This window comes from Nicotiana tabacum, chromosome 1, assembly GCF_000715075.1.
Source record: "Nicotiana tabacum cultivar K326 chromosome 1, ASM71507v2, whole genome shotgun sequence".
Lineage (NCBI taxonomy): Eukaryota > Viridiplantae > Streptophyta > Magnoliopsida > Solanales > Solanaceae > Nicotiana > Nicotiana tabacum.
Window position 1 is genome coordinate 211,172,102 of NC_134080.1, and position 72,089 is coordinate 211,244,190.

Genomic DNA, 72,089 nt, shown 5'->3' on the forward strand with positions numbered 1-72,089 from the left:
AGGTCGCCCACCAGTATAATGCGGGAATACATTTAAGTTCTAGGTCGCCCACCAGTATAATGCGGGAATACTTTTAAGTTCTAGGTCGCCCACCAGTATAATGCGGGAATACATTTAAGTTCTAGGTCGCCCACCAGTATAATGCGGGAATACATTTAAGTTCTAGGTCGCCCACCAGTATAATGCGGGAATACTTTTAAGTTCTAGGTCGCCCACCAGTATAATGCGGGAATACTTTTAAGTTCTAGGTCGCCCACCAGTATAATGCGGGAATACATTTAAGTTCTAGGTCGCCCACCAGTATAATGCGGGAATACATTTAAGTTCTAGGTCGCCCACCAGTATAATGCGGGAATACATTTAAGTTCTAGGTCGCCCACCAGTATAATGCGGGAATACTTTTAAGTTCTAGGTCGCCCACCAGTATAATGCGGGAATACTTTTAGGTTCTAGGTCGCCCACCAGTATAATGCGGGAATACATTTAAGTTCTAGGTCGCCCACCAGTATAATGCGGGAATACTTTTAAGTTCTAGGTCGCCCACCAGTATAATGCGGGAATACTTTTAGGTTCTAGGTCGCCCACCAGTATAATGCGGGAATACATTTAAGTTCTAGGTCGCCCACCAGTATAATGCGGGAATACTTTTAAGTTCTAGGTCGCCCACCAGTATAATGCGGGAATACTTTTAGGTTCTAGGTCGCCCACCAGTATAATGCGGGAATACTTTTAAGTTCTAGGTCGCCCACCAGTATAATGCGGGAATACTTTAAGTTCTAGGTCGCCCACCAGTATAATGCGGGAATACTTTTAAGTTCTAGGTCGCCCACCAGTATAATGCGGGAATACATTTAAGTTCTAGGTCGCCCACCAGTATAATGCGGGAATACTTTTAAGTTCTAGGTCGCCCACCAGTATAATGCGGGAATACTTTTAAGTTCTAGGTCGCCCACCAGTATAATGCGGGAATACTTTTAAGTTCTAGGTCGCCCACCAGTATAATGCGGGAACACTTTTAGCTCTAGAGTTTGGAATCAGTAGCCCCACCTGAAGACGGAAGGTTACAACAGAGAGCCCCAAGCAGGAAAAACAATAAAATCCCCAGCGCCAAGAAGCAGAAGTCTGCCAAAGCAAGCGCACATTCAAAAGGAAGGAAGAACGCGTCTCAGAAGAAGCAGTTCGGAAACATTATGGCATGCCCAACATAACAATTCTGATGAAAAACCATACCGCTGAAGAAACCATTGAAAGATTTAAGGAAGAAAGCCATGTTCCCAGCAAATCAAGCAAAGTGATGAGAACTGACATTCAGAAAAGGTGAAGGACCAGCATCATCTCCAAGTTCACAAAATAAAGGCGTCAGAGGAAAGCGTCAGCCGACAAGAAAGCAAGACAACAAGAACAAGTTGAAGATATATGAGATCTCACACTCTAGCTTAGCTTCTTGTTTTTCCTTTTAGAGCAATGTAACAGGGAGATCGGTTGAGCAGTAGCATCCTACAGCAGCATACAACAGCGCGCAACAACAGCAAACACTACAGTCACACGGTAGTCCCAGCTACCAAAAATTTCCCGAACTACATTGACATGATTCCTGTTCAGCCCAGGATATGTAGGAAACCTCTGAAGCGAAGGTTCGGTCAAATCCTTTTCAAAAATGCTTCACACGGAGTATTCGGACAGGCAAAAAATCGCTCGCTTTATCTTTGCGCGAAAACCCTTAGTGTCTTCGTGCAAAGAGGGGCAGCTGTAAGCACGTGATTTTTGCTTCACGAGCAATCACTCCAAAAGGAAAACAAAAAATAAAAATAGTGACGGATGATTTCGCTGTACAATTTTTCGATTTTTTTTTCCGTGACATGTGTTATTAGTCATTTGTGGGTCTGTCCATTTTGCATCTAGTCATTATCAAACAAAAATACAAAAATATGTGTCAGTAAAATCAAACAAAAATACAAAAATATGTGTCAGTAAAAGAAAATTCAAAAAAATATATATATATGTGTGCATCGTTCGTGCTAGGCTTTTAGTTAACTTACTTGAATATTTGGTGATAATTGTGTTAAAATGTTCCATTGTTGTTTAGTTTTAATTTCATTATTTTATTGTCTATTATTTTATTTTTTGTTTTAAAAGAAAAATGAAACTAGAAAAACAAAAAGGGAAGAAAATCGGTTGGGCCCAAAATAAATGAAACAAAAACAGGCCCAAACCAGCACTCAACCCAGTCCAGACCAGGCCTGCCCAGGCACCTCCTGAAACGACGTCGTTTCAGGCAAATCAATCTGAGCCATCCGTCCGAGCCTATCTAACGGTTCAGGACCTCTTTCAGCGACCCACGTTCAAACCCGACCCAAATAACCAGCCTGACCCAACCCCTCACTTAACCCAAACGACCCCGTTTAACTACCAAATGACCCCGTCTCATGTCTCATCCTCAGATCCAAGCCGTTGAGATCATCTGATCTAACGGCTCAGATCCAATCAGACTCCCCATATATAAACTCGACCCTTCACCCCACGCCCCTATCCGAACCCCCCCGTCATCGTCCCCAAGCTCAAACACTGGAACCCCAAAACCCTAGCAAGCCGCCCTAGTCTCCCTCGCCATTAAAGCCGGCGGCACGAACGCCGGTGACCACCCCCTTCACACCCCTAAAGCATCCAACCACCCTGAACACGAATCCACTAACCACGAACCTCGAATCACCTTCTATCGTCTCGAATCTGGATTTGAAGATTCGAGACAAAACTCGATCTATGCCAAACCACCCCATCTTCATACCAGACACTCCCCTGACCTTCCTCGTGACCAAACCAAGCTTGGTTTGGTCCGAATCTACCCACAACTCCTAAAAATCCAGATCTGAAAATCCAGAACTTGAAACACATGCACCTGGGGAATCCGGCCGGTCTTGACAAGGGTTTGAGGTCTAATAGACCTTAATCAAGGTGTTCTCACGTGAGAACACCCTGATTAAAGTTTGTTCGGCCTCAAGAGTTCGAAGTTGAGTCAGATTTGGGTCATTTTGATTTCAAACTCTTTTGGTAAGTTTTCCTTTCTTTTGTTTTAGTTCTAATTAAGTTGTCAGCATATTTCGTTGTGTTTGTTTGTCATTTTGTTATTTTTCATTCGGATTTCTTCCATCTCTGTTGAAGGCCTTTTTATTTGGTCAATTGTCTTCTGTTTGTGTTCTGAATATACCCTGTGATATACGTGTTCATCAATTAGATTAATCGTCAAACGAGTTTAATTCATATAAGTTCCCAGTGTTTGAACAAATTTGTCTGAGGTCATTCGGGACTCTATACGTGTTGTTTATATGAACGATTGATTGTTATGTGTTACGATTAATATAGTTGAGTCGATATATGTCGTCAATTAGTTTCAATCGTTAATGGTAACAACTTGATTCGTATTGCTTATTTCTGCTGTGATCGTATTTGAGTCCCATTAGGAACTGAATTGTATTGCCTATTGATTTTGTTCAAATCGAATTAAAAAAACATCTAGGGGAAAGGTTATAATGGCAGATTCAGACTTTGATTTTAAAACACGATGCCATTTGGTTTAGACCGTGGGCAGCATGTGTATGGTTAGCTTTAAGGAATTAAAATAATTGGACAGCATGTGCTGTCAGATTATATTCCTACTGCCCATACTTTGGTTAAATAAACAAGTGATCAGTACATTTTAACAACAAAAGAGAGAGGGCTGTCAGGGATTTGATGGGAGTTTTGTTTATTTAAAAGAAGTGAGTGGAAAAACAACGGAGGGGGGGGCAATTTTGAGTTGTAAAACAGACTGTAAAGTGTTAAGGTTAGGCTATAAAAGAGGCAGACCTTCCATTAGAAAGGGGTTCCTTTTTTTGAGTCTTGAGAGATTCTGTGAGTAAGAAAACTGAAAAGGAAAAACAGGAATAAATTTCAGAACATTGTGAATGAGTATTGTCTAGAAGAAACTGTGTAAGAGTCCAGTTTGATCAGGTTGTCTTCGTGGTTTTTGCTTTTCTGTCGTTTGCCAAGCTTTCTTGTGGTCATTGGATTTCTGTTGATGTTACATTCAACATTCTGGGCTGTTATTTCCTACTCTGTTTTTCTGGGATTGTTTATTTGTTGCTCGACTCCTTGCTGAGCTTCATCATTGTTGGCTGGTCGTTGTTGCTGTGTTGTTGCTGTGAATCTGCTGTGCTATTGTTTGTTGTGTACTATTCAGCTGATCCTTTTCCTTCTTCTTTTGTTCCTCTATACCAGGTACACAACTAATACTGTCCATGTAATTTGAAAGTCGAGCATGAATACAAAAGGGAAGATTTGAAGACATCTATGTCCACATGTAGTTGTTATATAGATGATTATGTAGTGTGTAATGGTTTACAATCTTGTTTGGGTATTGGAGTTGGTCCTTTCATATAGTGAATACAAAAAATGTAGTATGGTTTAATATCATATGTTGGTTAGGTTAACAGACAAAAGGATTGGCAGTATACTAGGCTATGTCTTGGAAATTAGTTGTGTTTTGTAATTAGCATTCTCTTTTAATGCATGTCAAAGAATAAAACTATCCGCCTTAGTTAATTTTCATTCTCTTTTGATAAACTGCCTCGTTATAATTATCAAGCCACACCCTTATAACAATTAGCACAAGTCCGCGCCCCTCAACCTTATGAAGGTCGAGCCCAGGTCAAAACAGACCAAACAGACCCGCCTCGGATAAACAGTGGCCCAGGTCTGGCCCATCCCGCATGAGCTGGATTTGGGCCCATAATGTTCGATCAGCTGTCCGTATGCATGGTCATGTTTCCTTATTCTGTAAAAGCATTTCGGATCCTGCTGTAAATAATCTGCAAGCATGTAAATAATTAAGAGATTTTCTTTTATTTTAGAGACGAACTTAATAGGAAATATAGTCATTATAGGTTTATCCTTTAAAATAAAAATGAGACGAGCCTCGACAAACAAAAATGTAGAAGCTGCGGGGCCCTCTAAATGTATATATTAAATACTTAGATTCCGGGACGGGCCGTTTAGCAAATTTCACGGCCCTTCCTAAAATAATAACACGATAGTCTCTTTAGGTGCGTGTTTAATAATCTACTTTCTTAAAACTTGGGGTGTGCATTTCATGCGACCCAGATCCAAATCCCAAAACATCAAATAAAATATGTTCCAGATTGTGGGTGTATTTCATGTGATGCAGTCCAAGGACATGTTTTAAGCGATGTTCACATCCTTTTGAAATAATAACAATAAAGCGGTAAAAAGTTAAAATTGGCACATTGGTTCATAATGGTATTTAAAATCAGATAAATAAGCCGAATATGACAGTTGAGCGACCGTGCTAGAACCACGGAACTCGGGAATGCCTAACACCTTCTCCCGGGTTAACAGAATTCCTTATCCGGATTTCTGGTGCGCAGACTGTAATATGGAGTCATTATTTTCCTCGATTCGGGATTAAAATTGGTGACTTGGGACACCCTAAATCTCCCAAATGGCGACTCTGAAATTAATAAACCAATCCCATTTCGATTGTCCTTTAATTGGAAAAACTCCCTTGCACCCTCTCTGGTGCGGAAAAAGGAGGTGTGACAACTATGACATGGAGACAACCAATCCATACCCAATATCACATCAAAATCAACCATACAGAGCAGCAAAAGGTCTACTCATACCTCTAAACTCCCAATAGTCACCACAAAAGACCAGTATACGCGGTCCACAACAATAGTATCGCCCACCAAAGTAGATACATGAACAGTTGAAACAAGAGACTCGCAGGGCGTATCCAAATAATGAGCAAAATATGATGACATATGAAAAAGTGGAACCGGGATCAAATAATACAGAGGCATCCTTGTGGTAAACTGAGACAATACCTGTGATCACAACATCTGAAGCAATAACATCTGGTCTGACTAGGAGTGCATAGAAACGGGCCTGACCACCACGTGATCGACCTCCCCCTCTAGGGCAACCTCTAACTGTTCCACCCCGAGCTGGGTGGGCGGGTGGGGAAGTAACCGGTGTCACACCTCCTTTTTCTATACCTACACCCCGCAAAGAGGCGTAAAGGAGTTTTTCCATTTAAAGGACAATCGGAGCGGGATTTAATTATTAATTATTCATAGTCGCCACTTGGGAGATTAATGGTGTCCCAAGTCACCGGTTGAATCCCGAACCGAGGAAATTTATGACTCTGTTAACAGTCCGCGAACCAGAAATCCGAGTAAGGAATTCTGTTAACTCGGGAGAAGGTGTTAGGCATTCCCGAGTTCCGTGGTTCTAGCACGGTCGCTTAACTGTTGTAGTTGAATTTATCTGACTTTAATACATGTTAACTTATGTGCTTTTTATTTGTAAACCGCTTTTATTGTTATTTATTTTAGCAGAATTGCGACGTTGTGAAAACGCATTTTGAACCACGTCGCAATCAATGCACCCGTAGTTATCAACACATTTCGACTTCGTCGAGATTTGGATTTGAGTCACATCAATGCACACCCGAATTTTAAGAAGGTTATTTAATTAAATCGTACCTAAAGATACTAATGTAGTGTTACTTTGGGGAAAAGCTATGAAGTTCGCTAAACGGCCATCCCAAATTCTAATTATTTCGATAATTACTTACTAAGGGCCCCACGTTTATTTATTTTGTGTGGTAAGGCCCGTCTCAATTTGTAAACCTCTTTTCTATCATTATTTATTTATAAGGATTACGATGTCGCGAAAACGAGTTTCGAACCACGTCGCAATCAATGCACCCGTGATTGTCTACACATTTTGACTTCATCGAGATTTGAATTTGGGTCGCATCAATGCGCACCCGAGTTTAGGAAGATAATATTGTTAAACGAACGCGCCTAAAGCAACTACGCGTTTTTAAATTTGCGAGGGCCATGGAAATTCAACTAAATAGCATGCCTCGAATTCTAAAGGAAAAGCAATTAGTTAAACTACAAATATTCATTTTTACAACTAATTAATTTAAGTATCACAACCACGCCACGGGAACCATACTTATAGTTGCAATGATTTAATTACGCGCAAAAAAGTCTGCCTACCCACACGTGGTCAACCCTTAACATACTACTAGCAAGCAATAAAATAAGCAACTTAAAATAGAACTAAATAAAATAAAGCTCAATTCATCTCCACATATTAACAACCCAAAATCAATGATCAACCAACCCAAAATTTAGTGAAACTTCTATAGTACTCCTTTTTCTCGCAATCACACTTGTGCCATGGAAACATGAATACTCCTTGACCTTGATCGGTCACAATTTGAACCAGAACATAAATTAACACAATTTGTCCAAAAACAATCTATATTGTTTCGATTCAGCATTTTAATCTCTCACAGTGTATTTCAACTCATCGTCATGGTCTAACTTCTTTTCATTAGAACTCTGATTGTATTTTAGCAACAATGACAAAAAGGGAAAATTAATTCAAACTACATATGCAAAGAACTAACCAAAACATAAATTTAAAATTCATGTTAAATTTATATCACAAATGAGGCAATGAATCACGTAGGAGTAACAAAATGAACATAGGAGGAAGATAACCTTGAACAAATTGTTGACCTTTCCAGTATGTGAATCCAAGAGCAAACGAGACGACAATTCAGGACCTCGACGAAGCGAAATCTCGTCGGACGACACTCGAACCTTGACGGAACCAACAAACGGAGTGTGATTTCAACGACGAGGAACAAAACGTGACTTCATCGACATTAATGGAGGCCGCTGGTCAGACCCAGACAGATGTCGAACTATTTTTACGCATGAACACAAATGGCGACGTTATTCTACAGATTCGATGTTGCTAGTGGTGTTGTTACTCACCAGTTATCAATTTCGGCGAAGCAACAACTCGAGTGAGGAACTAGTGAACGCCGGCTGTGGTGATTGGCGTGAGAGAAGGGAGCTTTATTTGGGTTAAGCAACCATGGGAGACGCTTCGGAAAGGACATTGAAGCTTTTCGGAAAGATGTCGCGAGGAAGAAGAAGCCAAGGCTGGGGGGGTTTACGAAGAAAAGCTACGCAGCTTTGCTGCTTTCTAGCTTCTTTTAACGAGCGCGGATTCTGCCTTTTCTCCCAAGCTTTTCCTCCGTCTGTTATTTCGTTCGACAACAAGCCATGGATGGCTGCTTCAAGCAAAGGATGAATGATGGGGTAGGGTTTTGTTTGGGGTGAGTCGGGGAAGACGATGATCAGGGGGGGTTGTTCTTGTTGCGCAGCCCTGCTGCTTTGCAGCTTCTTCCTCGTTCGTTTTTTTTTGCGCAGCCTTGCTGCCTGTTTTCCCAGCTCGTTCCTCCTTCGTTTATTAGAGATAGGGTCGTTTTTGGTCACACAGCTTTTTGCTGCTTTTTCAGCTTCTTTTTCTTTGTCCCTTTGTTTAGTCTTTAGGCTTGTTTTTATAGTGTAGAGTCTAGGGTTTTTGGGTTAAGGGGTGTGGGCCTAGGAGTTATGGGCTTGGAAATTGTGGGCTAGGTCCAAAATTAGGCCTAAAGCTGGGTTGCTCGAGCCCAAGCTCTATTCTTTTACCGCGAATGAGATTAAAAATACCCGCCCATTTATTAATTAGTCCTACTATTAATATAATTATTAAAACAAAACTGACCATTAAAACAAATCTATTTTTTTTGTATTTCCAAACATTATATTAAAAATAAAAATACGATACTATTTTTATATATTTTTTAGATTAAGAATGACTACAAATATTAATGAACTTATTATTATTATTATTTGTTGTAATTTTTTTTTTCTTGTACTAAAATGAAGTGAAAGAGTCAAAATTACTTAAAATATCTATATTATGCCTGAATTAAATATTTTACGCTAATATATAAAAGATCTTGCGGAGGGTCAAAAATCACATGTCTACAGTTGCCCCTCTTTGACTGGAAACGTACAGAGTTTTCAGACAAAGACTGACTACACAGGTTTTTGACCCGACCCTTATTTGGAGAGACTAAGACTAAGAGAGAAGGGAGTGTGACCGAGCCCTGGTATCTGAGCTACCTACATATCCTTGGCTATAAAGGAATCAGGCCACGTGTAGTTCAGAAATGAGTGAGATGACGGAGTATGCCGAGGTGGAGATCCGGTCGAGGTGCCGTTCCGTCGATGTTCCGGTCTGCGGTCCCTGTTATTACATCAAAAATCAAAAGATGAAAAAGACTAGCTAAGCCTATCGACTACGAGCTACAAGATTCCTATCTATAAGTCTTCTGAAGCTTGATCTTGAGTCTTGAATGGTTCTTTATACAAACTTTAGATTTGAACCTTGACACTTGTTAACTGCAGGTGCTAGCTCGTTCTTCTATAGATTTTGGGTCAAGACCGGACATGTAGTGCTTGTGACCTCGGCCATGTCTTGAGCATCTCACATCCTTCATCAACTTCTAAATTGCTTTCTGAATTGAATTCCCTTTTTTCCAGGTGGGCGCCTGATTGCTGAAACTTGAAATGTATGTCTCTGTTCTCCAGGCGGACTCCTGACTTCCGAAACTTGCGATTGAATGTATCACCTCTGTTATTCAGGCGGGCTCCTCTGTTCTTCAGGCGGGCTCCTGACTTCCGAAACTTGAATTGTATGCCTTTGTTCTTCAGGCGGGTTCCTGACTTCAAAAAGACAAAGAAATCGATTGAGAACTAAAAATTTGAATTGTATCACCTATGTTCTTCAGGCGGGCTCCTGACTTCTGAAACTTGAATTGTATGCCTCTGTTCTTCAGGCGGGCTCCTGACTTCAAAAAGACAAAGAAATCGATTGAGAACTAAAAATTTGAATTGTATCACCTATGTTCTTCAGGCGGGCTCCTGATTGCTGAATTTGAAATGTATGCCTCTGTTCTTCAGGCGGGCTCCTGACTTCACAAAAATAGACAAAACAAAGAAAACTTTCTATCCTAGTTTGGAAACTGGGTGTTTGTTACCACATACTAATCAGAACTAAAACTTGAATTGTGATAAGACTGAAATGCAACTTTTTTTTAAAACAATTTGAAGACTGCAAGGTATCTTAAAATTTAAACTTTATCTTAGGTGGAAAATTCATCAGACCAAGATTTTCATCTTAAGAGAAAGATTCAACAGACTAAGATTTTTGTCTTTATCTTAGGTAAAAAATTCATCAGACTAAGATTTTCATCTTAGGAGAAAGATTCAACAGACTAAGATTTCTTTATCTTTATCTTAGGTGAAAAATTCATCAGACTAAGATTTTCATCTTAGGAGGAAGATTCAACAGACTAAGATTTTTGTCCTTTATCTTAGGTGAAAAATTCATCAGACTAAGATTTCCATCTTAGGAGAAAGATTCAACAGACTAAGATTTTTATCCTTATCTTAGGTGAAAATTTCATCAGACTAAGATTTTCATCTTAGGAGAAAGATTCAACAGACTAAGATTGTGACTCTAGGAGATAATTAATCAGACTAGGTCCATTTTGTGTGATCTCGACTTTCTTAATTTTCCAAATTCCAACTTCCTTTCTTTTCAAATTCTGCCTTCTTTTCTTGTTCCCAAATTAGGTCTTCCTTTCTTCTTTTTTTCGACTTCTGTCTTCCCCTTCTTTAAATTATGCTTTCCTTTCTTTTTCCTCAAATTCTGCCTTCATCTTTTCCAAATTATGCTTTCCTTTTGTTTTTCCAACTTCTGCCTTTATCTTAGGTGAAAGATTCATCGGACTAAGATTTTTATCTTAGGTGAAAAATTCAACAGACTAAGATTTCTTTATCTTAGGTAAAAGATTCAACAGACTAAGATTTCTTTATCTTAGGTGAAAAATTCATCAGACTAAGATTTCTTTTAACCATTTTCCTTCAAAATTTGCTTTATCTACCCACTAACTTGAATTATCTTCTTTCAGAACTGCTTTCCTAAAAACTAGTGTTATCCTCCTTCATGTTCTTCAGATGGGTACCCGAAAAAGCTTTCAACACGACAGAAAATTTTCTGCCCCAATTTGGTAATTTTCCTGTAGCATATCTTTTTGCTATCAATATCATTTCCATGCCCCTGTTTCAAATCAAAGAAAATTATGTCAGTTTAAAAGTGCGGTGGTTGGTTGTGGTACTCCCGCTGGAATGACTTTCCTTTTCTCCTTTTCATGCTTTGCGTCGTCCGACCATCTTTGAAACTTGGCTGATAACTTCCGCCCTTCTTGACGACTATCTCTAAATTATTACTTCTAGTCTTCTTATCTGACCCCATATGTTTTCTATGACAACTGATTCTTCTTGAAGGCCTTGCCTGTTTACTGATTAACCACTTTCCCCGTCATCTGTGTCACTAAAATACCCTTTTTCCCCGTTCAATCCCAATACCCTCTATCTGTTGCATTATTCCTGCACCGACATCTACCAGACTTTGTGTTTCATAAGGATCCCAAAGTATGTTGATTATTACCAGCTTAGTGCTCTTGTTATTTTTCCTGACTTGTGACCCCGTTTTGTGCAATTGGAAAGCTGGTGGAAAATTTTGAAGTCATTCCTCACTTGTTACGACCAAAGGACTCAGAAAGGGGAAATAAACAAAACGAAAGGAACAGAGTAAAGGACAATAGAAAGAGATGATTCCTAACAAGAAAACTACACCGTAGAAACCTATCGGATGTGGATACCGACTCTAATGACCTTGACATGCACCTGCGACCTATTCTGTTAAGCAAATCTGATGTTCATCTCTTGTTCCTTTTTGCCTTGAAACTGGGTTTCATTGCTCCACTTATCCAATTTGATTCGCATTCCTTATTCGGCTTGTAGTGCCCCAAAGGGTTTTCACCATCAAACCTCTCTCATTTCGTTCTTTCTCTCAACTTACTGTCGCCTCAAGGTGCCCGTGAAGGTTTTCACCAATAAGACTCTCTCATTTTTTATTTCTCTCAGCTTTCATCATTTTGTGATACCAATGATGATTTTTATCAATAAGATTCTCTCATTTTCATTTTCCTTGTTTGGACCGGAGTGTTGCCCCTGACATGAATTACCTTACCTGCTTGACTTGGCATTTCTCAAAGACTGATAAGGAGGTCTTTCTTTGGACCGTAATGTAGGCTTTTGGATGGGTTAGAAAGAAAGGGTATAAAAGGCTCAAAACAATTTCAAAATGGGTTAAAATTACAACTTTCGGAATCCAACTTCTCACAACAACCACAATTTCTGCCCCAGTGTCTTGCTTGGGGACTTTTGGATTTTTGTTTTGGTATGACTGAACCTCAGAGAGGCTGCCTACGTACCCTTTCGGGATCAAGTCAAACGTAGTTCACATCATAGAAACTACGTTGTTGCGATTTTCTTTCTCTCTCTTTCTTTTTTTTCTTTTTTTGCTTTTTTTCTTTTTCCTTTCTTTTCTTCATTTTTTCTTTATCTTTCTTTTCTTTTACTTTATTTTCTTCCCCTTTTCTTTTTTCTTTTCCTTTCTTTCTTTCTTTCTTTCTTTCTCCTTTTCCTTTCTTCCTTTTCTTTTTTTTTTTCCTTCTTTTCCATTTGCGTATCTCCGGCACTTGCATTTCTTTAATTGTGCAGTTGATTCCGAAATAGGGGTATGAAAGAAAACAAATAAGGCTCAAAGAGGTTGACAAAAGGGGAAAGTGTTTAGATAGCAAAACAAAACGCCTTCGTCATTTCAGACTTCAAAATATGCCAAATACAAACAAGTACAATCAGAATAAAGAACCCACACACATCATCTCTTGACAACATCGGAATTGACGGCCATTTCCACATCTTTTTCTTCTACATCTTTCAGATATAATGTGTCATTCGACAACACTCTTACTCTTATTACCACGACCAGCCCCCTGTCAACTTAGCCAACTTGCTTTTACGGGGATTTTTATGTTTTACTTGCCCCAGTTTCACATGGTTCGGGTGTCAAACAATCTCAAAATATCCCAATTTGTTCTCATTTCATCAAGTGTCCTTATCGTTTTCAAAATGGTCTCATTGCTTCGCAACTTTTGAAGATCAGACTGCGAATTATGCGTGCATGTCATGTCACTAGAACCGGCAAAAGTCAAAACAAAATAATAGAAAAGAACTAAACGAAGAACAATGATTGGAAATAACAAACGACCGGAATTTGCATTAGACAACGATGAAACAATTTGAATAACAAAACAAAAACAAAACAAACTGGATTGTAACCCTAGAATGAACTGAAACAAACCTACACAACCCTAGACAAACCACTACGATTAAACAAGCTAGACAAAAATGAAAGGATAGACGGGTTTGAACACAAGACAATATCCGGATTACAACCCTGCAAATAATCCGAACAACAGAAATGGCAGCCAAATGGACCACCAAAGCTCCTCCCCAGCTGACTTAGGAATGGAGCGTCTTTCCAATTACAAGCATGGCATCTTAGCCACTAAGCTTCGCATCCATATTGCCATGACCACTATCTGCTTCCGTATCTTCAACTTCAGTCAACAAGTTCCCAAGAGTATTCTCATACCCCATGTCACCGGGCATCATCCTTACCAAGTGTGCCTCCTCATGTAAGGGATGCAACGTGATATTCTGGGTGCCACTGTCTTGAATCAAATTTTCCTGGATCATCCTTTCTATTTCTCTTTTCAAATCCCGACAATTTTCCATATTGTGCCCCAGAGCATTGGAGTGGTATTCACACCTTTTAGATGAGTCAAAGCTTCTCGCACGTCGGTCCACCTGATTTGGAGGAATGGGTGCAATCATGTCATGTTGTTTTAACTTCTCAAATAAGCTTGCATAGGACTCTCCTATTGGTGTAAAACTATCTTTCAACTTTTGTTCCCTTCTATACCCCTGGCTTGGATGTGGGTTACAAAGTAATTGAAAATTTTGCGGAGGCTGGTAGAGATTTTGTGATCCTCGTGCTCGCTTTCTTGGGTGATTTGGTGGCTGGGCAACATACTGGGATGGATCAACAGAGTATGGGGGGTTCGGAGGTGGATAGTAATGCTTGGGGGTCATGGAAAACCTGATGAGGCTGCACATACCTTCGAGATGTTCTCCTAGGACCTCTTCTCGACCCTGATATCACCATGATTTCTTCATCCCTCTCATTCGTGTTACCAAATTCAATTTGGACAGCTTGAGCTGCAGCTTTGAGAGCTGTTTGCCTTATAATTCTGCCTGTCTTAAGACCGTTCTCCACCATTTCTCCCATTTTGATTGCTTCCGGGAAGGATTTACCCACTGCGGATGTCATGTATTGAAAATAATCTGGCTCTTGAGCCTGTAGAAAGACAGTGATTAACTCGTGTTCATCCATGGGTGGCTTAGCTCTAGCTGCCTGCTCTCTCCATTTGATGGCATATTCCCTGAAACTTTCAGTTGGTTTCTTTTTTAGGTTAGAAAGGGAAATGTTGTCTGGGGCGATGTCGATGTTGTATTGAAACTGTTTGACAAAGGCCCGTGCCATGTCATCCCAGACGTACCAGCAAGATGTGTCTTGCTCCAAAAACCATTCAGATGCTACTCCCGTGAGGCTTTCCCCAAAATAAGCTATAAGCAATTCCTCATTTCTTCCCACACCTCTCAATTGGTTGCAATACCTTTTCAGGTGGGCTATGGGGTCTCCATGTCCATTGTACTTTTCAAATTTAGGGATCTTGAAGCCAGGCGGCAAGTGGACATCGGGGAACATGCATAGATCTCTGAAGGCAACACTCTTTTGACCTGCCATTGCTTGCGTGTTTTTCAACCGTTGTTCTAATCTTTTCACTCTTTGAGTTATTTCTTCCTGTACTTTCTTTCGGGCAGGCTTCTTGATGTTTACAGGAAGCTCAAACGAATACGAGTGGTACTCGGGATAGTGGTATTGTTCTTGCTGTGTAGCAAATTGTGACTCGTGACAAGGCTGTCCTTGGCCATTGGCCTAGGCTTGGCGCATTTTGGTCATTTGTTGTTTCAGTGTTCTATTTTCCTCAACCACAGTAGACCCTTGTTGAACCCTCTGACCCTGAGTCTCTTGAGCACTCGTAACAGCTTCGATGTCAGTTATCATTTTTCCTCAGATCTTGTGTTTCCAGCTTACCACAAACCAACCACCTCAACTTTCTTCACAATTCAAAACAAAACATGTTAGAATGGATTGAGTCGGTCCCCATTATTAACAACATCTTATCCATTTTTTCAAATCCTCTTTTCTATTTTTCACTTTTCATTTTTTTTTGGTTGCGGTCGAATCTTATGGAGATTGCCTACGTATCATGACCCCTCATGAATCAGACCGTGCGTAGTTCTTGCAAATAAAAGGTAAACGACAATAATTTTTTTTTTTTTGGAATTTTCCATTTTCATAATAACAACAAAACTGACCAACTTAATGATGAAATACAGACTCGAAAATCAAACGACCCATATACTCTAATCAAAAGAAATACAAACCCCAAAAATGACAGATTCCTTCCCCTATATGCCAATTTTGACCCAAAATCTGAACGGTATTCACTTGACCACTGACTCTTTTTCTTATTTTTCCAAATTAAATTAAACAACCCGGTATTGCAAACACGGCCTTCCAGCGCCTCGGGGACGAAGATTTTAAGGTTGTGAGGGTCAGAATCAAAATATGACCAAAGGTGACTGTTTGCGCAAAGTCAGCCTTCCGGCGCTCTGTTTGGGAACATTTGGCTATTTTTGACAAAAACGGCATCACCTGGTTTATTTATGACAAAAATTAAAATTTTGATATTTTTTGGGCTATTTTTGTAAAAGGGGAGGTTGGACCCGATGAAGGTTGCCTACGTATCTCACGCCCTGTGAGAATCAAACCATGCATAGTTCAGGCAAATTAACCGAACTATTTTAAAACATGACTCTTTTCCATTTTTATTTTTGGCATTTCATAAGCGAATAAAACTATTTTTAGAAACAAGACTCTTTTTTTTTCTTTTCAACAAATAATAAAACAACATATTTTCCAAACTAAAAATAAAAGACTCTGTTTTTTTTCTTTGCTTTTTTTTAGTAAAACAAAATAAAACATTTTTCCTTTTTTTTTCTCAAAATTTCGGCAGAGTTTCGCCAGTAATTGGTCATTGATATTTTATTTCTAAAATAATCAATTAACTCCCTAACTGATATTATTTTTTTTTTCCTCTTTTCTCTTTTTTTTTCAATTTTCCAACATTCTCGAGATTCAGAAACCGGTCAACATGCAGGTTCGAAACAAATATATGTACAGAGCAAGTAGGATGCATCAGGACGGTCTTTTCATTTCAGGTTGCTAGTCCTAGACGGACTCAACCCCTGTGTTGAGTCCCCTAAGTCAAATGCAACGTGATGCAAATAAGTGTTCCTACTAGGGATCCGGCATGAAGTCATGTTATTCTATGTTCCAAACCTGGGTCGGTGTTCTAGACTGTGTACCCGAGCGGACAACTCAAGTCGAGGAGGGGGCAACTTACCGGGAACCAAAAGGCCATCCGGCTTCGTAACTTGTCCGGCCTCTTTCTTATTTCAAGGTATGACACTAACAGAACAGGGAGTCTCAACCAGTAAGCACATCCCCGGAGGTGAAGAGAGAAGGGTGTCGGCACAATTTATATACAGTTCAGATAATATCAAAGCGGTAACATTTAGCACACTCAGCATAAAACATGTAGGAAAATCAGATACAATCAAATACAACAATTTATCTAAGCTCTAATTCTGAACCCTGAACAACACGTTCTGGGTTAACTTCCCCAGCAGAGTCGCCAGAGCTGTCACACCTCCTTTTTCTATACCTACCCCCCCGCAAAGAGGCGTAAAGGAGTTTTTCCATTTAAAGGACAATCGGAGCGGGATTTAATTATTAATTATTCAGAGTCGCCACTTGGGAGATTAATGGTGTCCCAAGTCACCGGTTGAATCCCGAACCGAGGAAATTTATGACTCTGTTAACAGTCCGCGAACCAAAAATCCGAGTAAGGAATTCTGTTAACTCGGGAGAAGGTGTTAGGCATTCCCGAGTTCCGTGGTTCTAGCACGGTCGCTTAACTGTTGTAGTTGAATTTATCTGACTTTAATACATGTTAACTTATGTGCTTTTTATTTGTAAACCGCTTTTATTGTTATTTATTTTAGCAGAATTGCGACGTTGTGAAAACGCGTTTCGAACCACGTCGCAATCAATGCACCCGTAGTTATCAACACATTTCGACTTCGTCGAGCTTTGGATTTGAGTCACATCAATGCACACCCGAATTTTAAGAAGGTTATTTAATTAAATCGTACCTAAAGATACTAACGTAGTGTTACTTTGGGGAAAAGCCATGAAGTTCGCTAAACGGCCATCCCAAATTCTAATTATTTCGATAATTACTTACTAAGGGCCCCACATTTATTTATTTTGTGTGGTAAGGCCCGTCTCAATTTGTAAACCTCTTTTCTATCATTATTTATTTATAAGGATTACGATGTCGCGAAAACGAGTTTCGAACCACGTCGCAATCAATGCACCCGTGATTGTCTACACATTTTGACTTCATCGAGATTTGGATTTGGGTCGCATCAATGCGCACCCGAGTTTAGGAAGATAATATTGTTAAACGAACGCGCCTAAAGCAACTACACATTTTTAAATTTGCGAGGGCCATGGAAATTCAACTAAATAGCACGCCTCGAATTCTAAAGGAAAAGCAATTAGTTAAACTAGAAATATTCATTTTTACAACTAATTAATTTAAGTATCACAACCACGCCACGGGAACCATACCTATAGTTGCAATGATTTAATTACGCGCAAAAAAGTCTGCCTACCCACACGTGGTCAACCCTTAACATACTACTAGCAAGCAATAAAATAAGCAACTTAAAATAGAACTAAATAAAATAAAGCTCAATTCATCTCCACATATTAACAACCCAAAATCAATGATCAACCAACCCAAAATTTAGTGAAACTTCTATAGTACTCCTTTTTCTCGCAATCACACTTGTGCCATGGAAACATGAATACTCCTTGACCTTGATCGGTCACGATTTGAACCAGAACATAAATTAACACAATTTGTCCAAAAACAATCTATATTGTTTCGATTCAGCATTTTAATCTCTCACAGTGTATTTCAACTCATCGTCATGGTCTAACTTCTTTTCATTAGAACTCTGATTGTATTTTAGCAACAATGACAAAAAGGGAAAATTAATTCAAACTACATATGCAAAGAACTAACCAAAACATAAATTCAAAATTCATGTTAAATTTATATCACAAATGAGGCAATGAATCACGTAGGAGTAACAAAATGAACATAGGAGGAAGATAACCTTGAACAAATTGTTGACCTTTCCAGTATGTGAATCCAAGAGCAAACGAGACGACAATTCAGGACCTCGACGAAGCGAAATCTCGTCGGACGACACTCGAACCTCGACGGAACCAACAAACGGAGTGTGATTTCAACGACGAGGAACAAAACGTGACTTCATCGACATTAATGGAGGCCGTTGGTCAGACCCAGACAGATGTCGAACTATTTTTACGCATGAACACAAATGGCGACGTTATTTTACAGATTCGCTGCTGCTAGTGGTGTTGTTACTCACCAGTTATCAATTCCGGCGAAGCAACAACTCGAGTTGGGAACTAGTGAACGCCGGCTGTGGTGATTGGCGTGAGAGAAGAGAGCTTTATTTGGGTTAAGCAGCCATGGGAGACGCTTCGGAAAGGACGTTGAAGCTTTTCGGAAAGATGTCGCGAGGAAGAAGAAGCCAAGGCTGGGGGGGTCTCCGAAGAAAAGCTACGCAACTTTGTTGCTTTCTAGCTTCTTTTAACGAGCGCGGCTTCTGCCTTTTCCCCCAAGCTTTTCCTCCGTCTGTTATTTCGTTCGACAACAAGCCATGGATGGCTGCTCAAGCAAAGGATGAATGATGGGGTAGGGTTTTGTTTGGGGTGAGTCGGGGAAGACGATGATCAGGGGGGGTTGTTCTTGTTGTGCAGCCCTGCTGCTTTGCAGCTTCTTCCTCGTTCGTTTTTTTTGCGCAGCCTTGTTGCCTGTTTTCCCAGCTCGTTCCTCCTTCGTTTTTTAGAGATAGGGTCGTTTTTGGTCGCGCAACTTTTTGCTGCTTTTTCAGCTTCTTTTTCTTCGTCCCTTTGTTTAGTCTTTAGGCTTGTTTTTATAGTGTAGAGTCTAGGGTTTTTGGGTAGGGTTTTTGGGTTAAGGGGTGTGGGCCTAGGAGTTATGGGCTTGGCAATTGTGGGCTAGGTCCAAAATTAGGCCTAAAGCTGGGTTGCTCCAGCCCAAGCTCTATTCTTTTGCCGCAAATGAGATTAAAAATACGCGCCCATTTATTAATTAGTCCTACTATTTATATAATTATTAAAACAAAACTGACCATTAAAACAAATCTATTTTTTTGTATTTCCAAACATTATATTAAAAATAAAAATACGATACTATTTTTATATATTTTTTAGATTAAGAATGACTACAAATATTAATGAACTTATTATTATATTATTATTATTTTTTGTTGTAATTTTTGTTTTCTTGTACTAAAATAAAGTGAAAGAGTCAAAATTACTTAAAATATTTATATTATGCCTAAATTAAATATTTTACGCTAATATATAAAATATCTTGGGGAGGGTCAAAAATCACATGTCTACAACTGGTGCTGAGGTCAAAGGCTGACTCCTCTACTGAGGCGGACCCCCATGACGACGATGACACTACCTCCACATATGCCCAAACTCCCTACACTCAAAACAACCCCCTGGTGCTGGTGACGGGGACTGAAGGGAACCCCTAGCACCAGGATAACTGGTAGAAGAACCTGGCATGGAGGAGCCCTGAACTGAACGAGCACGGGACAAACTCTGGGTTGGGAGGGCACTAAGTGATGAATGACCTTGATGAGAATTGTGAGAACCATGGCCCGATGATGCACCACAGTGAACTGGGCGAGCTGACTGAGCATGTCTGAATGGACGACCTTTGCTGTGCTGGAACTAACCCCCATGAGGAGCACCACCAAAACTACCGAATCCACGAGGGCTCTTGGCCTCCCTCTCCACTCGTTCCTGGAGGCGAATCGACTCTATGTCCCGATCAATATCAACAACCTCCTCAAAAGAAGCACCATACACCCTCTCTCTAGTCATAAGAATCTGCAGTTATATGTGAGGCCATCAACGAACCTCCTGATCCTCTCCCTGTCTATGGGAACCAACCAGATAGCATTACGGGATAACTCAGAAAATCTTATCTCGTACTACGTCATAGTTATATCATCCTGACGCAACTGCTCGAACTGCCTGCGCAACTTCTCTCTACGGGACTGCAACACATACTTCTCAAGAAAGAGAACGGAGAACTGCTGCCAAATAAGGGGTACTACACCAACAGGCCTACGCCTCTCATAAGCCTCCCACCAAGTAAAAACATCTCCCAATAACAGAAAGGTAGTGAACGAGACCCCATTGGTCTCCAGAATACCCGCTGTACGGAGAATCCTCTTACACTTATCCAAGAAACCCTAGGTATCCTCGCCCTTTGCACCACTGAAAGTCTGAGGCTGAAGTCTACCAAACCTCTCCAATCTACGCTGCTCGTCATCAGGCATGACTGGTACAACATAATTTGGAGCAGGTGCAATCGGCTGGGCTGGTGGTGCCTCCGGTGTCTGATGTCCCTAAACAACCTGCTCGGGTGTATGGGCGGCGGGAGCCTGAGTGCCTCTCCCGGCCTAGGAAGTAGTTGTTGTAGTAGTAACAGAGACCGCCTCAGCAAAACTGGCGCATATGGTCAGAATCTAAGCTAAGGTCTCCTGAAGACCTGGGATAATAATAGGCACAACCAGTGCCTGAGTTGGTCCCGCTAGGGCATCTACAACTGGTACTTGATCACGAATTGGGGTGACTGGTGGATTTGTAGGTGTTGCTCTAGCTATTGTGCGTGCTACACCCTTGCCCCTACCACGGCCTCGACCGCAACCTCTGCCTCTCGCGGCCGCAACTGGTGGTACTGGTGGCCGTCCGTCCTAATCGGTAGCACGTGTTCTCACCATATGTGAGAGAATAGAATAATAGAAGTTTAGTTACCAGAATCAACAGATTCGCACGATAAGAATTCAAGAATGTGAAGTTTTCCTAAAGGTTATGCAGCCTCTCGAAGATAAGTACAGACGTCTCCGTACCGATTCGCAGGACTCTACTAAACCTACTCATGACTCGTGAGATCTATGTAACCTAGGCTCTTATACCAACTTGTCACGACCCAAAAACTAACCATGTCATGATGGCGCGTATCGTGATACTAGGTAAGCTGACACATTACCAAAACAAAATGATATTTTCATTTTCAAGAAAATCCCAAAGCTATTTAACATAAAACTGTCATAAGGAGTTCAAATCAAAATAAAAGTGCGAAAAAGAAAGCCCGACATCGAGGTGTCACTAGTCATGAGCATCTACTACAATCTGTCTGACAATATCGAGACTAACACAGTTTGCAAAATAACTAAATACAACTAAAGGAAGATAAGAGGGAAAAGAGCAGGACTGCGATCGCCAAGCATCTACTTTGCTATCTCCGAGAAAATCTGTAACTAGAATAGTCAACAGCCGCTACCGTGTCCAAATACGCCTGGATTTCCACACAAGGTGCCTGGATCAATTTGAAAACATCTTTCAACAGTTTTAGAACAAGGTTCAATGCTCAAGTGAGAAAAACGGTGAAATCATAAACAGCCTCTCGGGCAAACATCTCTCATATACAACTCCTCGGGCAAACCTTACCATCACTCATATACAGACCCTCGGGCAAACCTTACCATCACTTATATACAATCCCTCGGGCAAACCTCACTGTCACTCATGCCTCCCAGTCACTTAGCACTCGGCACTCGCACTCAGCAGATACCTGTGCTCATTGGGGGTGTGCAGACTCCGGAGGGGATCCTTCAGCTCAAGCGCTATAACAAGCCAATTATGGCATAAATCAATCAGGCCCTCGGCCTCACTCAGTCACGAATTAGTAAAACATGTTGCGGCGTGCAGCCCGATCCCATAAACATCTTCACAAATCAAGCCCTCGGCCTCACTCAGTCATAAATCTCTACAGCCTCTCGGGCTCTCAGAATAACAAATTTTTAGCCCAAACAACATTTATATGATGCATCAAAAGTAGAGTAACAGAGACTGACTTATGAAATAAATAAGTATAAACATGACTGAATTTAGATTTCCAATCGAAAACAATGAGAGGATAGCAAGAAAAGACCTCTAAGGGTCCAAACAACACTGGCATAAGGCCTAAACATGGCATCCGGTCTGATTTACGAAAATTCTTTCTAAAACAAGTGAGAAGCATGTAGTTTCAACAAAATATTCAACTTTACAGTAGACACGGGATGGACAAAGTCACAATTCCCAACAGTGCACGCCTACACACCCGTCACCTAGCATGTGTGTCACCTCAAAATATTCACATGACACAAAATCCGGAGTTTTATACCCTCAGGACTAGATTTACAATCATTATTTACCTCAAACAGATCAAATCTCTAATCTGTGATGCTCTTGTCCCTTGACTCGGTCTCCAAATGCTCCGAATCTATTCACAATCAGTACAATACCATCAATATATGCTAAAGGAATATTTTTCACAAGAAAAACTACCAAATTAGAATAAGAATCCGAAATTGGTTCAAACCCGGCCCTAGGGTCCACGTCTCGAAATCCGACAAAATTTACAAAACTTGAAAGTCAATTCTCTCACGAGTCCATACATACGAAATCTATCAAAATCCGATTCCATTTGGTCCCTCAAATCCTCAAATCAATCTCTCCAAAATCCCAAACTCTAACCCCTCATTTTCACCCTTAATTCCACTAATTAATTGATAAAACAACGGGAAAACACCATAGATAGGAGTACTAGAGCTCAAGGTGGAATTGAACCAAAATTCGCGAAGGTTTATATTTATACCTTCTGCCAAGGTTTTTCGCACCTGCGGTGCCGCTTCTGCGCCAAAACATCCACATCTGCGGAAATCACTTAAGTCCTCAAAATCGCACTTGTGCCCCAGGTCTCACACCTGTGGGCCACAGATGCGACCAATCCTCTGCATCTGCGACTCCAGTCCTGGCCTTTCATTTCCGCATCTGTGGCTACCCAACCACACATGTGACTCCCCATCTGCAGGTGCGGTAACACCAGCAACTTCATAAATCAGCAGCAACAACTATCTCCAAACACCAAAAATCAATCTGTTAACCACCCGAAACACACCCGAGGCCCTCGGAACCTCAACCAAACATATCAACAAGTCATATATCAACATACGAACTTAGTCGAACCTTCAGAACACTCAAAACAACATTGAAACACCAAATTACCCTTGGATTCAAGCCTAAGAACTTTTAAACTTTCAAATTCCGCAACAGACGCCGACACCTATCAAATCACCTCCGAATGACCTGAAATTTTACACACACCTCACAAATGATACTACGAACCTACTCCAACTTCCGGAATTCCATTCCGACCCCGATATCAAATTTTTCACTGCCGACCAAAATCGCCAAATTTTCAACTTTTGCCAAGTCAAGCCTAATTCTACCACGGACCTCGAAATCACATTCCGGACGCGCTCCTAAGTCCAAAATCACCTAACGGAGCTAACCGAACCATAAAAATCCAAATTCGAGATCGTTTACTCATAAGTCAACATCCGGTTGCCTTTTTCACTTAAGCTTCTGAATAGGAGACTAAGTGTCTCATTCCACTCCGAAACCACTTCGGACCCGAACCAACCAACACGATACGATTAAAATATAGCTGAAGAATACAAAATAAAGTAGAAATGGAAAAACGGGGCTATAACTCACGAAACGGCCAGCCGGTTCATTACATGCTCGCGCGATCAAATTGCCAAAATAATACCTAGAACTACGAATTTAGCACCAAATCAAATGAAATTCTCAAGAACACTTTAAAAATTCTATTTTCTCAACCGGGCGTCCGAATCACGTCAAACCAACTCCGCTTCTCACCAAATTTCACAGACAAGTCTTAAATATCATAATAAACCTGTACCGAGCTCCGAAACCAAAATACGGACCCGATACCAACAAGATCAAACATTAACCATATTCTTAAAACCATTAGATTTTCAGTCTTTCAGTTTTTAACAAAAAATCATATCTCGAGCTAGGGACTTCGGTATTCGATTCCGGGCATACACTCAGGTCCCATATTTCATTACGGACCCACTAGGACCGAATACGGGTCCGGATTCGTTTACTCAAAACGTTGACCGAAGTCAACTAAAATCAACTTTTAAGGCAAAATTTATTATTTTCATCAACTTTCAACATAAAAGCTTTTCGGAAACACGACCAGACAGCGCACGCAAGTCGAAAAGAGTAAAAATGAGTTTCTTAAGGCTTAAGATCGTAGAATCAAGTTTTAAAACATAAGATGAACATTGGGTCATCACAATTTTGAAGGATTAACGGGACACTAGTATAGCCAAAGTCAATGACATCACTGTATATGTACTTGAGTAGTCACATATGCAAGAGCTTATGTACCATTTAACATCAGTTTGGTTAAAATACTATGTGACACTAAAGGATTAACGACATTAGGTACTGCAATAGGCCAGAACATCAAATGTTGGACGATGTAGACTGCTCTTCTATATACATGCCAAAGATTTCTATTTCATAGTTACATATTCATCCTTCTAAATTAAAATTTTCTTCATCTTCTTAAGCCAGCTTGAACATTAAACATTTAAACTTGATTTGGTGGGGTACGCCAGGCCCAAGCAATAGTGCAAGACCAGGGCAACGCATAAAGGCCCAAATAGCAAGCTACTTTGATGAACTTTTCCCCTTAAAAAATTGAATTAATATCGTGTGAGCCAATAACCCACATATCAGATATTAAACTGATAAGAACAGATACTACACTTGATCTTAGCCAAAAGGCCGAGAAAGGTATGTTTTACTTTGTGCATGGGCCTCTTCTTTTATAGTGCCTCTCAACCCTCTGTTTGTTTTTTTCTAGCAATGTGGGATTGATGAACCTTAATATAATAGTATTACTCTTCCCAGTAGTTCCCAGAAAGAAAACCTTAATATACCAATTAACATCAGTTTGGTTAATGTATCAATTAGCATCAGTTTGATTAATGAACCATTAACATCAGTTTGGTTAAAATACTACATGACGCTAAAAAGAATAACACGACATTAGGTACAGCCAAAGGCCAGGACATTATGGGTGTGTTTGGTACGAAGGAAAATATTTTTTACGAAAAATGTTTTTCAATTTTTTCATGTTTTGTTAGCTTAAATATTTTGGATCCTATCAAGAGAAAAGAAAAAAATTTCCAAAACTCTTTTCCAATCTTCCTCTCATTCCCCATCCCAACCAAAACCCACCAACCCACCCCCACCTAAATAGAAATATTATTAATAGTATTTTCTTTTCATGTTATAAATAAATTATTTTTTTCATTTCAACAAATGAGTATTTTCTTTCATTTTAACAAAATGATGTAGTAAAAAGTATTTTCTTTTATTTCAACAAAAAAGTATTTTTTTTAAATGTAGAAAAAGTATTTTCTTTCATTTCAACAAAATGAGTATTTTCTTTTCATGATGTAAATAAATTATTTTCTTTTTCAACAAAATGATTACTTTATTTTCATGTTGTAGAAATAGTACTTTCTTTTTCAACTAAAAAAAAAGAGTATTTTATTTTAGTTATGGAGCACAAATTTTAATGTTATTTTTGCGTAAAATATAAAGCAACACATTAGTTTCTTTTAGGTTTGTGTGAATTTTTATAAGAATAATTAAATTCTTGAAGAAAATAGAGTCATGAAAATGTTGGGTATTTGGAGGGCGGGGGGAGGGGAAAGCACGGGAAAGGGGGTGAGGAGAGTAGCATAAAAAATTATTTTATACTCTCTAACCAAACACTAAAAAATATTTTCCGGAAAAAGATTTTCGCTCACCAACTAAACAAAAAAAAAGTGATAAAACCACTTATTTTCTATGAAAATATTTTCTATTCATACCAAACACACCCTACATTTGGACGATATGGACTGCCCTTCTATTATGTGCATTACACAACAGCAGGAGGGGAGGGAGCTAATCTAAGTAAAATTTTCTCGATCTTGTTAAGCACAACACAGCTTGAAGCCTTGAACACTTGATTTGGTGGGGTGCGCCAGGCCCAAGCTATAGTGCAAGTCCAGGGCGACGCATATAGCAAGCTATCTTAACAAATCTTCCCCTTTAAAAGTTGAGTTAATATCTTGTGAGCGGATAACCCACATATCAAATATTAAACTGATAAAAATAGATACTACACTTGATCTTAGCCAAAAGGCCGAGAAAGGTATGCTTAACTCAGTGCATGGGCCTCTTCTTTTGTAGCCAAAAGGCCGAGAAAGGTGTATGCTTACTGTCAATGAGTAGGTAGCTTCTCTAACTTTTTTAGCACACAACACAAGCTTGAACAGAGAACATCTAAGTTTGATTTGGTGGGGTGCGACAAGCCCAAGCAATAGTGCAAGATTAGGGCGACGCGCAAAGGCCCAGGTAGCAAGCTACCTTGATGAGCCTTTTCCTTAAAAAAAATTGAGTTAATATCGTATGAGTGACCCACATATCAAATATTAAACTGATAAAAACAGATACTATACTTGATCTTAGCCAAAAGGCCGAGAAAGGTATGCTTTCCTTAATGTATGGGCCTCTTCTTTTATTCTACATCTCAAGTCCTTGTTTTTCAGGTTTGATCGATGTGGTGTCAACAGACCTTACTATATTACTCTTGTTATTTCCCAGAAAGGAACTCATTTGCATTCTTAAATAACTTATCTCCGAAAAAGCAAGGGGCTTGAAACCACCAATTTAAAGTTAGTGAAAAATATTTTGCAAATTTAATTACTCATGCTTATTCCTAAGCATTATTATAAGCACTAAAGCACACTATAGTATACACTATACAGTGCTACCCAAAAACAGTTTATTATACAAAATTACTTCAACATCAATAGTGAAGCCAGAAATATTTCTAAGGGTGTTCAGCGTTGAAAGAACTAAAAAGAATTTCCGACAAAGGGTGTCCAATATATATTTATACATCTAAAATCAATATTTTACTTATATACACAATGTAATTTTTTGTAATTTTTCGGTGAAGGGTGGTCAACTGACCACCCTTTGTAAAAGATGGCTTCGCCCCTGTTCAACATACTATCAACACCTAGGAATCGTTTGGTACGATGCATAAGCAAAAATAATCCCGAGATAAAAATTTAGTACCACTTTATCCATTGTTTGGTTACAAATCCTGAGATAAGTTATCCTTAGACTAAGAGTAGTATCGGGATAACTTATATCTGCCAGAGGGTGGAGCAATAATCGCAGGATAAAACAGTAAAATTGATAATCTCATGATTAATACAACATATCAAATGTCAATAAGAAATAATATTAGGATAACTAATCCTAGTATAATCAATCAAAGTATAATTAATCACAATATAACTAATCCCAACATAGCTTGTCTTCGAACCAAACTACCCCTAAAAGTCTAGTGGTACAGGTGAGTTTCACACAAAATAGGTGCGTTCAACTCTCACTGTCTTATTCTTGATGGTTTACTAGAACAAGTCTAAAGTAATATCAAGAATGTACAGTTTACCATTAATCAACTAATTCAAGTATTTTATAAAGCTGGTGCCAAAAATTGGAAATATATAAGATCTGACTGTTATCCACTCTTGGTATGACTTGAAACAATATAATGTCAAATCGTGTAGATATGTGATTTTTGATCCTCCCTAAGATTTTACATATTTTAGTATTTAAATATTTAGTTTAGGACTAATATAGTTATTTCAACTAATTTTGATTCTTTTATATTATTTTTTATCACATAAATGAAAATTACAAAAAATAGTTTCATTAAGGTTTTGAAATCATTTTTAATCTTGAAAAAAATACCAAAAAATAGGATTGTTTTAAACGATTAGTATCATTTTAATAGTTATTTTCTTAAGTAAGATTAAGTAGTATTTTTAATAGTTATCGTGTTTGCTATATTATTTTTATATATAAAAAAGAGGAGAGAATAGAATTAGTTTTTGGACCAATTTAATCTTGCTTGTAGCCCAATTAAACCAATCCCTTAACACATTAACTCAAAAGTCCAAACCTAGACATAATATACAAGAAAAAATCAAAAAAAAAAACCTAGACCTCTAAAGGGAGGGGCTTCTTCTAGAACCTGGGAACAGAGGCACCCCTTCTTCATCTTCGTCAACAACGAAAACAACCCTTCTCTTAAGCTTTCCATAGCACATCACACCCTAATATCAAGGACCTTACTTCATCTTCATTTTCATCTGGAGCAAACCCAAAGACCAGAAACCACCATAGCCGCCGAACCTTGACCACCCCTAACAACCACGTTTGTCACCGCCACCAGCCCCTGAAACCCGCCGGAAAAACCGCCACCCAATTCTATCTTCGAAGACTCAGCGACTCACTCTGACCTTCTTAGCTTCACCCTCCACCACGACTCCTCCATTCTCTAGCTTCGCCAAACGACATTGGAGAAGTCGAAACCCGCAAACCTTTTAGATGCTGTAAAAACCAATTTGAAAAATATCATGAAGCAGAGCCACAAATGGCCGTGGTTCTTTTCTTATTGGCTATTGATTTGCAAGAATCCTAGATGTGTTGAGAAATCTAACATATCATAAACTACGAACCCAGTGTAAATGATTCGTTTACTCAAAACGTTGACCGAAGTCAACTAAAATCAACTTTTAAGGCAAAATTTATTATTTTCATCAACTTTCAACATAAAAGCTTTTCGGAAACACGACCAGACAGCGCACGCAAGTCGAAAAGAGTAAAAATGAGTTTCTTAAGGCTTAAGATCGTAGAATCAAGTTTTAAAACATAAGATGAACATTGGGTCATCACAATTTTGAAGGATTAACGGGACACTAGTATAGCCAAAGTCAATGACATCACTGTATATGTACTTGAGTAGTCACATATGCAAGAGCTTATGTACCATTTAACATCAGTTTGGTTAAAATACTATGTGACACTAAAGGATTAACGACATTAGGTACTGCAATAGGCCAGAACATCAAATGTTGGACGATGTAGACTGCTCTTCTATATACATGCCAAAGATTTCTATTTCATAGTTACATATTCATCCTTCTAAATTAAAATTTTCTTCATCTTCTTAAGCCAGCTTGAACATTAAACATTTAAACTTGATTTGGTGGGGTACGCCAGGCCCAAGCAATAGTGCAAGACCAGGGCAACGCATAAAGGCCCAAATAGCAAGCTACTTTGATGAACTTTTCCCCTTAAAAAATTGAATTAATATCGTGTGAGCCAATAACCCACATATCAGATATTAAACTGATAAGAACAGATACTACACTTGATCTTAGCCAAAAGGCCGAGAAAGGTATGTTTTACTTTGTGCATGGGCCTCTTCTTTTATAGTGCCTCTCAACCCTCTGTTTGTTTTTTTCTAGCAATGTGGGATTGATGAACCTTAATATAATAGTATTACTCTTCCCAGTAGTTCCCAGAAAGAAAACCTTAATATACCAATTAACATCAGTTTGGTTAATGTATCAATTAGCATCAGTTTGATTAATGAACCATTAACATCAGTTTGGTTAAAATACTACATGACGCTAAAAAGAATAACACGACATTAGGTACAGCCAAAGGCCAGGACATTATGGGTGTGTTTGGTACGAAGGAAAATATTTTTTACGAAAAATGTTTTTCAATTTTTTCATGTTTTGTTAGCTTAAATATTTTGGATCCTATCAAGAGAAAAGAAAAAAATTTCCAAAACTCTTTTCCAATCTTCCTCTCATTCCCCATCCCAACCAAAACCCACCAACCCACCCCCACCTAAATAGAAATATTATTAATAGTATTTTCTTTTCATGTTATAAATAAATTATTTTTTTCATTTCAACAAATGAGTATTTTCTTTCATTTTAACAAAATGATGTAGTAAAAAGTATTTTCTTTTATTTCAACAAAAAAGTATTTTTTTTAAATGTAGAAAAAGTATTTTCTTTCATTTCAACAAAATGAGTATTTTCTTTTCATGATGTAAATAAATTATTTTCTTTTTCAACAAAATGATTACTTTATTTTCATGTTGTAGAAATAGTACTTTCTTTTTCAACTAAAAAAAAAGAGTATTTTATTTTAGTTATGGAGCACAAATTTTAATGTTATTTTTGCGTAAAATATAAAGCAACACATTAGTTTCTTTTAGGTTTGTGTGAATTTTTATAAGAATAATTAAATTCTTGAAGAAAATAGAGTCATGAAAATGTTGGGTATTTGGAGGGCGGGGGGAGGGGAAAGCACGGGAAAGGGGGTGAGGAGAGTAGCATAAAAAATTATTTTATACTCTCTAACCAAACACTAAAAAATATTTTCCGGAAAAAGATTTTCGCTCACCAACTAAACAAAAAAAAAGTGATAAAACCACTTATTTTCTATGAAAATATTTTCTATTCATACCAAACACACCCTACATTTGGACGATATGGACTGCCCTTCTATTATGTGCATTACACAACAGCAGGAGGGGAGGGAGCTAATCTAAGTAAAATTTTCTCGATCTTGTTAAGCACAACACAGCTTGAAGCCTTGAACACTTGATTTGGTGGGGTGCGCCAGGCCCAAGCTATAGTGCAAGTCCAGGGCGACGCATATAGCAAGCTATCTTAACAAATCTTCCCCTTTAAAAGTTGAGTTAATATCTTGTGAGCGGATAACCCACATATCAAATATTAAACTGATAAAAATAGATACTACACTTGATCTTAGCCAAAAGGCCGAGAAAGGTATGCTTAACTCAGTGCATGGGCCTCTTCTTTTGTAGCCAAAAGGCCGAGAAAGGTGTATGCTTACTGTCAATGAGTAGGTAGCTTCTCTAACTTTTTTAGCACACAACACAAGCTTGAACAGAGAACATCTAAGTTTGATTTGGTGGGGTGCGACAAGCCCAAGCAATAGTGCAAGATTAGGGCGACGCGCAAAGGCCCAGGTAGCAAGCTACCTTGATGAGCCTTTTCCTTAAAAAAAATTGAGTTAATATCGTATGAGTGACCCACATATCAAATATTAAACTGATAAAAACAGATACTATACTTGATCTTAGCCAAAAGGCCGAGAAAGGTATGCTTTCCTTAATGTATGGGCCTCTTCTTTTATTCTACATCTCAAGTCCTTGTTTTTCAGGTTTGATCGATGTGGTGTCAACAGACCTTACTATATTACTCTTGTTATTTCCCAGAAAGGAACTCATTTGCATTCTTAAATAACTTATCTCCGAAAAAGCAAGGGGCTTGAAACCACCAATTTAAAGTTAGTGAAAAATATTTTGCAAATTTAATTACTCATGCTTATTCCTAAGCATTATTATAAGCACTAAAGCACACTATAGTATACACTATACAGTGCTACCCAAAAACAGTTTATTATACAAAATTACTTCAACATCAATAGTGAAGCCAGAAATATTTCTAAGGGTGTTCAGCGTTGAAAGAACTAAAAAGAATTTCCGACAAAGGGTGTCCAATATATATTTATACATCTAAAATCAATATTTTACTTATATACACAATGTAATTTTTTGTAATTTTTCGGTGAAGGGTGGTCAACTGACCACCCTTTGTAAAAGATGGCTTCGCCCCTGTTCAACATACTATCAACACCTAGGAATCGTTTGGTACGATGCATAAGCAAAAATAATCCCGAGATAAAAATTTAGTACCACTTTATCCATTGTTTGGTTACAAATCCTGAGATAAGTTATCCTTAGACTAAGAGTAGTATCGGGATAACTTATATCTGCCAGAGGGTGGAGCAATAATCGCAGGATAAAACAGTAAAATTGATAATCTCATGATTAATACAACATATCAAATGTCAATAAGAAATAATATTAGGATAACTAATCCTAGTATAATCAATCAAAGTATAATTAATCACAATATAACTAATCCCAACATAGCTTGTCTTCGAACCAAACTACCCCTAAAAGTCTAGTGGTACAGGTGAGTTTCACACAAAATAGGTGCGTTCAACTCTCACTGTCTTATTCTTGATGGTTTACTAGAACAAGTCTAAAGTAATATCAAGAATGTACAGTTTACCATTAATCAACTAATTCAAGTATTTTATAAAGCTGGTGCCAAAAATTGGAAATATATAAGATCTGACTGTTATCCACTCTTGGTATGACTTGAAACAATATAATGTCAAATCGTGTAGATATGTGATTTTTGATCCTCCCTAAGATTTTACATATTTTAGTATTTAAATATTTAGTTTAGGACTAATATAGTTATTTCAACTAATTTTGATTCTTTTATATTATTTTTTATCACATAAATGAAAATTACAAAAAATAGTTTCATTAAGGTTTTGAAATCATTTTTAATCTTGAAAAAAATACCAAAAAATAGGATTGTTTTAAACGATTAGTATCATTTTAATAGTTATTTTCTTAAGTAAGATTAAGTAGTATTTTTAATAGTTATCGTGTTTGCTATATTATTTTTATATATAAAAAAGAGGAGAGAATAGAATTAGTTTTTGGACCAATTTAATCTTGCTTGTAGCCCAATTAAACCAATCCCTTAACACATTAACTCAAAAGTCCAAACCTAGACATAATATACAAGAAAAAATCAAAAAAAAAAACCTAGACCTCTAAAGGGAGGGGCTTCTTCTAGAACCTGGGAACAGAGGCACCCCTTCTTCATCTTCGTCAACAACGAAAACAACCCTTCTCTTAAGCTTTCCATAGCACATCACACCCTAATATCAAGGACCTTACTTCATCTTCATTTTCATCTGGAGCAAACCCAAAGACCAGAAACCACCATAGCCGCCGAACCTTGACCACCCCTAACAACCACGTTTGTCACCGCCACCAGCCCCTGAAACCCGCCGGAAAAACCGCCACCCAATTCTATCTTCGAAGACTCAGCGACTCACTCTGACCTTCTTAGCTTCACCCTCCACCACGACTCCTCCATTCTCTAGCTTCGCCAAACGACATTGGAGAAGTCGAAACCCGCAAACCTTTTAGATGCTGTAAAAACCAATTTGAAAAATATCATGAAGCAGAGCCACAAATGGCCGTGGTTCTTTTCTTAGCTTTCCGATGACTCTGTTGTTCGCAGCCTCATTTTTGAGTTTAGTTCGTCTTCTTCCATTCGAGTTTTGGTTCAAGGCTGTCATTTGCTGGGTTTCCAGATTTCATGGGAACTTCGTCAACTGATATGGTTAACCGGTAAGGTTCAGTCCGTCGATTCAAATTGAGGTTCCGGTCGCAGGTTCATCTGCTTGTTTAAAGATTTGTTGGGTGTTCTCTCCTTAATCAATATTTCAAAGAGTGTGCTGCAGTAGAGGTGCATTTCCCGAACCTTTATGTTATTTCATTTCGTTATTCATAATTTGGTGAAGGATTTTTGGTATTCTGTTACATTGGCTTGTTTGCATATGCTGTCTTATTTCATTATTTGGTTAAGTGCCTTGATTCGTGATAGTGAATAGGATGAATTGATATTTCAGCGCAACCTTGACTTGTATAACTAAAAGTTTCGTAGCTTATCCGGTAGATGAAATGGTGAAGGAAACGACTTGAGTTGAAACTGATTTAGGCATTCGGTGCGCCGCAGGGATATAGTATGCTGTTGTTTTTTTAGTTAGCCTTCACGTCTAGTTGATACTTATGTCATTATTTTCTTAAACTTGCTTGATAAAATTATGGTTCAACCTAAGCTATTGTGTTGGTTAATTAGGAAAAGAATTTGGGTTTAAGTTGGTTTTAAATGTAAATGGTTTGTTGTGACAGTCTTGCTTAAAATTAGAAGCACACAGTGAGTTAGGCTTGGGTTAATAAAATTTGAAAGGTTCTGGTCGAGGGAATTAATTCGAAGTTAAAAAGAAATTGAGTTATTTTTCTTATGGTTTTGTCTAATTGCGTTGTTAGAATGTATGTCTAGGCCGACCACACTTGGGTAGGCAAGCCTTAGGATTTTTGTTAGTTTCGAGGCGAGAGGTCGTAGTTAAATTTATCCGGGAAATGCCTCGAAGGATTTGTATTTATTTTATTTCGGGGTATGCCCCAAAGTACTTGTATTCGGAGGTCGATAGTAAAACTCGTAGTATTTTTATTTTATTTTCATTTTTCTTTTATTAAGTGGGGACGACCTCAACCCTCGCGTGTGTTTATTTTGCTTTTATGTGTTTATTTTTACCTCAATTTGAATATTCTAAAACCGACTAGATCAAGTATGCAATCGTACTAGTTATTGGACTTGGGGAGTGCCTAACACCTTCTCCCCGAGTCAAATGAACCCCCTTACCCGAATCTCTGGTGAAGACTTAGTTTTAGAGTCCCAAGTGTTATAAAAGAAAAAAATTATTTTTAGAAAAACGGTGATCTGACACACCGAAATCAAATGTCAGGTGGCGACTCTGAGTTAATCCTTTTGAACACACAATTTTGTCACTTTTCAAATTGAAAACCTTTTTCAAGCTTTTACTAAATCTTTCTTATTAATTTTAAGAGGGTTTAGTGAAGTTTGTTAAAAAAAAGGGAGGGCGACAAAACGCAGGAAATCCAATACCTTTTATCTCTGTCCATTTAATAATTTTGTGTCATACAAGAAAATTTCTACTCTTTATGTCAATCCATCTTGTTGATTGACACCAAATTGTACCTGTGCTTCGATCACAATGAAAAGGGTAGTTCGGTGCACGAAGCATCCCGCATTCATGCAAGCATCAGTGACTGATTCTACCGCAACTTTAATTTTGCCGTTGCTCCAAGGCTCGTTTTCGCTCGGATCACAATGAGTATGCGTAATACACAAACATTCTAGAAACTAAAAATCAAACATTTTGATGATTCTCTATATTCGTACAACTCTGTTCTTGTAGTACGAAGAAAACTCCCATAAATGGGAAATATACGACTAAACGTTATTTTTGCGAAAATACTTCGTGATATTAAAGGTTAACGATACACTAGTATAGCCAAAGGCAAGGGACATCACTATATATGTACGTGAGTAGTCACATCCGCAAAAGCTTATCTAGCTAAGGCATGAGAAGAAAGAATGAAAGAATACAACAGGCCAAAGTCCAAAACTACGCGTACGCCTTCACTCCCCAAATGTTAGTTTATATTGCCGCGTTAATTGTTGATCTTGCAGCCTGTTTCTTCATTTCCGCGGCTTTGCCACTTCCTCGGAAATAACTGAACACTTGCTGCATATTGCAGATAATGAAAGACGTTAGGGTAAGAGCAGAGACGAATGAGCCTATATGCTATGCGTTCAACCAAATCCAATATTTTCTACGTCGAACATAAACATATGTTAATCACCATTCTCGTTTTAACAAATACAGTCAAACTTTTCTATAACAGTCTTATTTGTTCTGGATTTTTTTGGCTGTTATACCGAAAGTGCAGTTATAGAGAATATATATTATTACATAACATAAAATTGGTTACATAAAAAAACTTGACTTTTATAGTGAATGACTGGTATGTAATAACGTTGTTATAGAGAGATCTGACTGTATTAAATTTTGGGAGCATAATTTCAAAGCTACAATGTGATCAGTGCTAAGAACTTTATATGTCTAACGTATAAAGTTTAAATCATAGATCTGCCTCTAGGTAGAGCAATAAAAGAAGCTAACGACAAAGGGGCAGATAACTAAACCTGAATAACCCATATGCTGATCAACGATTCAACAGAGAAGAATGCTGCACCAACGAAGAAGAATATCTGCAAGTAAAAGCAACGTTCATTCTCTTTTTGGAGCAAAAAACAAGATTTCTGCTTTTGTGACAAGAATTACTCATCAAATTATGTTAACATGGTTTGAGTTTATTGATTTCCGCAATTGACATTAATCTGAACGAACGAAGTTCAAAAGACAAAAATATGAATATAGAGTACCTGTAGTATAGATTAGTCCTAATCTATGTTGCTCGGACTCTCCAGAAATGACTCTAGATGCATGTCAGATCCTCCAAAAATAGAGTATTTTTGGAGGATCCGATACGGGTGCGGCAACATTTTGGAGAGTCTGCACAACATAGGTCTAAACAACAACAACAACAACAACAACCCAGTATAATCCCACTTAGTGGGGTCTGGGGAGGGTAGTGTGTACGCAGACCTTACCCATACCCTGGGGTAGAGAGGCTGTTTCCAAATAGACCCTCGGCATCCTTCCCTCCAAGAACTTCTCACCTTGCTCTTGGGGAGACTCGAACTCACAACCTCTTGGTTGGAAGTCTAAGATAAATCTAAGATAGGTCTAAATGCAAGAAAAATCTAAGATAACCTTACCCCGATTATGGAATTCCAGCCTATAAGATCAATTGCATTCAAGAAACCACTGTTAAACAAAGGAATGTAAAAAAGAGTAAGTCACATTATATCGACGAATATACGAAGGAATACTTGAAACATATACATTTAACTCAAGACATTACTTCAAATAAGAAATTAATTAGGGAAAAAATGCTCAAAAGGTATGACTGCAATAACTTTCGTATCCTGGAAACTCATTGTATCATCACATATTGCTTTTTCTAAAACTGGAAAAAAAAAACTTACGTTAATGAATGCCCCCTGAAGACGAATGGAGGTGCCACAGCAGCTAAGACGCAGAATACAATGTGAATCTACAATATATGAATAAAAACTCAGAACAGTCCTTAACAAGCAACTCTAAAGTAGAAAAAGGGAAATGTTGTGTTCACCGCATAACATAAGAAAAACCAGCCAAACTTCAGCGCGCTATCAGTCCTGCAAACAGAGGGGGATATCGTAAAATAGTCTTAAAAAACAGCAACATAGGACTGTGATAAAGATTTGTTCTTTAATGAGGTAGTGCAAAAACAGTACCTCATCGCACGATAAAGAGGACGATACCACAAAAAGTATGCTGATGGAATACCGAATAAGTAGATAAGAGCAAAAAACCAAGCACCAGGGTCTATAATGACAAAAAGTTAAGTTAGATAGTTAATTTTTATTGAAGGATTAAAAAGATTGAGCAATTAGTTTAGCAGCAACCTCCTCCTTTGATCCAAACACAGGTTGTTGCTAAAAAATTCCATAGAAGACAACCCGCCAAACCTGCGATTAACCGAGTCCAAGGTTAATAGACCCCTATTGGCACGGGAAAAGGCAAAAACCAGGTCGATCATGCACCAATATGACCAATTGTTTTAATGCAATAATCTTCCGATGGTGGCTGGACTACTATATTGTTGGGCTAAACTAGCCCAAAGACACTTTTAACATGGTGTGATATTGTCCGCTTTGGGCCAAACCCGCACGGTTTTCCCCAAAAGGCCTCACACCATTAAGAAATCCCTACACCTTATATGTAGACTCCCAATCTTTTCAGCTACCAATGTGAGACTTTGTTCGCACACCCAACATATATAAATACATAATGAATTTATTAATATGCACATCGGTCTCAATCCGGGTAAAATCAAACATTAGTAGTGAATCGAACATACCCAACAACGTAGTGAATGCAACATACTGCATCCTCTGTAAATGGATTGGAATTTCATTTGCAATATCATGATGAATGATAGGGCAGAATGGTGGCCAATTCCTTTCCTCTACAAGAACACCAGCTGCCAAAGAAAAGGGGAGAATAGAAACAATATCAATTTTCACGAAAGAAAACTTTTGATTTAGTTCAAGAACACAACGACGTAATATATACACAGTGGAGAAATACCTCCTGCTAAGGCCTCTTCTCTCCTTTTCACTTCCTATAAAAAACCAAGAAAACTGGAAATTAATAGCGTATAAAATGCCTAAATTACAAAATACAGTCTTATAACAAGTTGGTGTCAGCTATATCAGTCCTCACTGACGATGTTACTCCATACAAACACATCTCAGGCCAATATTATCCAAAACAAAAATAATACTTAGTAATTTAAAAAAGTACTAGGAGTCTATTGTATTTTCTACTGACGTATAAATCTCTAGAAGGATAAACAACTTCAAGATGAAGAAAGCTATTTGACAAAACTCTGGATTATTTATTTAACGGAAGATAAGCAAAGGCATAACGAGAAGCCACCGTAGAGTGCAAAGCAAACATACTTGTTCTCTTCTTCTCAGATCAGCCTCTCGAGCTTGTAGTTCCTTCTCCTTCTTCTTCAGATCCTGAATAGTTATATAAGTAGAAAATCATTGAACTCTAGTCTCCAAATGAACACGGAATTACTGTGGTCACAGGCAAAGTGATAAGCGATATATACACAGTTGAGTTGTCAAATTTGTCTCACCTTTGCACTATCAAGAGGAATATCAACTGTTGAACCACGGGCGGCACCTCCAGTATTCTGAACATTTTAGTAAGTAAATTAATGCATAAATAAGCAAGGCGGACAGCTCAAAATTGAAGCTTATGTAGAAGAGAAGGGAAAATACTCCCTCTTTTTCCTAACCAAATGTGTCTTGTCTTCTTTCAAATTGACAATTAAATCAAGTCAATTCTACAATGTGCAATCATAAGAAGCTAGTTTAATGTAACTAAAGGAGCTCACAATCCTAAAGAACAACAAAAATCCTAGCTCGTTCTGAATGTTTGACTACATTCTCCAATTGAATGATACTAAACAAGAAAACATTCAAGAGGTAATAACATACCAGAATGCAATTAACAGATCTGTTAAGGACAAAACGAAAAAAATAATTCAAACCTAATATTGTATATGGGCAATTATATTGCTTCTAACATGCCAAAAAGAAAAAAACGCAACAGTCCCATTGACCTATGGCGGAGGCAAGATTTTCACCAAAGGGTTCGACACCTACTATATGTACATGGGAAAAAAAAATTTGACCTCATACATACAGTGTGATTTCCCTACGAAAGGGGTTCAAATCCCCTTCCATTCCTCTAGCTCCGCCCCTAGAAATTGATCAGTGGTGGAGCCACATGCAAGGAAGAGGATTCAATGGTCGGAAAGTTATCTATATAAATAGGGTAAAAACAACATTTTAATACATATACAAAATTTTGAATCCTCCTAGCATAAGAGTAATACATGTTCGAATCTCAGGTATGACATTTTGGGCTCGAGCCGTGGAAGCAGCCCCTAATGCAGGCATTAGGGTGGGCTATCTATATCACACCCCTTTGTGATGCGACCCTTCCCCGGACCTTATATGATACCTTGTGCACCCGGTTGCCCTCTTATTAGAATTTCTAGCTCCGCCACCAACATAAATCACATTTTTCTAATAACAACATAAAATTTCTAATAAGATTTAAGTGTACGTACCGCAAACGGATTCACGTTAGCTTCTTCTGCAAAAGGATTTTCATTAAAACGAGCCATGATCAATAACCACGACAGGAATCAGAAATCCCTATGCAACTTTTGCTAAAATCCACAGGCACCCAAATGCAAACCCAAAAATGCATGCGACAGATCTATAAGAAAAATGTAAATCTGTAGCACGTATGGTTTTAATTGGGAGAGTGGAAATTAATGTGCATTGATCACCAATGCACTATTGAATTAAAGCGTCATTCGTTAAATTTTTTTCTTGTAATTTCTGTTATATATTTTTCGTTAATTATCATTCATTTGCATTTTCCTATTTTCTCGCAGAAGAAATTGGGGAAATTTCTGAATCAGAAACAATGTAAGAAGCTATTCGCGGGTGTTCACAGGACGAAATCTGATGATTTATTTAGGTTGGGGCTTTTGGACCTAACTGACAGGTAAAAACCGTTGAGGGGATGAGCTGACATTGAGGTGAAAGGATTATTTGATTTTTAGTACTTAGATATGCATAATTTTTACATAAAGTTTAATTAATTATTTAAAATAATAATTAAATTCACAAATATTAGAGAAAGTATTTATTTACACGATGTAATGAAATTTATTTGATGAAGCAATCTTAAAGTTATAGGCGACAGCCACTAGCGATTGTGATTGTGTTGTGGCAAATAGTGGTGATCGTGGTTAGTGGAGGAGGCCGCTAGTGGTGTTGTCAATAGTGGCTAGTGGTGGATAAAGGTGGTGATTGTGATAGGAGCAAACCTATTGTTGTATGTGAAAGTAGACAAAAGAAAGGAAAATCAAAAAGAGATGAAAATATAATGTAAGCGCTTACATCGACATTCTTGTGATGTAAGCACTTACCTCGGCATTCTTATGATGTAAGCGCTTACATCGGCATTCTTATGATATAAGCGCTTACTTCGGCAGGGCATTCAAATGCCTATAAATATGGGTCTACATTTTCATTTGTAGAACATTCCAAAACTTCTTCTTTCTCTCTTCAATAAATAAAGAGTTATTCTTTGTGTGGCCGTGGAGTAGGCAAAAATTACCAAACCACGTAAATCTTGTCTTGTGCAATTTATTGTTTCTCTCCTAAATATCATTTTCCTTCTATTATCTTGACACACTTCCCCAACAACTGGTATCAGAGCACAGACAATGTAATTCTGGTAGAAAAGTACAGTATTGGTGCAGGTACTATTCACAAGAATAGTGCGACACTATTGATCATCGTTACTATTCACAAGCACTATTCACATAAATTGTTTTTGTGAAAAATGGCATCGGAAGAAGGGAAGGTTAAGATTGACAAATTCAATGGCAAAGATTTCGGATTTTGGAAAATGCAAATAGAGCACTATTTGTACCAAAAAAAAATTACACTTACATCTGACCGAGGTGAAATCGGAAACTATGTCCAAAGCGGTTTGGGATCTATTAGATCGCCAAGCTTTTGGTGTGATTTGTTTGACGCTAACACGAAATGTGGCGTTTAACATCATTAACGAGAAGACCACCGCAGGCCTGATGAAGGCGTTATCAAATATGTATGAGAAGCCATCTGCTTCAAATAAAGTCTATTTGATGCGTCGATTGTTCAACTTAAAAATGATAGAAGGTAGATCAGTCACAGAACATATCAATGAGTTTAATACAATATTAACTCAATTGAGTTCTGTTAATATAACAATTGATGACGAAATCGGGGCGTTGATTCTACTATCATCTCTACCGGAGAGTTGGTCTGCAACAGTAACTGCAGTTAGCAGTTCATCAGGAAGTACCAAACTCAAATTGAATGATATTAGAGACTTGGTTCTAAGCGAAGATATTCGCCGAAGAGAATCAAGTGATTCCCCAGGATCTGCTTTTAGTATCGAAAGCAGGGGGAGAATCAACCAAAGAGGACAGAGTTATGGTCGTGGCAGATCAAAGTCAAGGAGAAGAGGACAATCCAAAAATCGCAAGGACATTACTTGTTGGAATTGCGATAAAAAGGGTCACTACAGTAGCCAGTGTAGAGAACCAAAGAAGAAGAAGGAAGAAAATTCAGCAAATGTAATTGCTGAACAAGTCGGTGATGCACTAATTTGTTGTGCAGACAGTCCAGTCGAACCTTGGATTCTGGACTCAGGTACATCCTTTCACTCTACATCATGCAAAGAATTATTGCATAATTATATTGCTTGAAAATTTGGGAAAGTTTATCTAGCAGACGGCGAACCTCTCGACATTGCCGGAAAAGGTGAAGTTCATATAAAGACTTCACAAGGCACGCTATGGAAATTGCAAAATGTACGACATGTTCCTGGCCTCAAGAAAAATCTGATATCTATGGGTCAGATTGACGATGAAGGATATACAACAACATTCGGCAACGGATCGTGGAAGATAACCAAAGGGAATTTGGTTGTGGCACGAGGCTTCAAAAGGGGAACACTGTATGCAACTACAATAGAAAGAGATACTATAGCAACAGTTGATCATGGTCGTGATATAACATTGTGGCACCAGAGGCTCGGCATATGAGTGAGAAGGGAATGAAGCTTTTGGCATCCAAAAAGAAGTTGTTAAACCTAAAAAATGTTGAATTAGGTTTGTGCGAAAATTGCATTTACGGGAAACAAAAGAGAGTTAGTTTCTCAAAGGTGGGAAGGACGCCAAAGAAAGAGAAGCTGGAACTAGTGCATACAGATGTGTGGGGACCAGCTCCTGTAACTTCTCTAGGAGGCTCACGCTATTATGTCACCTTCATTGATGATTCCACAAGAAAATTATGGGTTTATTTTCTGAAAAATAAATCTGATGTGTTTGTTATCTTTAAAAGATGGAAAGCTGAAGTTGAAAATCAGACAAGTCTAAAGTTAAAACGTCTGAAGTCTGACAATAGAGGAGAGTATGATAGCCAAGAGTTCAAAGCATTTTGCTCGGAGAATGGGATCAGAATGATCAAGACAGTTCCTGGAACACCGAAACAAAATGGTGTTGCTGAGAGGATGAACAGAACCCTGAATGAACGAGCCAGAAGTATGAGAATACATTCTGGATTGCCGAAGTATTTTTGGGCTGATGCTGTTAACATGGTAGCTTACCTCATAAATAGGGGACCCTCTGTACCGCTGAATTTTGAAATTCCTGAGGAGGTATGGACAGGAAAGGAGGTAACTCTCTCACATCTGAAATTTTTTGGTTGTATTGCTTATGTGCATGTAAACTCTAATGATAGAGATAAGCTTGATCCTAAAGCAAAGAAATGTTTCTTTATTGGCTATGGTGATGATAATTTTGGTTATCCGTTTTGGGATGATCAGAATAGAAAGATCCTAAGACACAAGAATGTCACACTTAATGAAAATATGATGTACAAGGATAAGCTTGAAGTAGAACCAACCAACACCAGCAAACAGACAATGTCTGAAACAGTTGAGTTAGAAGAAATCTCAGAAAATGAAGTGGCTAGAGGGATTACAACTGATTCTGAAATTGAAGATGAAGAACCAGAAGCCGAATTTGAAGAAGAACTAGAAGCCGAACCTGAATCAGAACCAGAACCGGAACCAGAGATAGAATCAAATGCAGAACTAAATCTGGAATCAGGACCTGAATCAAATTCAGATTCTGTTACTCATGAACCTACATTGAGGAGATCTAAAAGAGTCACGAATGCTCTAGATAAGTTAACTTTCTCTCTTCACTATTTACTTCTTACTGATGCTGGAGAACCAGAGCATTTTGTTGAAGCAATGCAGGTGATAGACTCTGATAAGTGGAAGCTAGCCATGAAAGAAGAGATGAATTCTCTTCAAAAAAATAAAACATGGATATTTACGGAGTTACCAAAAGGAAAGAAGGCATTGCCGAACAAGTGGGTGTACAGAGTTAAGGAAGAGCATGATGGTAAGAAGAGATACAAAACACAATTAGTAGTAAAAAGCTTTTATTAGAAGGAAGGAATTAACTACACCGAGATCTTCTCTCCTGTAGTCAAATTAACTACTATCAGGTTGGTGCTAAGTATCGTAGCTGCAGAAAATTTGCATTTGGAGCAGCTAGATGTTAAAACTGCTTTTTTGCATGATGACCTTGAAGAAGACATCTACATGAAGCAACCTGAAGGTTTTCAAGTTTCTGGTAAATAAAACCTTATGTGTAAGTTGAAGAAGAGTTTGTATGGTTTGAAACAAGCTCCCCGACAATGGTACAAGAAATTTGATGGATTCATGCATAAAAATGATTTCACATGATGTGAGATAGACCATTGCAGTTATATCAAAAATCTTGATGAATCCTATATTATTTTACTGTTGTACGTTGGTGATATGCTAATTGCAGGATCTAGCATAAATGAGATCAATTTGGTTAAGCAACAACTGGCGGAGGAGTTTGAAATGAAAGACTTAGGACCAGCTAAGCAAATGCTTGGGATGAGGATTAGCAAAAACAGGTCGGAAGGAACCTTAAAGTTGTCTCAAGAAAAGTACATACAAAAGGTACTAAGCAGGTTCAGTCTTCATGATGCAAAGTCCAGAAGCACTCCACTCGGAAGCCATCTAAATCTGTCAAAGGACCAATCACCTAAGACAGATGAAGAAAGGAAGTACATGTCCAAAGTTCCGTATGCTTCAGCAGTAGGAAGTTTGATGTATGATATGGTTTGCACTAGACCTGATATAGCCCATGCAGTTGGAGTTGTCAGTAGATACATGTCAGATCCAGGAAAGGAGCATTGGGAAGGTGTAAAATGGATATTGCGATATCTCAAAGGCACCTCAGGTATGGCACTTTGTTTTAAAAAGAGCAATATTATCTTACAAGGTTTTGCTGATGCAAATTTAGGCGGCGATCTGGATAGTCGAAAAAGTACCACGGGCTACGTGTTCACCTTGGGTGGTACTGCTGTTAGTTGGATGTCCAGACTTCAGAAAAGTGTTGCTCTATTTACCACTGAAGCAGAGTACAATCTCAGAAGCTGGAAAAGAGATGATTTGGCTCAAGAATTTTCTTGAAGAGCTAGGTAAAGAGCAGGACAATTGTGAGCTTTTCAGCGATAGCCAGAGTGCAATTCATCTTGCCAAGAATCCAGTGTTTCATGCAGGATCGAAGCATATCTAGTTGAGGTATCATCATATCCGAGAGTTGATAAACGAAGGAACTCTTTCCCTGCAGAAGATACCAGGATCAAAGAACTCGTTAGACATGTTAACCAAAGTTGTCGGTATTGAGAAACTGAGGCTGTGCACTGCCTCAGTTAGTCTTCAAGACTGATAGCGTGAAGGCGCCACCAGAGAATAGCAAATCTTTTTTTTTCTTTCTTGATGTTACATAGGTTTGAAGGGGAGATTGATAGGAGCAAACCTATTGTTGTATGTGAAAGTAGACAAAAGAAAGGAAAATCAAAAAGAGATGAAAATATGATGTAAGCGCTTACATCGACATTCTTGTGATGTAAGCGCTTACCTTGACATTCTTATGATGTAAGCGCTTACATCGACATTCTTATGATGTAAGCGCTTACCTCGGCAGGGCATTCAAATGCCTATAAATAGGGGTCTACATTTTCATTTGTAGAACATCCCAAAACTTCTTCTTTCTCTCTTCAATTAATAAAGAGCTGTTCTTTGTGTGGCCGTGGAGTAGGCAAAAATTACCGAACCACGTAAATCTTGTCTTGTCTTGTGCAATTTATTGTCTCTCCTAAATATCCTTTTCTTTCTATTATCTTGACACGTTTCCCCAACAGATTGCACTAATGGAAGTGATTGGTGATAGATAGGGTGGGCATATTTCGGTCGGAACCGAATAAACCGACCGAACCGATTTTTTTATTATTTTGGTTTCGGTTATTCGGTTTATTCGGTCGGTTTCGGTTTAAAATTTTAAAATTTCGGTTTTTCGGTTCGGTTTTCGGTTATTAAGTTTTTTAGTTCAGTTAACCGAAAAACCGAATTATTAACATATATGTTCTTTAAGTTATATATAGGCTAAGCCTATAGGTAATAAATTAATACTATTAGGTCCAATCTATCAAAGACTCAACCTAATTAAGTAAGTCCATCAACTTTCCAATCTTAACGACTTTCAGTCTATTAAAACTTCCATAGCATATGTGATAGATACCGGGAGAATTTCACACAGAGTTGTAATTTACACTATGTTTGAATTTTATGATCCATAAAGTGTGCAAAGTTTAGTCTATTTTTTTCTATAAACACAATATTTCCAACAATTTCGAAGTTTTGGGAAAAATCAACAAATTTGCCAGTCGTATTATTACATAGAAGGAGTTCAATATGATAATGTTCAAACCGAAAACCGAACCAAAAGTAGAATAACCGAACTGAACCGAACTTATTTCAGTTCGGTTTCGGTTACTACTTATACAAAACCGAAAACCGAATAACCGAACCGAACCGACCGAATGCTCACCCCTATTGATAGAAGTAGTGAAGAGACGGTTCAATGAATTGGGTGACCTAAAGCCAAACCATAATAAAAGGCCCCTAAGCTTATTTCATAAAATTCATATACCACTGACTAATGAGCCACAAAAAAACTTACTTTATGATCAATAGACCAATCAAACAAGATAAAAATAATAATAACTAATTCAGAAGAGCTAAAATTTGAAAAGAAAATGGTCAGAAACAAAAACATGAAATTGTTGTGCCTAGAGAAGAAAAAATTAGAGTTGAAGAAGGAATGTGAAAAAATATAGTAATAATGAACAACAACAATAATACCAAATTCAGTATAATTTTACAAGTAGGGTCTAGGGAGATAGAGAAGTTATTTTTGATAGAGCCCCGGCTTAATGAAAGATGAAAAGAAATCAGTAGCAACAAGCAATAATAACAACAAGATAATAAGAAAATGAAACGAAAGGGACAAATCTCGTACTAAATAATAAAATACAAATAAATTTTCTATAATCTACTCACTCATTAGAATAGTTTCAACCAAATTCAAAAAATAAAAAATATATATTTTGTAACCTTAAATGGTAATTTATAAATTACTCCATATTATATATAATGTAATAATAATATTGGGGCCTTCTGTATTTTGAGGCCTCAAGCGGTGGCTTCATCCGCTTCACCCTTAAGCCGGCATTGGGCAGTTGGTGGTAATGTGAATGGTAGTTGATGCTAGAGGGGGTTGACAGTGGTGATTGGAGACAACGATTCTATGGTGATAATAGATAGAATAATCGTAAAAGTTCACCTTAACATGAATCTTTAAGAGTCATTTGGTCAATTGTATAGTATAATTAAATCCCACATTAGATAATACAACATTTGGCTAATGGCATAAGGAAAAATGATTACTGCATTATTTAGTACACCGTTTGGTTGATGCTATCACCACATTATGTAATGCGAAAATTTATATATTATTTTATATGGAATAGAATGGGATTAGTAATACAAAATTAAAACTATTTCATGAGTTGTGGTCAATATAATTAAAAAAATTTGACGCGTCCGAATTAACAGAGTCAAAGCATCTAACTTTGGTCATAAATTCTTACGAGTAATATACACACGAAGAAAATTTGTTAATCTGGGAAGATGTGTTCAAGGATGAGTAATTTTTACTCATGGTGACTTATACATGTAGATATGAAATATTTTAAGAAAATTTAGTTTTTTCCTAATGAACTAAATAAAAATAGTATTAAGAAGTGTGTTTAAAAAAATCATAATTAAAATAATCCATTCGAGTATCCTAAATTCCTAATATTCAAATTTCAAAATTCTCTCTTTTTGAGAAAAAAGAGAAAAGATAAAAGGAGCCAATCTCTTTTCAACTACCCAGCGACAACCAACTTCCAGTGGTATCAATGGATATTTAAGAGCCGACCAAGCCGTACCGCATTGAATCGATTTTTAGTTTTTCTTTAATAAAACCATAGGTTTTTATATAAATTTATAACCGTACCGATATTTAGGATAAGTTTTTAATTTTATGAAATTAAACCGAAAAAATACCGAACCGTACCGAATAAATTTACATGAATAAAATATATTTATATATTAAATTTAAAAATAATAAAGTATTAAAGTTTTTCTTGGGCCTTGAAATTATGACAAGCCAACAAGTAATTAAACTCAAAATCCTAATTCACAAACCTATTATACGACTATTGAAACTAAATTATTTCCAGCATATTCACTAGCAAGACACAAGGTATTCTACCGATTATGAGTAGCAAACTATAACGTCATAATTTTTCTTTCGTATGATTTAAATATATATATTTTTAATATTTAATCCTCTATAAACTTTATTCTTGAGTCCCTGCTTATTTAATATCGTTTCACTCGTGTGATTTATATTTTTTTTTGTCTTTGCTTAGTTTCTTTTATGCTGCTGTAAAATAGTTGACTCTATACTCTGCCCGTCTTTCATATTTTCTTAATTCATCACTCTTTAAATAGTAAAAATATCTCGAGAGTTTTGCTGAGTCCTATAAAAATACGAATGTTGTTGCATTCTGCTTCAACTAGTGATTTTTAAGTGACATTTTAAAAAGATATCAAAAATTTATCAAATTGTACTAATAACGAAGAGAAACGGATATGATTGGTAAGGTAAGTGTCAATTTAGTTATACGTTATTCTATTACCGAAAAATAGGTATAATATAAAATTTTACGAAAGAACCGAACCGAAGCATTTGACACCCCTACCAACTACCAACGCCTTTGAAACGGTGAAGCGGAAATTTCAACTCCTTTCCGCTGAGAAAATCGAATCCAACTTTTCCGGCACCGGAAAAACATCCAATTACGCCGGGAAATGAATTCCCGTTTCACAACTCTCATTTTCCGATCACTCAAATCCAGTCACCGGACTCACCACCACCACCACTTTCTCTTACCTCAATTCTTCTCTTCCTCCGCCCCAACGCCTACGTCTACTTCTCCATCTCAAACCCTAGAAGGCTTACGCCATCGGTTAGCCGCCGAGTCACCGACGCTAGGCGACTTTATAAGGCTGCAATCGGAAAACGAGTATTCCGTTGAGGTAGGTACGAAGAAGAAACCGCTGCCGAAGCCGAAATGGATGAAAGAAGCGATTCCTGGTGGAGAGAAGTACACGCATATTAAGAAGAAATTAAGGGAATTGAAACTGCACACTGTTTGTGAAGAAGCGAAATGCCCTAATTTGGGAGAGTGTTGGTCAGGTGGTGAAACTGGTACTGCTACCGCTACTATTATGATTCTGGGCGATACTTGCACCCGAGGTTGCAGGTGATGCTTATTACTATACTTTTATACTTTCTCCTTTCCAATTTGTGTGATAGTTTAACTCAACACGGAGTTTAAGAAAGAAAGAAAGAGCTATATGTCTTTTTAAGCAAGTGGTGTTTAGAACAGACTAATAAGGAAATAGTGTCGCATAAACTGTAATTGAGGGAGTATATGAATGCATTGGAAATGAATGCTCTTTCCTTTTCCCATTGGGACTTTGGAGTTGGATTGAACCGAAATGGGCTCGATTAGAGCCAAACGGATATAACAAACTTATATAGTCAACCCCGACTAGTTTGGGATTACGGTATGGTGGAGTGTTGATAGATAAATTTGATGGATTTTAGCATTAAAGATCTTTTTACTTGTTCTTTTATGAAAGGAGAGAATACCCTGTTATATATAGTGAAAGTCAGTCAGATGTAATACGAGGAGTAATTGGTGAAATCAAAGAGTTAAGTTGGCGAATCTCAACGTCAAATTCTGGTTTTGCCCGAGGTGTTTATGGTCTTCCCCCCTCAATTGTGTTCACTCATGATAGCGAGAGCCCATAGTTGGCAGTAAAATTATTTTATCTATATTAGTGCTTTTGGTACTTGATGTCTTTCTTATGTTAATTATTAATTGACTCGATTGACTATAGGAGATATGTTAACTTATTGCTCTTTCAAGAATCAGAGAGCTGAAAAACAAGCTTATTTGCTAAAATTGGTTTATTTGCAGTAGAAGATACGTAAAGATTGCATCTTTATAATATGTCTGTTATCTAAAATTCATTTTGATAAATTATGTTTACTCACCATAATTCGCAAATTGGCACTTAGAGCAAAAGGAAAGAAAATGCTGCATCAGGGCTGGGGTTGGGGAACTTTAAAGGAAGACATAAGCATGGTTACGTTTGTTCTTTCTTTGTCTTTTATGCTTTTTGTGGAAATTTATGGGCACCTATTACTTGCTTTGTTGTCGTAAATATGAGGGGAAAAAAAAGATTTCATGGCAGCAGCAAAGGCTTGTAGTAGACTAGTAATTGTGGTTGTTTGGACATGTGAGAGGAGTAGGCAAAGGTGGTAGTGGTTGTTAGTAAAGGTAATAGATGTTTATGGTCTTTTGTGAAACTTTACGTGCTTTTGGTGCTTTCTGCAACTTATATTAGGGAATTTGTCATAGAGATTATACATAGTTAGGTCTTAGGCAAATCGTATTTGGTAAACTTGACAGGGATTATTAGTTACAACCCTAAATTATTCGTGGTCTTAATTACTCCCTCAACTTGGGCCTTTGAGAGCCACTACCCCCTGGATGCTGATGTGGCAAAGAGTGTGGGTGCACTCTCTTTTAGGAAAATTTTTAAGAAAGATGCACCGTAGTTAGCTCATCTTTTCCTCTCCTAGTCCACCAGTTCGCAGTTTATATAATCCGTCGAGGATTCGGAAAGGTTAGGGGAGACCTCTTAGAGTAGCCTAGTTTGGATTTTGAGAGAAGTAAGTTGCAATCTAAGCGAATGATCCTTTTAATGATCTCTGCTCCTTTTAACAGATTCTGCAATGTGAAGACATCACGCACTCCACCCCCTCCAGACCCAAGTGAACCTTCCAATGTGGCCGAGGCCATTGCTTCGTGGGGTCTGGATTATGTTGTTATTACTAGTGTTGACCGTGATGATCTACCTGATCAAGGAAGCGGTCATTTTGCTGAGACAGTGCAGAAGTTGAAAGCCTTGAAGCCAAATATGCTCATAGAAGCACTTGGTATGAGTTCCATGCTTTTATTCTTTTTTTTTTAAACTTGATTTTATGGCAGTGGAGTCTGTATGCTTGTTGGGTTTATGTTTTAATCTGATGGTTTCTAAGAAGTTTGCGACCAAGCAAATAACTCCTTTTAGGCTGATAGAATGACAACTGATCTGGTTTCCGATGGATAAGGTCTGTGAAATCCCAACTATGCCCTTTCAAGCATCTGAATAAGCTGATTGCCGTGGCTAAGAATCTCTTGATAAAGGAGCTTAACAATAGGAACCATGAAATTTCATCGAGCATGAAACCCACATGTTTGATATGGGTCTAAGATTTTTAACATCTCAGTTTGTCTTCGACATTTGAAATATGATCAAAACTGATACTTTATTTTGATGCATTATCTTTGACTGCCAAGTAACACTTAGAGAAGTGTTTAACCTTGTTTTAACTTTTTCAAATCCTGAAGGAGGTGTAAGGCTCCATTTCAGTGTCATAAAATGTTTTTATGGGAAATATAGAAATAAAATGAGGAAGAAAATATTTAGAAACATGTTTGTTTAAATGAAAAATGGAAATATATGAACTGAGAAGCTGTGGGTGGTTACAACTTCTCTTCAAAGTCCTATAGCTTTTAAAGCATTTGATTTTCAGTAGTATTTTCTTGCCGGAAATTTCTTAAGTGTGTGTTCTCCAACTTTGCCATTGGCGGTACACAAAAAATTTGGCGAAAAATACTTTTGTTCAGTTAATTAGGTAATCTGACAACGAAATCTAGTTGCCATTGGTCATGCATGAATTTTAACATTTAATGTTCACACTAGCATTTTTGTCCAACTGCTGTTTTCCGCTTCCATTCTGGAAGTTTTATTCAAAGAAAAGCAATAGTAGAAGTGACATATCGGACATATGAACTTGTAACTATGTCTACATACTTAGCATGATCGAAGTTATCGTTACATATTCAAGCTTCTCAGAAATCTATTACCAAGAATTTTCCTTTTCCTTCTGATAACCCAGAATCTATTTACTTTTTTGACCTTACGACACTAGAAGTCATGTATTGATGTTGTTCTCATCCTGCAGTTCCAGACTTTCGAGGAGACCCTGGCTGCGTTGAGAAAGTTGCAAAATCCGGATTAGATGTTTTTGCTCACAACATTGAAACAGTTGAAGAGCTTCAGCGTGTAGTACGAGATCATCGTGCTAACTTCAAGCAGTCCATGGATGTTCTGATGATGGCAAAGGACTGCGCTCCTGCTGGTACATTGACGAAGACGTCTGTAATGTTGGGTTGTGGGGAAACACCTGACCAAGTTGTTAAAACAATGGAGAAGGTGCGAGCAGCAGGGGTTGATGTAATGACATTTGGTCAGTACATGAGACCAACGAAGCGTCACATGCCTGTATCAGAATACATAACTCCTGAGGCCTTTGAGAACTATCGTGTACTCGGCATGGAAATGGTTTCTTTATGACCTCCTTTTTTATTTCGTACATAGGTCCTACATGCCTTGGTTTTTGATAGGATGATACATCTTCCTGAATTGCTGGCAGGGATTTCGGTATGTGGCTTCTGGCCCAATGGTGAGTTCCTCATACAAGGCGGGTGAATTCTATATTAAATCCATGATAGAATCTGATCGTGCAGCATCTTCAGTGTAAGCTTCTGGTCTTCAGATCGTGTCTTCTCATACCACAGGCTTGACGACCGCACAAGATGTTTTGCGAATAAAAAGAAGGTTTGTCATTTGACTCTTATTCCTCTATGGCATCATGTTTCCTTAAAGAGAGTAGAGAGCAAGGGAAAGATATAGGTTTTGCAAGTCTGGTGAGCTTTAGCTGTTGCCCCATATATGCCCTATTTATGAAAAATAAGTAGTTGTAAATCTACCTTATGTAAATCTGTTCCAATCTGTCACTATTCTCAAGTTCTTTCTTGAAACTGATAGAGAAAAGAAAATCTATGCAAGGACTTCATGTCGTCCTGCGAGCATTCATAGTGTTGGATACTGGTCAAATGGCTTTGTGGGTTTTTACAAACTTGTTTTTACTTTTACGACATTATCTCTTTTTCTACAAATGAGAAATTTGCTTTTACACATAAAAGATCTTAAAAGACACTTTCTTAATTTCAACATGTAAATAACCATGAAGGCCCATTCCCTCCTATTTACATTGGTTAGGGTCAAATTTTATACATACGGTTAGGGTTAATTTTCTAACTCCGGAAAAAATTCATATACAGGCCAATTTGCATGACTGTGTGAAAGAAGGTGACTTCGTGTCAAAGAAGAGATTTTTGAGATTGTAATCCCTATGGAGATCTTTGAAAAAAGGAAATCCTTATTGGGATGTGCAGCTTCTGTTCCCTCTTTTGGGATGAATTTTGGGCAGTAAGCTCACTATTCAATACACCATCAGGTGATCAATTTTTTTTTTGGTCCAAAATAAGTTTCCATTTATATAATCAAGAAAAAATTCAATTTGTTTTTCCAAATTAGTCTTATGTACTTTCCTAAAAAGTTATTTACTCCTCACATTTGAGAAGAGAAGTAAGTGCTACTATCACTATTGTGCAACATTTAATGAAGGGTAGTTTAATCAAAATAACTATTTTCGTCTAGAATTTAGTATTTCCTTAATGGGTGTGCCCAAAGTAAATTGGTCACTTATTATGGACCGGAGGGAGTAACAAAATACTACACTTATTAATTCTCCTGCATGTCACACCTCCTTTTTACTACACATCCGAGAAGGAGTGTATAAGGGAGTTTTTCCAATTAAAGGACAATCGAAACGAGATTCGTTTATTTAAAGATTCAGAGTCGCCACTTGGGATAATTTATGGTGTCCCAAGTCACCGGTTCGAATCCCAAATCGAGGATAAGATTGACTCTGTATTGTAGCCTGCGAACCAGAAATCCGGATAAGGAATTCTATTAACCCGGGAGAAGGTGTTAGGCACTCCCGAATTCCGTGGTTCTAGCACGGTCGCTTAACAATTTATACTTGGCCTAATTATCTGACTTATTACACGTTTTAAACTTATTGTGTAATTTTAGCTTTTATAACCACTTTTAGCTTGATTATTTGTAATTATAGAATTGTCTTGAAACGAATAACGCGTACGTATATTCGTTTTATTTTTGCATGTAAGGAATCATGTCACGCGTACGTGTACATAATTAATAACACTTTTGGCGCGTCAAAATCATGTCACGCGAACGTGTCCACGATTAATAACGCTTTTGTCTATTTATTAAGAAATATTTGGTTGAAGTTGCGCGAACGCATCCCTCAAGTCACTTTTTAGAATCAAATTCGCAATTATGTTACGCGAAATGTATACGTAATCACAACACTAGTCTAAATCGAGCCTAAAGCAAACTACGAGTGTTTATTTTTTAGAAATTGTAATCGTGTCACGCGAATGTGTACACAAATGAATTAATAATATTTTATTATTACTAAAATTGTGCGCCCAAAGTTGCGCGAACGCATACTTTGACTTATATTTGGAAATCATAATTACGTCACGCGAACATCGAAAATCCTAAAGATTGCCTATCTGGGTGTTGGCGGCCTAAGCATGTCCCTAGCAATAAGCAACAAAGTATAGTAATAAAACGTTTCAAATCCAAATTGTCACTCACGCTTAAATCTAATCCTTCTGTCGAAGCCTATAGTTTATAAAATACTAAAAATTGCAACTGATGGTTAATAAAGGAAAGCAAAAAGAACATTTTAACGCTCGATATGCTTCTGCTAGGATGAGAATTGCTAACTAGCGTTCAAATAGTCCTTTTAGCATTTAAAGTTGAAGAAAGAGATTAAATGTATCATTTGCTTGATTTAACAAAAATGGCATACGAACAAAAATAAAAAATAAAAAAATACATGTACTAGTATTTTGTCTACAGACAAATCAATTCTAGAAAGGGGAAAACTTGTGTATGCTGGTTTTATCAAAAGCCGCAATTCTTTTCATTTTTGAGTTTACCAACAAAGACTAACTCTTAACCCAAACAAAATCAAAATCTATATAAACACTCACAGACAATTTAAATGCAAAATTGTTGGATCAATTCTGTCCATGAGTCTTTTAACCAAGATAAAAGTTCAACCACAAATAATATAGCTCAATATTCACTACTGTTGACATTGCTAATTTTTATTCAATATAAGATCTTATTTGAGATTTCATACAACTAAAATAAGATTAACTTCAACCACAGACTCAATTAACAATTAACAACAACAAAAAAAAACAATCAAATTAGATGAACAACATCAACCAAACAACTAAAATTTCATTCATAACAGTCCCAACACACAAGTATTTGAGAAGGAGTTCATCTAATCTAGAATTAAAATAACAAAAACCAAAGTTCAAGCATCTTCCTAAAATACACGGCATAAGTCATGACTGAATACAATAATGTCCAGGTAATCAAACTAATTTAGACAAGAAAACACATGAACAGATCATTCAAAATAGAGGCCATTTATTAACTATCTAAATCAACTACATAGCTTCTCTTTACATCTCATATGCTACTCAAATGCTGAAGCATACCTGGAAAATGAGAGGAAGTAAGAAATGTGAGATCAGTAGCCAAGCAGCAGCAGTCACAGCTATGAAACAGTGCCCAGAACCAATCAAACAGTAACCAAACAACAGAATTTAGAACAGAGCTTTCAGAACCTCCAAATTCAGACCATTTCTCAACTCAAGTGCAGAATGTAAAGCTTTTAGAGATTTTGGCTCATTAAAAAGATCAAAAAGACCCACTTAATACAGAATTTGATCAATTTTTATCAAGCAAAAGTGTTGGAAATCAGTGCAGTTTCAGAACTTCAGCCGTTTTTGGTTTTCTGGATTTTCTATCTCTTAAAGTCTCTGAGCTCTTCTTGATCTATCTTTGTACTCTATCTCTCTGTATTCTTAAGCTCTCTTTCTGTATCTTTTTTCTGTCTCCTTCCCTCTTAGAATCTCTCTCTTAGAATGTTTTTCTTTTTTGTATTCAATTCCAGTATTTTCCGAATCCCCCATTTTGTCTCTGATTTTCAGCTCCCTTAAATGGGCATTCAATTAGTGCATTTTCCACTACCAATTCAACTTTTTATCTCTTTAATTATCCACTTAATTGTCCACTCAATTATCCACTCAATTAGTGCTTTTAGTTAATTCAATAATGCAAATACTACCCTACCACTATTAGAAGCTTCTCAATTAGTGACCACTTGCATAAACTTATACTAATCGGTTGATTATTATACACATTCAACCAAATTATTGAACTAATCCCAGTTATTCTGCCTAAGTGATTAAACGAGATACTATTTCAAAGTTTTCTGATATCCTAATTATACGAAACACATCAACAAAACCAATCTAAATAAATAAACAGTGAACAGAAATAGTTTATACTAGAGTACTGATCGAATTTTTGTTGACCAGGAAAAGAAAAAGAGATGAGGAAGACGAATATCAGAATAAAACTAATGTAAATAAACAAAGACTAAGAGAGAACTCACCGGACAGGCTCGAACTTGGGTTTGGCTTTGATACTGTGACTCACCCCAAACTGATGCTAATCATTTGTTTTTTATCAAGAACAAATGAACAGCATCGGTTTTGTAGTGAGTCGACCTTCTAATCACAAAAACTAGAGGCTTGGATCGATGCATGTCATCAGGCTCAACGGAAACTGATTTTGAACTTTTAGGTTCGAACTTAGATTTAAAATTCGATGAGTTCTGGTTAGATTCGAAGGAAACCATTGATGGATTTGGTATGAGGGAGTTATGGGGGTTGTGTAGTGTTAATTTGGGAGTGATTGGGGTAACCTAGGGTTTGGGGTTCAAACTTCGATCGAAGATTCGACGAGTTTGGTTGTGATTCGAAGGAAACGGTTTGGGGATTTGGGATGGGGAGATGAAGGAGAATCGATGGTGTTAATTTGGGGTTGTTTGGGCCACCAGAACCATCGTGAGGCGATTTTCGGTGGGCGAACGAGGGCGGTGTGCGGTGGTGCATGTTCTTGGTCTCTGAAGAGACGAGTGGGGGGGTGTTTGGTATATTAAATTAGTCAGTTAATTTGGGCCGTTGGATGATGGGAATCCAACGGCTCCGATTAACTTTCTGATGAAACGAGGTCGTTTTGTGTAGTAACTGGGTGGTCCGGGTATGGGAATGGGTCAGGTTGTGGGTCAGGTTTGGGACCGTCCGATCAAATGAAATTGACGGCCCTGATCAAAACGTGTCCAAACGACGTCGTTTGGTTCTGGTAGGGGTGGACCGGGTAGGGAATGGGTTGGGCTGGCTTGAGGATCAGGTCTGGCTGGGTAATTGTTTGGGCTTGGAGATCTTTTGGCCCAGATTTGCTCTCCTCTATTTTATTAACTCTTTTTCTTTTCTTTTCTTTTCTTCTTTTTCTTTCAAAAATTTAAAACTAAAATCCTAATTAAATTATAAAACACCAAATTAACTTAAAAATACTAATTAACTCTAACTAATAATTATCACAAATAATTAAATGCCAAATTAAAAGAAAATCACACAATTTGACTAAAATTACAAAAATATGTTATTATTTTTTGAATTTTCATTTTTATAAAAAACCTAATTATTAATTAATTCCAAAAAATGTAAAAATAAAATCTTAAATGCAAATGCTATATTTTTGTATTTTTAATGCATTAATAAAATTAAACATGCACACAAATATATGCAAACAATCAGGAAAATCACACAATAATTCCTAAAATAACACATAATTAAAGACATGACCTAATTTTGGGAATTATTTTGGAGTAATTCGTATGAGGCAAAAATTACGTGCTCACAGCTGCCCCTCTTTGTCCGAAAACACGAAGAGTTTTCGTGCAAAGATAAAGTGAGCGGATACGAGCGATTTTTGTCTGTTCGAACACTCCGTGGGAAGCATTTTTTGAAAGGTTTGACCGAACCTCTGCTTCAAAGGTTTCTTACATATCATTGGCTATAAAGGAATCAGATCAATGTAGTTCGGGAAGTTTTGGTAGCTGGGACTACCATGAAGCTGCGGTTTTGCTGTTACTGCTGTTGTTGCTGCTGATACTGCCTACTGACCTCCTTATTACCTCATGACAAAAATGAAGAAGCTAGACTAAGCTATGATCTATGCTTTACAAAGATTTATTTTCAAACTTGATCTTGTGACTGATGTTGCCTCGTTGACTTGTATTTTCCTCAGAATTTCCTTTGTGGCTGACTTGAATGGTATTCTTTGAAATGCTTTCCTTTCTTCTCCAGGCGGGCACCCGATTGCTGAACCCTTTAAATGTCTTCCTTTGACTATTGTTTCCTTTCCTATGTTCTCCAGGCGGGCTTTGAAATTTGAATTGCTTCTTCCCTTCGTTCTCCAGGTGGGCTCCTGATTGCTGAAACTTGAATTATATTCCCTTGTTCTCCAGGTGGGCTCCTGATTGCTGAAACTTGAACTGTATTCCCTTGTTCTCCAGGTGGGCTCCTGATTGCTGAGACTCGAATTGTATTCCCTTGTTCTCCAGGTGGGCTCCTGATTGCTGAAACTTGAATTGTATTCCCTTGTTCTCCAGGTGGGCTCCTGATTTCAACAAAATAGACAAAAGCAAAGAAAATTTCCTGCCCCAGTTCGGTAGCTGGGCGCATCTGTGAGTGTTAAACTGAAGCATATTACCAAATATTAATAAGAATTTGAAAGCTAGGTCCCATTATCCAGGGGGGCCCTAACAACTCTTAACTAAACGACAATTTTAAATCTAAGCTATATCTTTTAAAGGCATGACTTCTGCTAAATCTTGTTATCTAAACTAGTTTTAAACTATGTCTCATTATCCAGGAGGGTCCTGACAACTCTTATGCGAACTTTGAAACCAACTTATATTCCTTGGGGTACATTTATGCTAGATTTTGCTACTTATGATTGTTTCGATTTTTAAACTATGTCCCATTTTCCAGGAGGGTCCTGAAAATTTATACGATCAAACCTTCATGGTACTTGTTTCCCTCATAGGGTGCTTCCTGAAACAAATGTCATCTTTGCCCCTATTTTCAAATCAAAGAAAATCTTGTCAATTTAAAATGTGGTAGTTAGTTGTGGCATTCTTGCTGGGGAGGGTTTTCTCTTTGCCCTGCTTTGCTTCAACAGACTGCCTTGAACCGGTCGAAAGGACTGTTTTGACCTCATGATTGATCCTTAACTGCAGGATTCCCAACTGTTATTTTTCACTTCTGACCCTTTTATTCGTAACCATACATCTCTCATGACATTACTAAACCATTCCACCGATTTAACCTTTGCTTACACCCTAAGTTCCACTTTTCATCATACTATCTCCAGCATGTCCTAGCCGTATTTTGCTTTGTGCAATTTTAAATCTTGGTAGTATACTTTGACATTCCTTCTTATTTGTTGGAACAAGGCTAACCTTGGAAGAGCTTTAGAGGAGTAAAAATTAACAGCAATGAAATGCGACGATTTTGAGAATTAAGAATAAAGAAGAAAATCCAGATTTGGATGACCGTTGGAGATAGGAAAAAAAGAACTTATCTGAGTGGAGTCACTGACACCAATGATCATGGTATGTATTTTGGATTAATCAGCCCAGTCTATTTAACCAATCTCCTTTCCAATTGTTTTACTTTGTTCTCCAAGATTTCCACAACCCAATTTTACTTTCCGCCAACTTACGGACCTTGTTCGACTTGCAGTGCCCTGAAGGGTTTTCACCGACAAACTTCTCTCATTTGTTTGTTCCTCAATTCCTTGTTGCCTTATGGTGCCCGCGAAGGTTTTCACCGATAAGACTCTCTTATTTTTACTTTCTCTCAACTTTCGTCGCCTCATGGTGCTTGTAAAGGTTTTCACCGATAAGACTCTCTCATTTTTACTTTCTCTCAGCTTTCGTCGCCTCATGGTGCCCATGAGGATTTTCACCAATAAGATTCTCTCATTTTTGCTTTCTCTTAGCTTTCGTCGCCTCATGGTGCCCGTGAAGGTTTTCACCGATAAGATTTTCTCATTTTCATTACTTTTCCTGCTTGGACCAGAGTGTTATCCTGGTATGAATCAACTCTATTTGCTTAACTTGGCATCTCTCGAAGACTGATCGGAAGGTCTTTCTTTGGACCGTAATGTGGGCTTTTGGATGGGGTTAGAAAGAAAGGGTATCAAAGGCTCAAAATAATTTGACATGGGTTTAAAATTACAACTCTTGGAATCACATTTCTTATTACAAGTACAACTTTTGCCCCAGTTTCTTGCTTGGGGATCTTTTGATATTTTATTTTACTATGACCGAGCCGTGAGGCTGCCTACGTATCCTTAACAGGAATCAGGTCAAACGTAGTTCACACCTGAATTTCCTTGTTGTTATACTTTCTCTTTTCACTTCTTTTCTTTTCTCTTTTTCTTTCTTTTCCTTTTCTTTTTGTTATTGATTCCAAAAGAGGGGTATGAAAGAAACAAATGCGGCTTAAAAGGGGGAACAAAGGGTAAAGTGTTGAGATAGCAGAACGAATTGTCTTCGTCATTCCAATCTTTGAAACAATGCCAAGTACAAACAATCAACAATTATAACAAAGAAATCATACATAATATCTCTTGACCGCGACGGAATTGATGGCAATGTCTATGCATTTTCCTTCGATATCTGTTAAACGTAGAGCGCCATTGGATAATACTCTGGTCACAATGAATGACCCTTGCCAATTCGGGGCGAACTTGCCTTTTGCTTCAACCTGATGTGGAAGAATACGTTTCAGCACTTGCTGACCCACTTCAAACTTTCGGGGACGCACCCTTTTGTTGTATGCTCTTGCCATTCTTCTTTGATATAACTGGCCATGGCATATTGCTGCCAATCTTTTTTCATCAATCAAGTTCAACTGCTCCAAACGGGTTTTGACCCACTCATCATCATCAATCTTAGCCTCAGCGACAATCCAAAGGGAAGGGATTTCAACTTCTGCAGGTATTACTGCTTCAATGCCATATACCAACAAATAAGGAGTTGCACCTACCGAAGTGCGAACAGTAGTGCGATATCCCAACAACGTGAATGGTAATTTTTCGTGTCATTGCCTCGAACCTTCTACCATTTTCCGAAGTATCCTCTTTATGTTTTTGTTGGCTGCCTCGACTGCTCCATTCGCCTTGGGGCGATATGGGGTAGAATTGCGATGTGTAATCTTAAACTGTTGACATACCTCTTCCATCAAGTTACTGTTAAGATTAGCACCATTATCTGTGATGATCACCTTTGGGATTCCGAATCGACAGATGATATTTGAGTGAACAAAATCGACCACTGCTTTCTTGGTCACCGATTTGAAAGTTTTGGCCTCAACCCACTTGGTGAAATAATCAATGGCTACCAGAATGAACCTGTGCCCGTTGGATGCTGTTGGCTCAATTGGTCCAATGACATCCACGCCCCAAGCAACGAAGGGCCATGGTACCGACATTGTGTGCAATTCCGATGGTGGAGAATGAATCAAATCTCCGTGTATCTGGCACTGATGACATTTGCGCACAAAATTGATACAATCTCGCTCCATGGTAAGCCAATAATAGCCTGCTCGGAGAATTTTCTTTGCCAACACATATCCGCTCATATGTGGTCCGCAGACTCTCGAATGTACTTCGGACATGACAGTCGTAGCTTGTCTAGCATCTATGCATCTTAATAATCCAAGGTCTGGTGTTCTCTTATACAAAACTCCTCCACTTAAGATGAATCCATTTGCCAACCGTCGAATTGTTCTCTTTGATCACCCGTGGCTTGCACTGGATATACCCCCATTCTGATGTACTCCTTGATATCGTGGAACCATGGTTCGCCATCAAGTTCTTCTTCAATCATGTTACAGTAAGCATGCTGATCTCGGACTTGAATATGCAGAGGATCGACATAAGCTTTGTTCGGATGGTGCAACATTGATGCCAGGGTAGCCAAAGCATCGGCGACCTCATTATGGACCCTTGGAATATGTCTGAACTCCACTGATCGAAACCGTTGACAAAGATCATGTAAACATTGTCGGTACGGTATGAGCTTCAAGTCTCGCGTTTCCCATTCTCCTTGAATTTGATGTACTAGAAGATCCGAGTTTCCCAAGACCAAGATTTCTTGGATATCCATGTCTGCAGCTAGCCTTAGACCCAAAATACAGGCTTCATACTCAGCCATATTGTTGGTGCAATAAAACCGAAGTTGAGCCGTAATAGGATATTGATGCCCTATTTCAGAAATAAGCACAGCTCCTATCCCGACTCCTTTCATGTTGGCAGCCCCATCAAAGAAAAGTTTCCAGCCCGGTTTTTTCAATTTGCTCCAGTTCATCGATATGCATCACTTCTTTATCGGGAAAATAAGTTCTCAATGGCTCGTAATCTTCATCGACCGGGTTTTTGGCTAAATGATCGGCCAATGCTTGGGCTTTCATCGCAGTTCGAGTCATATAGATGATGTCAAACTCTGTGAGCAATATCTGTCACTTCGCAAGTCTCCCTGTCGGCATAGGCTTTTGAAAGATATACTTCAACGGATCCAAACGCGAAATGAGGTAAGTAGTGTAGGATGACAAATAATGTTTCAATTTCTGAGCCACCCAAGTTAGGGCGCAAAATGTCCTTTCTAGATGAGTGTACTTAACCTCATAAGTCGTGAACTTCTTGCTAAGATAGTAGATGGCCTGTTCCTTTCTGCCGGTGATGTCATGCTGCCCCAGTACACAACCAAATGAATTTTCCAAGACTGTCAAGTAAAGAATCAAAGGTCTTCCTGGTTCTGGCAGAACCAACACGGGTGGGTTTGACAAGTATCCTTTTATCTTATCAAACTCTTCTTGACACTCATCAGTCCACTTGACCGCAACATCCTTCTTCTGCAATTTGAAAATAGGCTCACAAGTTGTCATGAGCTGAGCAATAAACCTGCTGATGGAGTTCAACCTCCCTAACAGACTCATCACTTCAGTCTTGTTCCTCGGAGGTGGAAATTCTTGGATGGATTTGATCTTTGATGGGTCCAACTCGATGCCTCGCCGACTGACTATGAATCCCAACAGCTTTCCGGATGGAACACCAAATGCGCACTTGGCAGGGTTAAGCTTGAGGTTGTACCTGCGAAGTCTCAGGAAAAATTTCCTCAAATCCCCAACGTGGTCGGCTTGACGCTTTGACTTTATGATCACATCATCCACGTATACCTCAATCTCCTTATGTATCATATCATGAAACACCGTAGTCATTGCTCTCATGTAAGTTGCCCCGACGTTCTTCAAACCAAGTGGCATTACCCGGTGGCAATAAGTTCCCCATGGCGTGATGAATGTCATCTTTTCTGCATCTTCTTCATCCATTAGAATCTGATGATACCCGGTATAGCAATCCACAAAAGATCATATCTCATTCTTGGCACAATTATTGATCAAAATGTGGATATTGGGTAGTGGGAAGTTGTCCTTCGAACTTGCTTTGTTGAGATTGCGGTAATCGACGCATACTCTGATCTTGCCGTCCTTCTTTGGCACAGGTACGACATTAGCCAACCAAGCAAGATATCGAGTGACCCGAATAACCTTTGCATCCAACTGCTTGGTGATTTCTTCTTTAATCTTCACACTCATATCAGTTTTGAATTTCCTCAACTTTTGCTTAACGGGAGGAAACACTGGATCGGTGGGCAATTTGTGGACCACTAAATCAGTGCTCAAACTCGGCATGTCGGCATACGACCATGCAAAAACATCTTTGAATTCGATGAGTCCTTTGATTAACTCTTCCCGGATCTTTGGCTCGAGGTGGACACTTATTTTAGTCTCTCGGATATTATCTGTGTCTCCTAAATTGACGGCTTCTATATCATTCAGGTTGGGTTTGGGTTTTTCTTCAAAGTGAATTAACTCCTTACTAAGCTCTTCAAAGGCCTCATCCTCATCGTATTCTGATTCGTAATCACAATCTACTTCTTGAACTATTATTTCGGAATCAGATTGATTTTTAAGACTGGGCTGAGGATTCCTTATGCATGCCATATCACTAGAGCCAGCGTAAAAAGGACTGTACAGAGAAGAAAAGAAAAACAAAAGAAAAACTATCAGGAATGATAAAGAAAGGGAAACTGCATTTCATTGAATGATGAAAAATAACAAGGTTTGCACACTTCAAACAGACTGAAAGATGAAAAATTTGGATTACAACCCTGGAATGATCCAGACAAATTGAAGGAAAATCAAAATAAACTACCAAGACTCCTTTCGAATGGGGAGAGGGGTGGCTTTCCAATTATTAAGCTTTGTTTCTGGCCCAACGAATTGAATTTCTGCGTTGCTAGGACCTTCACCACTTTCCACCATGTTCACACCATCAAACAACTTTTCAAATCTTTCAATTAAATCCTCGTCAGGATTAATCATAAACTAGGAATTGTTATTACCGGGCGACTTCTGGTACCGGACTTGACAAATAATTTGGAAAGACTTGGGACTGGCTTTGGAAGGACCCATGCCTTCTGTTTTAGCTTTCTGTCCTTTCTTATGTCTGCGGCAGTGGGCTTGAATCCCAAACCAAATGTTCCCAAGTTTTCGGGAAGAGACACCAGCTGTATGATGCCTTGCAAAGATGAGCCCAAACCTTTACCGAGTACAAAATCATTCTTCAATATCTCATATGCTACCATGACTGATGCAGCGATTATCTTTGGATTTGGAATGTATTTCCCCTCCGGAACTTTCTCTACCAACATCGTGTCGGAAACCTGGTAGACCCATGGTCCCTGGTCATCTTCCACCTCAATGACTGGTACAATAGCATTGCTGCGAGCACATAAACTGTCTTCCCCATGCACAACTATTTCTTGTCTATCCCATTCAAATTTGACTACCTGGTGTAGTGTTGATGGGACTGCTTTAGCGGCGTGGATCCAGGGTCGACCCAACAATAAGTTATAGGAAACAGCTATATCCAGCACCTGAAACTCCATTGTGAACTCGACTGGCCCTATCGTCAGCTCCGGCACTATGTCCCCAACTGAATCTTTACCTCCGCCGTCAAATCCCCGCACGCAAATACGGTTCTTATGGATCCTCTCATCTTCTATTTTCAACTTGCTTAGAGTGGAGAGAGGACAGATGTTTGCGCTTGATCCGTTGTCAACCAATACCCGGGTCACCACAGAGTTCTCACATTTTAATGTGAGGTAAAGAGCTTTGTTGTGCTCAGTACCTTCTACAGGCAATTCATCATCGAAAAATGTGACTTTGTTTACTTCGAAGATTTTGTTGGCTATTTTTTCCAAGTGGTTCACGGAGATCTTATCGGGAACGTGGGCCTCATTCAAGATCTTCATTAAAGCTTGATGGTGCTCGTCCGAATGGATCAATAATGACAATAGGGAAATTTGAGCGGGCGTCTTTCTTAATTGTTCCACGATAGAGTAGTCATGCAGCTTCATTTTCCTCAAGAATTCTTCTGCTTCTTCTTCAGTTACAGCTTTCATTATTAGTGCTGGATTATTTTTAGCTCTTCTTAACTCCTCGGGAGTAAAACACCTTCCCAAGCGAGTCAAACCCTGTATTTCACAGATTTCTTCCTTGACTTCCTTCCCTTTGTACATCACCGTTACCCGTTCGTAATTCCATGGAATAGCCTTGTTGTTGATTATTGGTAACTGGGTTACTGACTTGATAATAACCTGATCTGTACGGGCTCTTTCCACGATTATGATGGGTTTGCTGGCCGCTCCCGGTACAATCACCTTTACCCCTTCCTGTTTCGTTGTAACTCTGCTTAAAGACCCCTTCTCTACTGCCACAGATGGCTCACCACTCTTTTTGCTCTGCTTGAGCACCAACTTCTCATCTGCTGATTGTTCATCTATCTTGACTCCACTAGACCGAATCATCATGACGGTCTGTGATGGCTTCTTGGGTTCCCTCTCTGCATGTACTATTTCGATGATATTTGCCTCCTAATGGGCTGGCATCGGATTCCTGTTGATATTGGGTGCTTTGGGAGCTTGAACTTCAATTCTATTGGTATCAATCAACTCCTGTATCGCACTTTTCAAGTGCCAGCACTTTTCTGTATCATGACCCAGAGTACCAGAACAATACTCACAGCTGACCGTATAGTCAAGATTTTTTGGAGGAGGATTTGACAGTTTGGACTGTATCGGCCTTAGCATATCTAGCTGTTTTAGCCTGTGGAACAAACTGGTGTATGATTCTCCCAATGGAGTAAAGTTTTTCTTTTTCTGCAACCTTTCACCCTTGAGTGCTTGACTAGGCCTGAAACTTGGTCCGAGAGTGTTTTGGTAGGCTCGTGGATGTGGATAAGTATTTGGTAGGACAGGAGCACGCCATTGAGCGTGGGCAGGAGGTTTGTTGTATGCTTGTGCATGGTGGACGGAAAAATGAGGTTCTAGTGGGGGATAGTAGTGTTGGGGTGGATTGTGGTGATAAGTTTGTTGGTGGGGTTGAGGTTGATTGTAATGGTAAGGTGAACCTCTGGATCCAGACCAAGTTCCTGAATCAACCATTGCTGCTTCCTCTCTCTTCTTCTTCCCAATCCCTCCTATGCTGCCCTGAATAGCCTGAGTAGTTGCTTTGATAGCCGAATAGCTCATGATTTTATTCGACGTGAAGTCTTCTTCTACCATGCCCCCCATCTTTACTACTTTGTTGAATGACTTTCCCACAGTTGAGACCAAATGGCCATAGTAAGTAGGTTCCAAATCCTGTAGGAAGTAATCTACCATCTCACTTTCCTTCATTGGGGGATCTACTCTTGCTGCTTGCTCCCTCCATCTGAAACCATATTCTCTGAAGCTTTCACTGTGCTTCTTCTCAAGTTTAGTCAAGGACAGTCGATCTGGAATGATCTCAAGATTGTATTGGAAGTGACAAGCAAATGCTTGCGCCAGATCATCCCATGTGTACCATCTCTCATGGTCTTGGCGGGTATACCATTCCAATGTTGATCCACTCAAACTCTGACTGAAGTAAGCCATTAATAATTCGTCTTTTCCTCCAGCTCCCCTCATCTTGCTGCAAAAACCTCTCAAGTGGGCTACTGGATCGCCGTGCCCATTGTATAGATCGAACTTGGGCATCTTGAAACCTGCCGGTAATTGCAAATTCGGGAACAGACATAGGTCCTTGTAGGCCACGCTGACTTGCCCTCCCAACCCCCGCATGTCTCTGAATGATTGTTCTAAGCTTTTAACTTTCCTGAACATCTCCTCATGTTCGGTATTTTTGACTGGTTTATCAGCTTCTATCGGGAGGTCAAAGCGAGGAGTATAGGAATGGGTTTCTGGAGCTTTGAAAGTGGGCTCCGAGGGGTAGTATTGGTTGTCCTGGGCCTGGAACGTAGGCTCGCTAGGAGATTTGTGGAGTGTAGCTGGTGGAGGTGCTACGAAGACAGGAGTTACTGGTGGAGGAGGGTATGGAATTGGTTAGGGGGTGGAGATTGTGGTGTATGAGAAGTGGTGCCCCGGTAGTGCTGGTAAATGGGAAAGCTCGGGGATAGATCGGTGGCAGGATGATCCTGAGTTTAAGCCGGTGGTGGGGTGGAAGCAGGGTTAGCAGGGTAAGCTGGGGGTGATTGTCCTTTAGACCAGGCCTGATACATCTCGGTCATCTGTTGCTTAAGTTTGAGCATCTCCTCTTTCATTTTACTGACGTCCAACTCCTCTACCTCAACACTTGTGTCGACATCTGGGATAGACATGATTTCTGGTATTGGTCCTTTTGATCTGGTTTGGTAATGATAATGTGCCAGTATACTCTAGATAAACTAACTGCTTGAATTCTGGAAAACAATAAACTTGTTAGTTTTTAGAGTTTAACACATATGCAATTACACGTTGGGATGCAATGCACCTAGGCAATTAACCATTTTCTATCATGTATTCGCTCGGTTGCTTGTGTCATCCCAGATTTTCCTGACCTTTCCCTTTTATTCTTTTCTTTTGGTCGTGGTCGAATCCTATGGAGATTGCCTACGTATCATGACCCAGCATGAATCAGACCGAGAGTAGTTCTGGCGGTCATAATTATTTATTATTTTTAACAAGCGAAATAGTACAAAGACAGAAATGATATTACATTTGGACAACACTTTAAGAAAATGGTTTAAAAGACTCAACATAGACTTAAACTAAAACATGACTATTATATGAAAAGTTCCAACAACTATGACTACACTTCACTCTACAATCTTTTGCTTTTAATCACCGGAACATCTGCTCACGGTGGGGCTTGACCCGGCTGACCTCCTAGTGTACGGTACATCCTCTCTAACTCCATTGCAAGATGACAGGCAAAAGTAGGTGCATGCTCTAGAAACCTTTCATAATCCATCCCTTGGCAGTTCACGTAACTTTGAGAAGTACAAACAGCCAAATCATGGATTTGTGCTCTGAAATCTTGGAGATTTTGGTCTTGGTTTTGAAATCGTTGTTGGCGAGTGGTGGCTATATCTCTTATGTGGTCTTCGCGATCTAAAGCTGACTCCAATTGAGCTCGAAGTCTGGCCTGATCGAGTCTTGCCTGTGCTCTTTCCCTATCAATATCTGCGTGTTGATGTTCTCTATTGTACCTTCTCATTTCTTCCAACTATGCATGGAGTTGAGCTTCTGAATGTATCCAATGGTCCTTCTCTCTGTTGAATTGAGCCATTTCTTCTTCACATCTCATTACTTGGTGTTCTTTACTAGATTTGGCCTTCTCATTTAACTGTATGATTTTTTCCTTAGCTTTGTCTAACGCCTTCTCAGTCTTTGTCAAGATGGAGTCATAATCTTGCATTTTTTCCATCAGATTGGCAATGATTTTCTGATCTTTCCAACTTCTCACTGGCGCTTCAGAGGCTTTCTTCATCTGTTGAAACTGAGCGCGGAGAGTTTTATTCTCGTTAATCAGACTCTTCTTTTCACCTTCTGCTTCTTGTGCTTGTAAGTCTCTCTCCAAATTGAGGTTCCTCAGGCTTTCTTTTAAGGCACGAATAGTTGCTTTGTACCCCTTTTCCTTTTCACCCCAAGCCAACCATTCTTGGATTTTGTCATCAAAGGCTTGAGCATGCGGTCTTTTTATGGGCCTTTTAGGATCAGGTTCTGGTGCATCATCCACACGGGATCTTTTTTCAAACCACCTAGCATAACCTGGATTTATCTTGCCTTTCGCAGGATCTGGAACTTGGGTATCATCTTTCAAGTATCGACAACCATTCCAAATCCGCTGGATTAAAGCCTCAGGGAGAGTGGCTTCGGGGTGTAGTTCAATCACTTGCACACTCAAATCTTCATCATCAGGCACCACTTGGTATCTCCCTAGCTGTCTTAGAACTATTTGTGGTGCATACGGCTGGACGCTTCTTAAACCCAACAACAGCAAATAACTCTTCAAGGTTGACATGTGTATCACCTCTCTTACCGGGAGCCATCCCAAAGTCCACTCAATTTGACTTGCCATTAAAGATCTTAAATGAGATATCCAGGCTTCCACCCCTTCTGGAGATTTATAATCTTTTATTCTTTCTTCATAACTCTCGATGAAATTGTCCTTGCTTGGACCATACTGCATGAACTTGGGGTGATGTCGGAGATGTTCAGTCAACCACATTTGCAACAAAATATTGCAACCTTCGAAGAATTTTGCCCCGGATTTACACAAAGTCAACGCCCGATAAATGTCTGAGAGAATGACTGGGGCAAGAGTGTGACGTTCTTTGGTAGTGAGGACTTGTACGACTCTGGCTATGCGAATATCAATCGCCCGCTCTTTGTTTGGGAAGACCATGATTCCCAAAAAAGCCACCATGAAAGCGAAGCGACGGTGAATTTGTCAGGTGTCCTTATTTTGTTTGTTAGTAAGGCCCTTTTGATGAATTTCAAATCCATCCGGCTTTCCGAACCTTGAATATAGGAAGTTGAAAGAACAACACCCTTTGACAATGTTGCTTTTTCTGATTTGATTACTGATATTCAAAAGACCAAAGAATCGGTGTACTGAGGGAGCCTTTGGGAATATAAGATTTTGGTTTCTCAAATCTCCGTCAAAACCGGAATATCCAGCTATTTCTTCTAATGTGGGAGTAAGCTCGAAATCAGAGAAGCAAAAGACATTATGAACAGGGTCCCAAAAAGTCACTAGTGTCGTAATCAAATCATTGTGCGGTTTAACTTTCATAATATCTGTGAGAGCTCCCAAATACTTAATGACCCATTTCTGACCATCTCCTCCCAACTCATACCACCACACCTGAAGCCGAAACAGAAACTCATCTACATCTGTGAACGGCGGGTTTTGGATGGTGCTCATTTTGTACCTGTGAGTGATTTTAATTTTAAAAAAAAACAAAATCAAGACTTATTTGAAAAAAAATCATTAATATTTCTAAAAATAATTCATATATATAAAAAACACTTCGATGAAGAAGGTTTAAAGGATGTGTTTGCTAACCGGCAAATTTTTTTTTTGAAAAAAAAATGACCAAAGGCGGCTGTTCTTGCAAAAACAGCCTTCCGGCGCCCTTTTGGGGACATTCGGCATATTTTGGACAAGAATGGCATCGCCTTACTTATGACAACACAATGCCATTTATGTACCCATATTTTTAATTATTTATTATCTATTTTTTAATAGTTGGGCCCGATGTGGGTTGCCTATGTATCTCACATCCGGTGAGAATCAAACTTACGTAGTTCGTAATAAAAAGACCACTCTTAAAAGAAACACAAAATTTTTCTTTTTTTTTTCTCAAAATTTCAGTAGTATTTTAAAATATTTTGGAAATTGTTTTTTTTTTCCGAAAACAACCAATTTTCTTTCTCGGTCCTCACAGTGATTTTCCTTTTCTAAATTTTTCCTATAAGCTGATCAACATGCAAATCCGAAACAAATGAATGCACAAGTAGCAAGTAAGATGCATCGGGATGGTCTTTTTATTTCGGGTACACCTGTCCTAAATAGACCCAACCCCTGTGTTGAGTCTCCGAAGTCAAATGCACATGATGCAAACAAACGTTCCTACTAGGGATCCGGCATGAAGCTGAGTTATTCTAAGTGTAAAACCTGGGGTATACTGTTCTAGACCTGGCTTACTCAAGCGGACAGCTTGAGCCGAAGTGGGGGCAACGTACCGGGCGCACGAAAGTCTACCCGGCCTAGTTACTTGGCCCAACTTCGTTCTATTTGGAATGACTTCTAACAGAAAGGTGGGCCACGCGCACGTGTGCATCATAAATTCAGAAGAATCAGAAAGAAGAAGGTTTCGTAACAGTTTATATATACAATTCAGATAATATCAAAGCGGTAAAAGGCAACATTTATCACATTAAGCCCAAACATGTGAATAAACCAGATAATAAATAAAGTCAAATATAACAATTATTCTAAGCTCAAATTCTTGAACCCTGAACCAGAGATTCTGGATTCGAGTCCCCAGCAGAGTCGCCAGAGCTGTCACACCTCCTTTTTACTACACATCCGAGAAGGAGTGTATAAGGGAGTTTTCCAATTAAAGGACAATCGAAACGAGATTTGTTTATTTAAAGATTCAGAGTTGTCACTTGGGATAATTTATGGTGTCCCAAGTTACCGGTTCGAATCCCAAATCGAGGAAAAGATTGACTCTGTATTGTAGCCTGCGAACCAGAAATCCGGGTAAGAAATTCTGTTAACCCGGGAGAAGGTGTTAGGCACTCCCGAATTCCGTGGTTCTAGCACGGTCGCTTAACAATTTATACTTGGCCTAATTATCTGACTTATTACACGTTTTAAACTTATTGTGTATTTTTAGCTTTTATAACCGCTTTTAGCTTGATTATTTGTAATTATAGAATTGTCTTGAAACAAATCACGCGTACGTATATTCGTTTTATTTTTGCATGTAAGGAATCATGTCACGCGTACGTGTACATAATTAATAACACTTTTGGCGAGTCAAAATCATGTCACGCAAACGTGTCCACGATTAATAATGCTTTTGTCTATTTATTAAGAAATATTTGGTTGAAGTTGCGCGAACGCATCCCTCAAGTCACTTTTTAGAATCAAATTCGCAATTATGTTACGCGAAACGTATACGTAATCACAACACTAGTCTAAATCGAGCCTAAAGCAAACTACGAGTGTTCATTTTTTAGAAATTGTAATCGTGTCACGCGAACGTGTACACAATTATTTGCGAAGGAGTTCATCTAATCTAGAATTAAAATAACAAAAACCAAAGTTCAAGCATCTTCCTAAAATATACGGCATAAGTCATGACTGAATACAATAATGTCCAGGTAATCAAACTAATTTAGACAAGAAAACACATGTACAGATCATTCAAAATAGAGGTCATTTATTAACTATCTAAATCAACTACATAGCTTCCCTTTACATCTTATATGCTACTCAAATGCTGAAGCATACCTGGAAAATGAGAGGAAGTAAGAAATGTGAGATCAGTAGCCAAGCAGCAGCAGTCACAGCTATGAAACAGTGCCCAGAACCAATCAAACAGTAACCAAACAGCAGAATTTAGAACAGAGCTTTCAGAACCCCTAAATTCAGACCATTTCTCAACTCAAGTGCAGAATGTAAAGCTTTTAGAGATTTTGGCTCATTAAAAAGATCAAAAAGACCCACTTAATGCAG

The 72,089-nt window shown here is 38.5% G+C and overlaps 2 protein-coding genes, 4 non-coding genes and 2 pseudogenes across 7 annotated transcripts; 1 reads left to right on the plus strand and 7 right to left on the minus strand.

The window, feature by feature from the left end:
- Nucleotides 1-24,759: 24,759 nt before the first annotated feature.
- Nucleotides 24,760-24,955, minus strand: LOC142165448 (U2 spliceosomal RNA). Its single transcript, XR_012696184.1, has one exon. It is a non-coding gene; the product is annotated as a U2 spliceosomal RNA (small nuclear RNA).
- Nucleotides 24,956-26,184: 1,229 nt separating this feature from the next.
- Nucleotides 26,185-26,369, minus strand: LOC142165470 (U2 spliceosomal RNA; annotated as a pseudogene).
- Nucleotides 26,370-26,510: 141 nt separating this feature from the next.
- Nucleotides 26,511-26,703, minus strand: LOC142165461 (U2 spliceosomal RNA). Its single transcript, XR_012696188.1, has one exon. It is a non-coding gene; the product is annotated as a U2 spliceosomal RNA (small nuclear RNA).
- A 2,578-nt stretch (nucleotides 26,704-29,281) lies between these two features.
- LOC142165452 (U2 spliceosomal RNA) lies at nucleotides 29,282-29,477 on the minus strand. The gene has a single exon (XR_012696185.1). It is a non-coding gene; the product is annotated as a U2 spliceosomal RNA (small nuclear RNA).
- A 1,229-nt stretch (nucleotides 29,478-30,706) lies between these two features.
- LOC142165473 (U2 spliceosomal RNA) lies at nucleotides 30,707-30,891 on the minus strand (annotated as a pseudogene).
- Nucleotides 30,892-31,032: 141 nt separating this feature from the next.
- LOC142165466 (U2 spliceosomal RNA) lies at nucleotides 31,033-31,225 on the minus strand. Its single transcript, XR_012696189.1, has one exon. It is a non-coding gene; the product is annotated as a U2 spliceosomal RNA (small nuclear RNA).
- Nucleotides 31,226-34,947: 3,722 nt separating this feature from the next.
- On the minus strand, nucleotides 34,948-39,669 carry LOC107774826 (secretory carrier-associated membrane protein 1-like). The gene is made up of 12 exons (XM_016594475.2): nucleotides 39,407-39,669; nucleotides 38,405-38,461; nucleotides 38,220-38,282; nucleotides 37,846-37,879; nucleotides 37,616-37,738; nucleotides 37,161-37,223; nucleotides 36,990-37,080; nucleotides 36,845-36,890; nucleotides 36,699-36,766; nucleotides 36,429-36,477; nucleotides 35,793-35,858; nucleotides 34,948-35,331 (listed from the first exon to the last, which is right to left on the minus strand). The coding sequence occupies exons 1-12, from the start codon at nucleotides 39,461-39,463 to the stop codon at nucleotides 35,245-35,247; spliced, it is 804 nt and encodes a 267-aa protein (XP_016449961.2). The 5' UTR covers nucleotides 39,464-39,669; the 3' UTR covers nucleotides 34,948-35,244.
- Nucleotides 39,670-48,076: 8,407 nt separating this feature from the next.
- LOC107774824 (lipoyl synthase, mitochondrial) lies at nucleotides 48,077-52,960 on the plus strand. Of its 2 annotated transcripts, XR_001645598.2 has the most exons (5): nucleotides 48,077-48,674; nucleotides 50,211-50,422; nucleotides 51,494-51,873; nucleotides 51,965-52,149; nucleotides 52,656-52,960. XR_001645598.2 is itself a non-coding variant. In XM_016594474.2 (4 exons), the coding sequence occupies exons 1-4, from the start codon at nucleotides 48,220-48,222 to the stop codon at nucleotides 52,070-52,072; spliced, it is 1,155 nt and encodes a 384-aa protein (XP_016449960.2). In that variant the 5' UTR covers nucleotides 48,077-48,219; the 3' UTR covers nucleotides 52,073-52,490. The 2 variants fall into 2 exon arrangements, 1 of the variants encoding a protein (XP_016449960.2); XM_016594474.2 differs by lacking the exon at nucleotides 52,656-52,960 and having other exon boundaries at nucleotides 51,965-52,490.
- Nucleotides 52,961-72,089: the final 19,129 nt, after the last annotated feature.

Excerpts from the sequence above, each read along its gene's own strand:
- LOC107774826 (XM_016594475.2), bottom strand. The coding sequence starts at position 39,463 with ATGGCTCGTTTTAATGAAAATCCTTTTGCAGAAGAAGCTAACGTGAAT. Across the intron at positions 37,224-37,615 it reads TGCATTCACTACGTTGTTGG|GTTTGGCGGGTTGTCTTCTA; the intron begins GTATGTTCGATT and ends GGTTAATCGCAG. Across the intron at positions 36,767-36,844 it reads GGTTTTTCTTATGTTATGCG|ATTCACATTGTATTCTGCGT; the intron begins GTGAACACAACA and ends CATATATTGTAG.
- LOC107774824 (XM_016594474.2), top strand. The coding sequence starts at position 48,220 with ATGAATTCCCGTTTCACAACTCTCATTTTCCGATCACTCAAATCCAGT. Across the intron at positions 50,423-51,493 it reads TATGCTCATAGAAGCACTTG|TTCCAGACTTTCGAGGAGAC; the intron begins GTATGAGTTCCA and ends CTCATCCTGCAG. Across the intron at positions 51,874-51,964 it reads GTGTACTCGGCATGGAAATG|GGATTTCGGTATGTGGCTTC; the intron begins GTTTCTTTATGA and ends AATTGCTGGCAG.